General features: G+C 38.4%; 2 protein-coding genes and 2 pseudogenes across 2 annotated transcripts; all 4 read left to right on the top strand.

Annotated features, from left to right (window-relative positions):
* The first annotated feature begins 1654 nt into the window (after positions 1-1654).
* Positions 1655-5588, top strand: LOC104452036 (annotated as a pseudogene).
* A 13544-nt stretch (positions 5589-19132) lies between these two features.
* Positions 19133-42289, top strand: LOC104452090 (annotated as a pseudogene).
* A 3281-nt stretch (positions 42290-45570) lies between these two features.
* Positions 45571-49566, top strand: LOC104452088 (G-type lectin S-receptor-like serine/threonine-protein kinase At4g27290). Its single transcript, XM_039315252.1, is given in 9 exon segments — positions 45571-46586; positions 46589-46939; positions 47084-47218; positions 47838-47968; positions 48183-48390; positions 48550-48731; positions 48733-48788; positions 48869-49019; positions 49090-49566. Coding segments are annotated over 9 exon segments (2418 nt in total). The 5' UTR covers positions 45571-45673; the 3' UTR covers positions 49381-49566.
* A 15756-nt stretch (positions 49567-65322) lies between these two features.
* Positions 65323-70300, top strand: LOC104452087 (G-type lectin S-receptor-like serine/threonine-protein kinase At4g27290). Its single transcript, XM_039315238.1, is given in 8 exon segments — positions 65323-66814; positions 67076-67228; positions 68053-68210; positions 68721-68928; positions 69229-69381; positions 69384-69465; positions 69544-69694; positions 69783-70300. Coding segments are annotated over 8 exon segments (2484 nt in total). The 5' UTR covers positions 65323-65541; the 3' UTR covers positions 70089-70300.
* Positions 70301-72089: the final 1789 nt, after the last annotated feature.

The raw sequence follows: 72089 nt of genomic DNA, 5'->3' as shown, positions 1-72089 counted from the left end.
CCCCACTCATGGACTTTAGTAAATAGAGGTCCCCACACCGACAATACGCCCTATACGACAGCCAAAAAAAAAAAAAAAAAGAGGTCGGCACTTTAATTATTTGCCTTCCCTTCCTTAAAATATTAACAAAAAACAGAGGTCCCCACACAGCAATCGCAGCCCAAGCATGTCTACTGCACTAAACGTGCGATGTGAGAGAATGTACATTAACTTAAGCAAATCAAAGCATAGCATACTCGACATCAACTTAATCAAATCACATCGATTATGTTCTTATTCAGATTTTGGATTAATAAACATACCCTATACAAAGCAATCACAACAGGGTTTTGGATTGATAAACATACCCTATACAGCAATCACAAGCAGGGTGGTTCAAGAACTTAGTTTTTTTCTTAGAATGGCATTTGCTTTACTAGGACGCTCTTAAGGAGATGCATAGACAGTGATCTAACAATCACATACTCTGACAGTGGCTTGAAAGACAAATTCACCAAAATAATGAGAAATCTGGTCTCTTTGTGTAATGTCGCAAGTTTCGTTGAAGTATATCAATACAAATTCCATCGGAGCTGTAATAAAATAATTGAGTCATAATTAAATAATCGAGTGGAGCCCTAATTAAATAATTGAGCCCTAATTTCATCACAGCGGAGGGGGAGAAGGGGCCAAACTTGGATGACCGACAATTGTGAGCGGTGACGACGACCAAGGATGGTGAGCGGTGAGCGGCAACGGCGACCAACAATGGCGACTGACGACGGCGACCGATGACCAGCTCTAGGCGTGAATGGCAACGGAGAGAGGCCTGTGATCTACTGTGAACGCGGACGGTGAGGAACGGCGTTTAGGTCAGCCAACCCTAATTAAATAATCGAGCCCTAATTTCATCACAGGGGAGGGGGAGAAGGGGTCGAACCTGGACGAATGACGATGGTGAGCGGTGACGACGACCAATGATGGTAAGCGGTGAGCGGCAACGGCGACCAACAGCAGCGACCGACGGCGGCGACCGATGACTAGCTCTGGGCGTGAACGGCGACGGAGAGAAGGGCCTGAGATCGACTGTCAACGTGGATGGGGAGGAACGGCGTTTAGGTCATCGCACAATGTGGATGGACGACGTCGTTTTTGTCGTCCATGTTGGCTTTTAAAAAAAAAAAAACATTTGCCACATCAGTAAAAGAAGTCGCCGAAAATCGCCGGAAAATGCCACGTATGCAATTTGGCCGGATTTTGGCTGGATTGGCACTCAAGTGATCCATTTTGCTCCGATTTTGGCACTTAAGTGTACCTTTAGTAAGTTATGGCACTTAAGTGTTCCTTTGGGCAAAGTTAAGGCACTTGAGGGGTCCGCACGTCTGAGATTTTCAATGAGTTAGGATTGGCAATAATGGGAAGTTGGAATTAGTCTAAGTCAATAGCGTGTTCAATTTTGGGGATTTTTGATGTAGATGTCACAATTGGCAGTCTTATTGGTGCACTGACTTGGAACTTAGTGGCCTTTTCCGATGGCTTCTCATCGGTTCATGGAAAAAGCCTGTGGCTCCAGATCAGCCTTGAGATTACAGGGTTCTTCATTCTTCATGCGATCTTTCTTCTCCCTTTCTTCCGTCTTCTTAACTCACTCAGCCAATTCGCTGATTTTGAGAACTTGACTGCTTCAAGCAGTATGAAAGCTTTTGTGGCACTTTCCATGTGTCTTGTTCTCTTCACTTGTAATGCCCTTGTTTCCAATGCACTAGATACCATAACAACAAATCAGTCAATTCAAGACGGCGAGAGCCTAATCTCTGCTGGTGAGACATTTGAGCTGGGGTTCTTCAGTAGGGGGGATCCACCAAAGCGACATCTGGGAATATGGTACAAGAAAATAACCACAATGACAATAGTGTGGGTTGCAAATAGAGTCGCACCCCTTGCGGACGCATCAGGCACTTTGAGGTTACTACCCACGGAAGTCTCGTCCTTCTTGACGGAAATGGAAATGATATCTGGTTGTCGAACGCTCCAATACCAGTTCGTAATCCAGTTGCGCAGCTCTTGGATTCAGGAAATCTGGTTGTGAGAGACGCAGAAGGCAGTGATCCCAATAATTTCCTGTGGCAGAGTTTTGACTATCCTACAGATACACTTGTAGCCGGTATGAAGCTAGGACGGAATAGAAGATCAGGCTTCAATCGTTATTTAACATCATGGAAGAGCATTGATGATCCTTCTCCAGGTAACTTTACGTTTCAACTTGATCCGAATGGCTACCCACAAGAACTATTGAAGCAGGGTTCTGACATCAAGTTCAGGACAGGACCATGGAATGGTCTTCGATGGAGTGGCACCCCTTTTCTAAATCCAAACCCATACTACGGGTATGAATTTGTGTTAAATGAGGAAGAGATGTACTTCCGCTATGAGCTCCTCAACAGATCGGTCACTTCCAGGCTGATATTGACGACCAATGGCATTTGACAGCGATTCGCTTGGATTGACCGAACGCAGGGTTGGATGCTTTACATGGCCTCGCCAACAGACCAATGTGACAACTATGCATCCTGTGGTGCCTATGGTAGCTGTAGGGTCGATACTTCCCCAGTGTGTAGGTGCTTGAAAGGCTTTGTGCCCCGATTTTCTCAAGAATGGGATATGTTGGATTGGTCAAATGGGTGTGTGAGGAGAAATCCTTTGGATTGTGAAAAGGACATATTTGTGAAGTATTCTTGGTTAAAATTGCCAGATACTCGGTCTTCCTGGTTTAACGAGAGCATGAATCTTCAAGAATGTAAAGTAGTTTGCATGAAAAATTGCTCCTGTATGGCTTATTCGAGCTTAGACATCCGAAATGGAGGAAGTGGTTGTTTGCTGTGGTTTGGCGAGCTGATTGACATTAGAGGGTACGGCGACTACGGGCAGGACCTCTACATCCGGATGGCTGTGTCAGAATCAGGTATTGTAGACATGAATTTCCTAGATACTAAAGTGGAAAATGGACACATTTTTGAGGGAGAGCTTACAGAATTGTAATATCAGTTATAACTAGTTCTTTCTCCTGATCCTGTGTGCTCCTGCTTCTTCTCCTGCTTCTTCTCTTAGCTTTACTACCGTCACACCAAAAGAAGCATAAGCTGGTCATGGGCTTGGCAGTTTCTTTCGGGTCTGTTTTCCTCATTCTGGTTCTCATTATCTGTGTTCTACAATGCAAGAAGAAGAAAGTGAAGCTTCCTGCAGGTAAACCGTACTTTATGATACAGTGCTGTCAGATTTTGTATTCTGGTTCTCATCATTCCCAGTTTTTAATTAGTCATTTCGTCACTTACAAGTAGATATTTTACAAGACCTCCCAGTACTTATTCTATTATTGAGCACAAGAATTCTTGTCTCGTGTTACATTACATTAGTCAGCCCCTTGTAGAAGTGAATTTTTTTTTTTTTTTTTTAAATTAGACTTTCATTAGAGGGGATTCTGCATTCATGTCCCATTCAGCATTCATCCTCACCAGGCCCAACAGTTATAAGATTTTCTATTTATTTTATCTTACTGTTCCATATCTCCAATGAGAGGTCACTAAAAGATTCCATGATGAACTGACAAAGTCAGTCAGTCTCAACCAAATTGTTCGAGGCATTTGTGTGTCAGTGTCTGATGTGCGAAACAATGACAAACCACTAGTAATCGCGATCATATTATCCTAATATGTTCGCAATTCAATGCTTTCATATTTAGCAATTAGCATGCCTTTGTAGCATCGTGGTTGAAGGAAATCTGAATTAATGCAGAAGCCACTCAGAGATATTTGCTAATCAATTTCATATAATTTGTGCTCCAGCTGAAAGGGACAGTTTTGAATCAGGAGGCAACTGTGAAAACAAGAAGGAAGATCTTGAGTTGCCACTATTTGACTTGTCTACAGTAGCTGTCGCTACCAATTACTTTTCCACCAACAATAAGCTTGGAGAAGGTGGTTTTGGACCTGTCTACAAGGTACGAAAATTATGCATTCTATTCTCGAGAAGGACATTGTTGCTATGTGAGGATTGTAAAGTACTGCCTTCGCTGTTGCATTTGCACAATTTGCTCGAGAAAATATTCCTGAATATGTTGATGAGAGGCTGAACAACTAGATCCCAAAAAATTTAGTTACTGTGAGTGGAATTCTAGCGAGAAAAAGAGTAGGCAAGGAATTATTTTCACTAAACAAGTTGACCATATGCAGGGTGTGTTGAGGGGTGGTCAAGAAATTGCGGTGAAGATGTTGTCAAGGAACTCAAGACAAGGGCTGCATGAGTTTAAAAATGAAGTTCTATATGTTTCCAAGCTGCAGCACCGGAACCTAGTGAAGCTTCTAGGATGTTGCATTGAGGAAGAAAATCTTTTGATCTATGAATTCGTGCCCAACAGGAGCTTGGACTCATTTCTCTTTGGTTTGCTTACTTTCTCAATTCCTTAGAAGTATGGATTTTGTGAAAACTCCAAAATATTGTCACTAAAGTAGCAAATTAGCAATGACTAAATTGATGCCTTACTCCTTGTAAGTTACAAACCGGGCAGAGTTTACTAATGTGAAATGAACTTTTGACAGATCCAACGCAGAGGGAGCAACTGGACTGGTCAGCTCGTTTCAACATCATCAATGGAATTGCTAGGGGGCTTCTTTACCTTCATCAAGATTCCAGACTCAGGATTATTCACAGAGATATAAAAGCTAGCAATGTATTGTTAGATTGTGATATGAACCCTAAGATCTCTGATTTTGGCTTGGCTAAAAGCTTGGCAGGGAACGAGACACGGGCGAATACTAACAGAGTGGTTGGAACATAGTAAGTACTTTTATTGCTGTGATATCGTCTGTGCTCAATTCGCTTTCAAACTGATGGTTTCAATAAATCAATTTCTGTAGTGGTTACATGTCTCCAGAGTATGCTCTTGATGGAGTTTTCTCAACAAAATCTGATGTCTTTAGCTATGGTGTATTGGTGCTAGAGATTGTAAGCGGGAAGAGAAACAGAGGGTTTCATCATCCAGACCACCATCATAATCTCCTCGGACATGTAAGTTTGTAATACTGTTCGCCTTCCAGCCACAAGAATTTCCCCTAACGGTTGGTTTTAATGTGGTCAGGCCTGGAGACTGTTCACAGAAGGCAGGTCCATGCAGTTGCTCGATAAGTTGGTCCAGAATTCATGCAGTACTTCTGAAGCATTGCGCTCTATTCATATTGGCCTATTGTGCGTGCAGCGATGCCCCAATGATAGGCCGAGTATGTCCACGGTGGTTATGATGCTGGGAAGCGACATCGAATTGCCTCTTCCGAAAGAGCCGGGGTTTTTCAACGAAAGGAATCTACTCCAAGAAAACCCTTCACAAAGTCAACCAAACGAAATCACCATGACACTGTTATCTGCTCGATGAGAGAGTCGTGGGCATGACTTGCATTCTTTCTCTTTATGTGAACCTCATACTCCATGTGGAAAACGAAGCAAGTTCTTCAATGTGCTCCCCCAGCTATTCTCCCGAAAATACCGCATCTCTCATTTGGCTGCAGTTTGAATGTACATGAAATGTCTTAAGTCCACAGATTCCGACAATCCTTTTTACAAGTTTGTATTCCGAAGGCCAAGAGTTCCCGTACAAGGGCAACTTCCCCCAAAACTCTGCATCATTGGCCAAAATAGAAAAATCTCGTCAACTCTATATCTTCCATAAGCTCAGTACTTTATCTCCCCGTCAGAGAACAAATTTCCAACTGATTGAGTTCCCTATCGCCATCGAAATCACTTTTCTTCAAGAACGATGGCATGGACTTGGCACGTGAACCCGGTCTTTGTTGAAGTCATATCAAAATTTGCATGAGGACAATCTTTGAACTAAATAGGGTCCTAGTTCACACTAAATAGAAATGAGGGAACATTCACCCGTTTCTTGGAAAGATAGGAAGAAGTTTGGGCTGGGGGCGTGCGCTACCAGGTTGGTCGTTTCAATGGCTAGAATCTTGAGCTAAGCCTGATTTTAAACTTGGAATTGGGAGCTCAGACACCTTGGCCCCAGAACTGGCGACCTCGAAAACCGACCAGTTTGGTTATATCAACCATTAGTTGGTAATACCATGAACAGTCTAAAAGACCTGGGAAACTCGCTGGTATGAAATAAGTTGTTTCGAGGTTTGGGAAGAGTTAACATCAACTTAGGATAATTCTTACTGATGCAAGAGTATAGTCGAGCAGCTACTTTGAGATAAGCCAACTTCACCATAGTTTTAATATATGGAAATTTACTGGAAAATTCAAAAATCTATTGTCATGCCAATTCAATTCTAAAATATTTTTTGGCCAAATGACTCCTGAGCTTTTTGTAATAATGTCAATTTAGTCAATCCGGCTAATTTTTGCCGAGCAGCACCGACATTGATACTGGCTTTCCTACGTGACATCATTGGCACCAACATGGACAATTTTTAACAATATTTTAATGTTTTTTATTTTTTATTTTTCCTCTCTTTTTATTCCCCCCCCCTCTCTCTCTCTCTCTCTCTCTCTCTCTTATTTCTTCCTTCAGCTAGTCGCTGCCTCGGTCACTAGCCTAAGGTAGGGCCGTCCATGTTAGTGCCAGCCGGCCAAAATTGTCTAAAGAGACTGAATTGACACTAATGCAAAAAATTTACTACTCATTTAGCCCAATACAAATATCAATGATTGAATTAGTATAATTATAATAGGTTTATGATTTTTTGGGTAACTTTCCCGTCTAATCTGATTGCACCGATGTGCATCACCAGCATTCACCATTAAAATACTTAACCCGAGATTGTGGGAATCTTGAAAGCGCCCTTTCTTTAAATTACTAGAAATTGCTTGATTAAATATACAGGTCGCCTTGTCTTTTGGTCATGGTTGCTTCGGTTAGGTTTCTGAGTTTGTCAAATGTTTCCTAATCAGAAGGTGTTGAACGAGTTTGGGTTGTAAGTATCTTAAGTCAAGAAACGCGAACTCTTGTCAATGACTTGGAAGATAGGGATTGTGAAGTAAATGTTACGATGGGCGACTTCGTTGGCGTGATGACTAAGAAGTAGTGGATTTTTCCAATGACTTGAAACTGTCGATAATGATGTTGGGATATCCAGTACTTCATAAGAAGTTAAAGACACTTGAAGAGTCCTTCGCTCTACCGCAATCTCTCGTCCTTTTGTTCTCCATCGGCTATCCAGGGAACAAATATGAGAGCATCAGCGATATTTTTCATGTGTCGCCTTCTTTTCTCTTTGTTGTGTACTGCTCCTATTTTCAATGTGGACGAGGTACCATGACTACAAAATCAGTCTAGACAAGATGGCGATAGCTTAGTATACTTCTTCAGCCCTGGTGATCCCCTGAAGCAATATCGCATTATACCGTACAAAAGAACCTACAAGGAGCCAATGGAGCCACCCCTCACAGATTCGTCGGGTACCTTAAAGTTTACTTTTGAACGGGAACAGAAGAAAAATTTGGTCCTCAACTCGCCCGGACATGCCCGAGATCCAGTTGCACAGCTCTTGGATTTGGGAAATCTCGTCGTGAGAGATGTGGATGGAAGTGTTCTAGGGCAAAGTTTTGATTGTCTTACAAATACACTTCTAGTGTCACATCCTCAAACCAACAAGAAGAGGATGACATCGTCATCTTTCCATTCAAAGAACGTAGAAGCAAATTGAAATCAATAAAAGAATATGTACATTTCGAACTAATAACTAAACCCAGAAAACTTAGACATAAACAACTCATGTCCAAAAATCACGTTATCAAAATGTCCTCCCAAAAATGTAAACGCTCTCGTCCTACTTGCAGCTACATGAAAAACCTAAAAGACAAGCAAGGCGAATGGAATGAGCAACCTTAGCCCAATGAGTAATACATATTTTCTAAGCAGATCGAGCATCAATTATGCATGTTTAAGACAAAAACATAAACCATTTACACTAAATCTAGAATATAACAAACTTGCAAGATTAAAATGAATTATATATTGTTTCAACATAACTATATTCATATAATAAATATCCATTTTAACAATAATATCAAAATAACTATTAATGGTCCTAACCACTGATCAATCTTATATGTTGACTAATTCCGTGCTCAAATATCGAACCATAATCACACATAATGCCTCGTGACATAGGTGACCAAGATTTTCTTTGGTTAGGTCTCTACCTATATTATTAGTGGCCTATTTATAAGGATATCCTAAAATTAGCATGCATATTTATAGACCCCCAATGGGTTCACAAAGACACTAAGCATCAATATAGACTCACAACCACATCCTCTAAAATCCATAAAACCAATCCAGAATCTATATCACAAATCACTTTTATAAATTAAAATGGAAAATCTTTCTAAACCTTGTTCATCAAACTGATCACAATGCATTTCTCAAGTCGTTTCAAAATTCTTCATAAACTAGACTTACAGATCGATATGTATAATATTTTGGAATGCATTTCATAAAAAGGTTTCCCAAACTATTTACAAAAAAAAAAAAAAAAAGTTAGTAGATGTCTAATCCAAACTTTTATGCAACAAAAATATCATTTCATAACTCAAACTTTATATAATCCATATTGCTTACGAACTAAACAATGTAGCTCTACAAGCTGACGATCTCATAATTCTATCAATTAAATGAGAATCGACATAAAAACCAACTAAACACTATAACAATGACTTGATTAAACTACACTTAATCATTAACAAAATGACTCCCACGTGTCAACAAATCGTTCACCCAAAGCCACTATTTAAATAATATCCGCAACTGTAGAGCTCACTTGCAAAAATCTAAAATTTCGCTTCGACTAAACCGTTACTTCAAATTGATTCACATTAAACCCCCGGCTCCACAAAATCCTAATCTATCAATCCCTCATATTTCTTAGCTTAAAACTCCTATATTTAACCCATCTACTAAGAATATTGAAGGATTCGAAATTAAGGCTTGGTTTCGAAACTTTCTCCGATTAAATGAAAGAAAGTGTGAACACTTACCAGGCTTTGCAAAACGAAGTAAATCTGGCTTGGCGAGACTCCATGGCGTGTATGTACAAAAGCCCTCTTTCCTTTTCTTCCTTTTTCAGTCTTTCTTTCTTTCCCTCCTTTTCTTTCTTGTAGGTGCTCTCCTGTCCTTCGGGACAATTACCATAAAAAAGAAGTCCAAACTATGCTTTTTGTGATGCAAATATTCAAAATATTCTATTTCACCAAAAACCTTAAACTTACTCATTGTGCCACAAATACCTTAATTTTTTTGTGTCATGAAAAATTCCAAACTTATACATGTATGTCATATATACTCTCTATTTCAGTTTTATCCATAATATATGTATGACATTGGTATAAGTTTGGCATTTTTTATGACACAAAGTTTGGGTATTTGTGCCATAATGGATAAACTTAGGGTTTTTTTTTTTTTTTTGTGATATAAAAAGGGTTCGTGGTATTTATGTCACAGCTAGAGCATAGTTTATAGTTTTTTGTGATAGTAACCCCTCCTCAATAGGCTGAGCACTTTTACTTTCGTCGATCACTCAAAACTTCCTCTTTATTTTTGCCCAGCTTTTTGACCCGGTCAATATTACATCTAGCCGGCATGAAGAAAGGAAGAATAACACAACAGGCTTTAATAATACTGTCTATCATCGTGGAAAAGCATTGACGATCCTGATCCTGGTGATTCCACATTCCAACTTGACCCAAATGGATTCCAACAGCTCCTATCAAGGCAGGCTTCTGTTATCACGTTCAGGTCAAGACCGTGCAATGGGTGTTTGATAGAGTGGGTCACCTAATTTAAATCCTAACCAATCTTGCATAGCGCTCTGCACAATGAGAAGGACACGCACTACAGTTATGAGTTCCTTAACAGTTCGATCGTTTTTGTTTTGGTATTGAATTCAAATGGCATTCTACAGCAGCAAAATTGGATTGACTGAGCAAAGGGTTGGACGTTACTTCTCACTTTCCAGTAGACAATTGTGACACCTCTGCATTTTGTGGTGGCTATGGTATCAGTACGGTTGATGAGTTCCCTGTGTGTAGCTGCTCGAAAGGCTTCACACCGAAGTTTTGTCGAGAATGGGAAATTGTGGATTCGTCATATGGGTGTGTGAGAACTCCCTTGAATTTTGATCATATTTGTGAAGTATTCTGGGGTGAGATTGCCAAATACACGCAGCTACTGGTTTTAACAAGACGATAGATCTTCAAGAATGCAAAGTAATTTGCAAGAAAATCTGTTCTATGATTTTTCAAACTTGGATATCAGAAGGGCAGGAAGTGGTTGCTTGTTGTGGTTGGAGAGCTTATGGGCATAAGAGAATACAATCAAAACGGGCAAGACTAATACATGAGGATGGCTGCCTCGGAATCAGGTAGTGACATGTTTTAAGATCCTTGCAATAACTGATTATCGTTGTTGATTTGTATGCTCTTCCTGTTAGAATATTTTGTTAATTTAAATGTGATCTCAATTTTGTATTTCCCAATTAATTCCAATTTATTGCTCAATTTATTACCCACATTTGTTATGTGATAATTGTTCATTAATATGTTACCATAACGATTTTGATGAAAGATATTGCTAATGTAAGAAACAGAACAAAAACGTCACGTTGTCTAATTCAAACCCTATCACTATAGAAAACATACCATTGAGTTTTGAAGGGTGTTGGCTAGTGGAACATGACGTATAGATTTGATAATTCCATATTCGCAAATCGATTATGCTCCGCTCATTTGTTCAAAGTTTTGGGATTTTCACATTTACAGATTTTCATCAATGGCTGGAGGTATGTTGATCATTTACGTTTCCGCAAAATTGTTCCCGATTATGCTTGTATATGTTTGTGAATGATAAATTAGAATTGTCGACTTTTATTTAGAGTTAGTCTAACAATTGATATCAGAGCATGCTTATGATCTCTACCTTGGTGAAAATTTTGGCATTATGTATGTTTTAATTGGATTATGAATGGATAAAATTCGGATCTTTTGTGGCTTGGAAAGGAATTCCAAATTGCGGTCAAATACGAGCGACCCACCATGCAATAATGGATTTGCATGGTCACATCGTCATTGTAACATCCCAGGCCCCACTGTGTAATATTGTTCGCTTTGGGTCACTCGCCCTGGCGCGGACGCACCGCTATCCCAGCCACGGTCTTTTCCCTCACGGCTTTAAAATGCGTTACACAGGTTAGAGGGACCAAAGCCTTATAAGCTAACCAAGACCTCCCTCCCTAGGCGATCTGGGACAAGAGAGGAGGTTGTTACACTCTTCATCTCTTAACAGAATAGCGTCCTCGCTATGGCCCCACGGGCATCAGAATAGCATTTGAGCTATGGTCTCACACGCGAGTCGGCTCGATACCACTTGTAACATCCCGGGCCTCACTGTAACGCGTTTTAAAGCCGTGAGGGAAAAGACCGTGGCTAGGATGGTGGTTCGTCCGCGCTAGGGCGGGTGACCCAAAGCGGACAATATTACAGTGGGGCCGGGATGTTACAAGTGGTATCGAGCCGACTCCCGACCGCGTGTGGGACCACAGCTTGAATGCTTGTTACGATGCCCGTGGGGCCACAAAGAAGGATGCTATTCTCGTTAAGAGGTGGAGAGTGTGACATCTCCTCTCTTGTCCCACATCGCTAAGGAGGGAGGTCTTGGTTAGCTTATAAGGCTTGAGTCCTCTAATCTCGCGTAACGTGTTTTAAAGCCGTGAGGGAAAAACCGTGGCTGGGATGTCGGTTCGTCCGTGTGGGGGGTGACCCAAAGCGACAATATTACACAAATGGGACCCGTGATGTTACAAGTGGTATCAGAGCCGACTCCCGACCGCGTGTGGGACCACAGCTCAAATGCTGTTCTGATGCCCGTGGGGCCATAACGAGGACGCTATTCTGTTAAGAGATGGAGAGTGTGATAGCCTCCTCTCTTGTCCCACATCGCCTAGGGAGGGAGGTCTTGGTCAGCTTATAAGGTTTGGGTCCCTCTAACCTGTGTAACGCGTTTTAAAGCCGTGAGGGAAAAGACCGTGGCTGGGATGGCGGTTTGTCCGCGCCAGGGCGGGTGACCTAAAGCGGACAATATTACACAGTGGGGCCCGGGATGTTACAGTCATTAGTTAAAAAAGCCTTGAGATTATTCAGCATATTACTAACTGTGTGAGGTTAATTGAGTGGTGAAATTTTCAATGATTAGGGTTTTAGGGCAAATCGTTTTAGGCTTAATTCCAGTCAATTTGTTGGTTGATTTTGTCAAATCTTGGAACTATGCATTCGTTTGGCATTGTCCTCAAAACCCATTGATCAATTTGATCAACATGAGCTGTGGAAGAAGACCCAGGCGGTGGAACGGAACTTGGTCTTGGCAAAGCAACAGTGGAAGAAAATCGCACAAAAAGAAGACCTCATGCATGCGCCCAGCTAATGGGCACGCGTGCAACAACCCCCGAGGTGAGAAATTCCTATTCTACCCTTGTCAACTAAATTACAATTTTGCCCCTTCACATTAAGCAACATTACAGTTTTGCTCTTGCCACATAAAATTCCGATTTTTCCCCGTTATAGGTGAAAATTTACAAATTTGCCATTTTGGGCTTAAAATTCCTATTTTACCCCCTTGCAAATGAAATTCCAATCCTGCTTTTGCATGTAAAATTCCAGCCTTAATCCTTTACGCATGATTTTACTGTTTTTCCCTCACATGCAATTTTATGAATATTTTCTTGTGCAATTAAATGTCTATTGATCCGTATATATTTAATTAATTGAAGATTAGCCACAGCATATTTGATTATATTAAATTATATACATTAAGAGCATTGGGATCGCATATAGGCTGCATTTGGTTCAAAGATTTGCAATGGGCTTTGAATCCAATGCAAATGCTAAAAGCCCAAAGCTACTTAGGGAAATGCAATTGTGTTTGGTAAAAAAATTTGCAAATGAATTTTGAGTTGAATGTGTGTTTGTAAAGAAAACTTTTGCAATGGGCTTTGATGGGTATATAATATATATATATTATTTTATTTTATTTTTGAAAATTGAACTAAACCCTTTACCGGACCGATGAAGGGCTACGGCCGCCGATGAGCCGATTTGGCACCGGGCAATCGCACTGAGGTCGCCCAAGGTCGGGCGACCTCTAACAAGGGTCGCGTGACCTAGCTGAGGGCTGTCGAAGGTCGCCCGACCTCGAGTAACCCTTGGCGAGGGTTGCGAGACCCGGCCGAGGGCCACCGAGGTCGCTCGAGCTCGGGTGACCCAGCGACCGCCGCTGGTTCTCGCGGTAGCAGGCGGCCCTCACCTGGGTCGTGCGATGGTGGCTAGAGTTGCGCGAGGGTCGCGAGACCCAAGCGAGGGCTGCCTGCGGCCGCAAGACCTAAGCGGTGATTGCTTGGGTCGCACAGCCCCGGGTTGAGCGACCCTGCCGAGGGTCCCCCGAGGTCGGGCGACCTCTAGCGGCCCTCAGCTGAGTCGTGCGACCCTCACCGGAGGTCCCTCGACCTCGGGCGACCTCAGCTGACTGCCGTCGATGCCAGATCTGGCTCACCGGCAGCCGTAGTCCTTTGCCGGATCGGCGAAGGGCTGCCTCCTTTTTCAATTAAAAAAAATAAACAAGGGCAAAATCGGAAATATGAAAAATTAGCAAGGGTAGTTTTGGAAGAGAAAAATAATTTTAGCATTCCGCTGAATGTTGAAAGTAAGTTGAAAGCTAAAAGCCAGCAAAAAAATTGAACCAAACGGTCCAAAGCATTTTCCCAATGGGCTTTTAGGGCTAAAAGCCCATTGGAAATGCTGAACCAAACGCACCCAAAGACACTAATTGTGATTAGTAGCATTAAAATTATAAATTTTATCCCATGGGAAGTTTTAATATATTAATGTGATTAATTAGGACGAAGTAATTTATCTTTCTTAATTTATCCAAGGGGATTGAGGAAGGGAATATAAATTGATAGTTTCATAATGAAGTAATTATGAATCTATATAAATTAAAAACTTAGCTTACATGCAGTTTTTTATGTTATACGATTTGTATTTTATAACATGTTTTACGTTGGTAACATATTATTTAAGTATCCGCCTCAAATATATTGATACATAAGTTTTCCTTTGATTATAATGTAATCTTACCACCTAAGATTTGTTTAAGTATAATTGTTCTCGAGCTAAATGATAATAACTATTAAAGAATGAAAGAAATTAATTCTTCTCCAATTGGGGTGCATATATATTGATTATGCTCTATAGTCAGATGAACCACCAATTCCTATTGAGGCTAGCACTCAAGCTGAATATACTCTTTATGCATAATGAGAGCAGTTTAACCACATCAGTGTGATGTACATAAAGACAAAACTTTTTGATAGCATTCGTGATTCAATCATTCAGTATAACAATGCCAATGAATTGCTGGAGGTGATTGATGAGCAATTTGAGTTTTCAAAGAAGGCGCATGTCACGATCTTGATTATGAAGTTCTCATCATTGAAGCTTACTAGTGTAAGAGATGTGCGTGAGCACATCATGAAAATGAGGAACATTGTAACTTAGCTGAAAAATATTGAGGTTTGGATATCAAAATCTTTTCTTGTATAATATATCCTAAACACTCTTCCACAAGAGTATACCCATTTCAAAATCTCTTACAACACACATAACACTAAATGATTAATCAATAAACTCATGACCATATGAGTTCAAGAGGAAGAGAGGCCGCCAATAAAAAAAGGAGAAAGTGCTCATATGGCAATATAAGATGAGCATAAAGGACAAGGTAAGTAGAAGTGAAAATGTAAAATACTTCTACCTCCCCAACCTGGCATTAAGAAAGAATCCAAGTGCTTATCTGTAAAAAGAAGGGGCACATGAAGAAGGATTGTGCCAAATTCAAGGCGTGGCTCAAGAAGAAATGTAACATATTCTCATATGTTTGTTATAAATCTAATATGGTTGATGTGGGTCACAACATTTGGTGGATTGATTCTGGTTCTATAATTCACATTTCGAATTCCTTATGGTTTCTAGAACCAGCGGAAACCAACAAGAAGTGAACAAAGTATATTTTCATGAAATAAGATGCGCTCACGTGTGGAAACTATTGAGATATATAAATTAGTTTTCAATAGTGGTTTTGTTTTAAATTTAGAAATGACCTTTTATGATCCAAGTTTTTTTAGGAAATTAATTTCAGTTTCAAGACTTGTACTTTTTGGACACTCTTTTAAATTTTTAGGTTCAACATTCAGTTTATTGTATAAATCTGAAATTATTGGGAGTGGTATTTTGTTTGATGGTCTTTTTTTAATTAATTTACAAGACAATGACATTTATAATGAAATGCACGTTCACGATAATATTTGCGTAAAGTGATGTGTTGTGAATGAGGAGTCATCTATGTTGTGGCATTAGAGATTAAGACATACTTCTATCGATAGAATTAAGCAATTAGTAAATGATTGAATACTTAATACTCTAAATTTTACTAATTATGACACTTTGTGGACTGCATAAAGAAAAAGCAAACCAACAAGTCAAAAAAATGTACCAAGAGGGGTACAAAAATATTAAAAATCATACATACAAATATTTGTAGTCTAAATATGGACTCAAATGGTTAGAAGTACTCTATCTCTATCATTAAAGATTATTTACGATTCATGTATCTCTACTTAATTTGTTATAAGCACGAAGCACTAAATGCCTTCAAGGTATTTAACACTAAAGTAGAGAAATAATGCGATAAGCAAATTAAGATCGTGAGATTATATAGAAGTGGAAAATACTATGGTAGATACACTAAAAATGGACAAACATCTAGTCCATTTGTGAAGTTTCTTGAAGAGTATGAGATTATTACCTAATAAATTATGTTCGGTTCTCCCCATCAAAATGGTGTGGCAAAAATAAGAGACTGAACTTTATTGGATATGGTACAAAGTATGCTTAGTAGCTCTAAAATTCCTAAGTCTTTATGGACTGAGGCTCTTAAAATGGCAATGTGCATATTAAATCGAGTTTCGACCAAGGCCGTCCCAAAGACGCCTTTTGAGTTATTCAAGAGTTGAAAATCGAGTTCGAGACATGTACGCATTTGGCGATACTCGTCTGAAGTAAGAGTCTATAATTCACAGGAAATGAAGTTAGACCCAAGGATTATAAGTGGGTATTACATTAGATATGCCGAAAAGTCCAAAGGATATAGGTTTAATTGTCCATCTCCATCTCACACCACTAAATTTGTGTTATCGAGAAATACTAAGTTTCTTGAGAACGACATAATCAGTGGGAGTGATCAATTCAGGGATCTTATTCTTGAATAAGATCATTTAAATATTCAATATTCCACCTTAGGTACTGGATTGGTTATTGTTTATAACGCCCCTTCAATTCAACTGATCATTGAACAACCAATCATTAAAGATCCACAAGTTGCTGATATTGATCCGGTAGACTCAACTGTTCAACAATTACCAGATATTATTGAGCATCTAGTTGAACAACAAACTCCTTAGGAGAATGTCGATACAACGTTAAGAAGATCTACTAGAATGAAGAAATCAGCAATCCCTAGTGACTACATTGTGAATTTGCAAGAATTTGACTATAATGTTGGAATTGAAAATGATCTTCAAACGTTTTCACAAGTCATAAGTTATGATAAATCCAATTTGTGATATAATACCATAAAAAAAAGAAAGATAAGTTATATAGCATCCAATGAGGTCTAGGATTTAGTTGAGTTACCTGATGGTGCGAAGGCCATTAGTTGTAAATGGGTCTTCAAAACTAAGAATGATTTATTAAGAAACATTGAGAGATACAAAGCCAGACTCTTGCCAAGAGATTAACTCAAAAGGAGGAAATAGATTACACTGGGATATTTTCTCATGTGTCTAAGAAAGATTCTCTTCGTATTATTTTGGCATTGGTAACTTATTATGATATAGAGTTACATCAAATGGGTGTAAAAACGACATTCCTTAATGGTAAACTAGAATAAGTGGTTTACATAAAACAACTAGAAAGATTTTTCTTTAGGGTTGGTGAGCATTTGGTGTGCAAGATTAATAAGTCTTTGTATAGCTTAAAACAAGCATCCCACCAATGGTTCCATGAGGTCATTTCTTCATTTAATTTTGTAGAGAATGTCATAAATTAATATATATATACCAAAAGGTTAATGGGAACAAGATTTATTTTCTTGTCCTATATGTAGATGATATTTTACTTGCAACCAATGATAAGGAGTTGTTACACGAGGTGAAACATTTCTCTCTAAGAGTTTTGACATGAAGGATATGAGCGAGGTATCTTATGTCATTGGTATTAAGATCCATAAGGATAGACCTCAAGGTATATTAGGACTATTTCAAGAAATCTATATTAATAAGGTTTTTGAGAAATTTCGGATGAAAGATTGTTTGCCAAATATAGCACCAATTATGAATGGTGACAGGTTTAATTTGAATTAGTGCCTAAAGAACGATTTTGACAGGGAACAAATGAAGAACATCACATATGCTTATGTTGTCAGAATCTTGATGTATGCTCAGGTTTGCACTCGACCTTACATTACTTTTGTTGTGGAAATGTTGGAAAGATATCAAAGTCATCTAGGTATGGACCATTGGAGAGCTGCAAATAAGGTAATAAGGTACCTTCAAGGTATAAGGGGACACATGCTTTTGTATAGACAGACGGACAATTTGGAGATAGTTGGTTACTTGGATTCAAACTTTGCATGTTGCGTTGATTCCCGTAAATCAATATTGGGATATATTTTTATGTTTGCCGGTGGAGTTGTGTCTTGGAGGAATGCAGAATAGACCTTGGTTGCCACTTCCACTATAAAGGTAGAGTTCGTTTTTTTTTGTTTTGAGGCCACCTTACATGGTATGTGGTTGAAAAGTTTCATATCGGGACTTAGAGTTGTGAATTCCATTATTATGCCATTAAGAATGTTTTGAGATAATTCTGCTGCAGTTTTCATAGTTAAGAACCAAAAAAGGGGTAGTCGAAGTGAGCACATCGACATCAAGTAATTAACTATTAGGGGATGTGTTAAAGAGAAGAAAGTGATCATAGTTTACATCAATACTAAATTGATGATAGTTGATCATTTAACTAAAGCCATGCTACTAATGAAATATAAAGATCATGTATTTAGAATGGACATTGGCCCAATCATGTAATTTTTAATTTTTTTTTTTATATATGGAATAATTTGTGAGACTTTTATCTTATGATAATTTTTCTCAATACAATTGTATATATTCAATTATTCTGAGAAAAACAATCACGTTTGACCTGCAATAAATATAAGGTTTATTCATTAAGTTATGTTATCACATATCGGCTTATGAAATGCATTTTGATACATGGAATATAATACTCACTTTAAGAGGACTCATCGTCGTGATTCATATGTTTTATTTTAGCATAGAGTTTATGTGGATTTGTGTTAACATTTCATTTAATGGAATGGTGGGATCAAATGGGAGAATATTATGATATTTTATTAATTTAAATGTGATCCAATTTTATATTTCCCAATTAATTCTTATTTATTGCCTAATTTATTACCCACAATTATTACGTGATAATTGCCCATTAATATGATACCTTAACGGTCTTGATGGAAGATGTCGGTAATGCAAGAAACAAAATAAAAAAATCAAGTCGTCTAGTTTAAAACCTATCACTATAAAAAACACACCATCGCGTTTTGAGAGGTATTGGCTTGTGGACCAGGACCTATGAACTGGATGATTCCATATTTGCAGATTGATCACGCTTCATGCATTCATTCAAAGTTTTGGGATTTTCCGCATTTGTAGACTTTCATTAATGGCTAGAGATATGTTGATTCTTTACGGTTTCGCAAAATTGTTCCCGTTTTATGCTCGTATTTGTTTGTGAATGATAAATCAGTATCGTTAGTTTTTATTTAGATTTAGTCTAACACTTCCTTCTCTTAGGTATGCTACAAACCAACAAAAAGAAGCATAAGCCGGTCATGATCTTGGCACTATCTATCGTGACTGGGCATGTATACTGCAACGTTTGTCTTTTTCCAAATTTAACGACATGTATACCTGTGAAGATGGCAGAGTCATATGCTGGAAGGTGAGCGAGTGGCAACGTTGCCTCCTTTCCACTATGTTATCTGGGAACTGTTTTCCTCTTGGGGAGCCAAGAGGGAAGCTAAGGGCATGTTTGGCAATTTTTTATATTTTTGTTTTTCCATTCTTTTGTTCCCTTGAAATAAAGAAAGAACAGAAATCCGTTTGATTACTTCAATTAATTTTTCTATACCCCGGAATTAAATAGTGGTTGGGGTATAGATTTGGAATAGAAACAAAAAGTATATAAAATTAACTTCTTGATCTCGGGAATAATTTATAGAAATAATTTTTTTATTTTTTTCTTTTCTTCCTCCTTGGTGCCCTACTTCTGCGCTTTATCCGGCCACCATGGGCCGTTGCCCACTACGGTAGTGGCATCGGCAGCTGCAACGGTTGGCGGTGGCCGGTAGTGGCAAGGAAGAATAAGAAAAGAAAATAGAAAAAAATCTTTAAAAATTATTAAGAAATTAAAAAAATTCTATGTTATAAAAAATTTGTGGATTGTACCAAACACATTCCTGTTTTTCTTTTTTCATTCCGAAAATAAAATTTTTATATTATTATCAAATGTGTTCTTTTACTTAGAAGAAAAATACTATTTTTGAAAAGAAATTGTTCCTTGAAATAGAAGCATTATCAAATGGATCTAAGAGTCTATAACCTTAAGCCTGTCAACTCTGCTTGCTCTCAGATTTGCTTTGATGGCCATTCTTGAGGCATCAAGTGATGCTGGCACGAGTCAATTAGATTTATTCTTTTTTTTTTTTTTTTTTGGTCGGTCAATTAGATTTATTCGCCCATATAAGAGACGTACCATAAGAAAGTCGATTGATCTTCTACAACTACAAGTCTTCACGTCATTCTCGAAAGAGACAAAAGCATGATGGATTTCTAACAGTCCAGATGTCTATTCAACTTCTCGAAGTTTTACATAATTTCCTAGGTGTGATTGTCTAAAGGTTCAAAGAAGAGATGTTCATGAAGATTTTAGAAGTGTCATTACCCGCAAAAGGGACTATAATGCACAGCTTTTCTTTTACAGGAATGTTAGTCTCTTTAAGAATCTTTTCTAGTGACTTCCCAGAGTCAAATATAATGAGGATGAACCGTTGATACTTACAGAATTTCTGAGACTGCAGCCCCGTCTTCAATCATTTCTATTCTCTGGTTGATTTGCAGGTTCAATCAGCATGGGAACAGCGGTAGGAGCCTTGATTATTCTTTTGTACTTTACTTCATCTACTATCACAGGGATTTCCAGCGCACTTGATACGTTAACTACGGATCAACCGATGCAACATGGCAAGAGCATGGTTTCAGCTGGGGGGACTTTTGAACTAGGATTCTTCAGCCTCCATTATCCCCCAAAGCATTACCTTGGAATATGGTACAAGAAAATAAATCCCATCAAAGTAGTATGGGTTGCCAACAGAGTCAGTCCACTCACTGATTCATCCGGTACTCTGAAGATCACTAGACAGGGAAGTCTCATCCTTCTTGATGGAAACGGGAGTGAAATCTGGTCTTCCAACTCATCAATACCCTCACGTTATCCAGTTGCTCAGCTTCTGGACTCGGGGAATCTTGTTGTGAGAGACTTAGGCAATACTGGTTCAGGTAATTTCCTATGGCAGAGTTTTGACTATCCAACTGATACTTTTCTGGCGGGGATGAAGTTACGAAGGAACAGAATTACGGGCTTTGATCATTATCTGACATCTTGGAAGAGTGTAGATGATCCTTCTCCAGGTAATTTCTCATTCCAAGTTGACCCGAATGGGTTTCCCCAGATACTTCTGAAGCAGGGCTCCACTGTCAAGTCTAGGTTAGGACCGTGGATTGGTGTCCGAAATGGTGGAGTGCCTAATTTGAACCCGAATCTGAAGTACACATTTGAATTTATTCTGACCGAGCAGGAGATGTACTGCCACTACCAATTCCTCAACAGGTCAGCGATATTCCGTTTGTACTTGAATCCAGATGGTCTTGTGCAGCGCTTCACATGGGTTGACCAAACACAGAATTGGGTTCTATATCTTGTTGGACCATCAGATGTTTGTGACCTTTACGCATATTGTGGAGCCTATGCTAGCTGCAACATCAATATGTCCCTAGTGTGCAAATGCTTGAATTACCAAAAGTCCCACAAAATTGGAGTTCCTTGAACCAGATTGGTTGTGTTAGGATAAACGCTTTGGACTGTAAAAGAGACATATTCAGAAAGTATTCTGGTTTAAAGTTGCCAGACACACGGAGCTCCTGGTCTGACAGAAGCATGGATCTTCAAGAATGTGGAGAAGTTTGCAAAAGGAACTGTTCTTGCTCGGTATACTCTAATTTAGATGCTGAAGGTGGAGGAAATGGTGTTAAATTGCTAAAAGGAGGAGAGATGAGGCTGAAATTTCATCTTTCGTACTGAACAACCAAAAGACAAAATACATAACGTAAAATACACCATAACTACCCATGTTTTCCATAAAGCACTTGCCCCACTAACACCTAAAAACTAGGATAACTAACACACATGACTCCACTAACTCTAATAACTGAAAAACCAAATCAACAACATGTGCAAAAAGAAATAACTATTATATTAACAATCCCTCCCTTAAACTGATGTTTGCTAACATTCAGTTTAAAGGCTCGACTTTTTTCACCGTGCAAACACCTAGTAACCTTATGAGCTTCACAAATGACTCCATCTTGAGAGCCTTGGTGAATATATCAGCAACTTGATCTTCACTCCTGCAGTAGATTAGATCAATTGTTCCATCATTGCTAAGATCTCTCAAGAAATAAAACTTCACATCAATGTACTTGCTTCTTCCATGTAACACCGGATTCTTGGAGAGTTTTATTGCCGAGTTATTGTCACAAAAAATTTTAGTAGGTCCCGGTTGCTTGAATTGTAGCTCCTCAAGAATTCTCCTTAGCCAAATAGCTTGACAAGCACTAGCTATTGTAGCAACAAATTTAGCTTCTGTACTTGACAATGTGACAATTGGTTGCTTTTTGGATGACCACGAAATAGCACATGTTCCAAACATAAAAGCATAACCCGAAGTGCTCCTCCTATCATCTTGATCTCCTGCATAGTCACTATCAGTAAATCCCAACAAATCATATTTCTCACCCTTATTGTAAAATAGCCCAAAGCCTCTAGTTCCTTGCAAGTAACGAATGATTCTCTTGGCAGCTAACAAATGCATTTGTGTAGGATTCTCCATATATCTACTGATTAAACTCACATAATACATTATGTCTGGTCTTGTTGCAGTTAAATACATCAAACTACCCACAATTTGTTTATAAAGTGTGCTGTCAACCTTCCTCCCTTTATGATCTTTGTATAACTTTAAGCCAAACTCAACTGAAGTGTTTACAAGATTACAATTCTTCATCTAAAACCTGTCCAAAATTTCTCCCACATATTTCTTTTGAGAAATAAAAATTCCATCATCCGATTGTACCACTTCTATGCCAAGGAAGTAATGCATCATACCAAGATCAGACATTTCAAACTCATCCATCATAGATTTCTTGAATTCTTCAAACATGCCATCACAACTTCCAGTAAATATAAGATCGTCAACATACAAGCAGACAATAAGCATTTTCCCTTTATCTCCAATCTTGATAAAAAGTGTATGCTTATAAGGACATTTTGAAAAACCAACTTTAAGAAAATAAGTTTCAATGTGACTATACCAAGCCCGAGGGGCTTGTTTTAGCCCATAAAGAGCTTTCTTCAATCTATAAACTTTATGCTCATTTCCAATCTTGACATAACCAGGGGGTTGCTCGACAAATACCTGTTTCTCCAAGTACCCATGCAAGAATGCCAATTTGACATCTAGCTAGAAAATAGGCCAAGAATTATGTGCCGCCAATGTAACCACCAATCTGATCGTGTCATGTCTCGCAACTGGAGAAAAAACCTTTGTATAGTCGATCCCATATTGCTGCTTGTATCCCTTGGCTACCAAACGTGCTTTATATTTGTCAACCTCACCATTTTCTTTTCAGTTTTGTTTTAAAGACCCACTTTACACCAATGGTTTTTTGTCCATCCGGAAGATCGGATAGCTCCCAAGTATCATTTCTTTCGATGGCATTAATTTCATCATCCATCATTTTTCGCCATTTTTCTTCTTTAACAGCACTCTCAAAAGTTGTAGGATCATAGTATGAAAATAAGACAAAGTGAGTAATTGAATCTCCAATTCCAGTTACCTCATAATCTTCCATCCAAGCAGGCTTTCTTCTAACCCGGCGAAGAGATTGGGCTTCTTCTTCATTGATTTCAGCACCTGTTAATGAAATTCCAGCAGTTGTAGAAGTTGTATTTGATGAATTTTGGGGCATATAAGGTGCTGAAATTTGCTCATGTTCAGCATCATTGTCATAAATAACTTGGGTAGGTTGCTGCTTATTCCAATCCCAAATGTTTTCTTCATCAAAAATAACATCCCTGCTAGTCACAATCTTCTTTGTTAGTGGATTGAATAATTTATATGCTTTGGATGCTTCACTTACACTAAGAAAAACACATTTTTCAGCATTGTCATCAAGTTTCTCCCTTTTCACATCCGGGACATGGGCATATGCGATACATCCAAAGATTCTGAAGTGATCTACAGCCGGTCTTCTCCCACTCCAAGCCTCTTCAGGTGTCATATTCTGAATAGCAAAAGTTGGCCTTCTGTTCAAAACATGAATACTCCAATTTACTGCTTCTAGCCAGAAAGTCTTTGGAACTCTTCCTCTTGCCAATAAGCTTCTCACCATGTTGAGAATAGTTCTATTTTTCCTCTCAGATACACCATTCTGTTGTGGTATATATGCAGCAAGAAGCTCTCTTCGAATACCATGCTCTGCACAAAAACTTCAAATTCTTTTGAGCAATATTCACCACCACGATTTGTTCGAAGAGTCTTAATGGTCTTTCTGTTTCATTTTCAACACGAGCTTTGAAGCTTTTAAATGTGGGGAAAGCTTATGATTTTTCCCGTAAAAAATAAACCCAAGTTTTTCTGGAAAAATCATCAATGAAGGTAATTAAGTATCTTTTACCTCCATTAGAAGATGGGTTTATAAGACCGCAAATGTCCGAATGCACCAGCTACAAAACATCCTTTGCTCTCCATGACTTTTCTTTTGAAAATTGAGAACGGTGTTGTTTGCTAACAACACATTCTTCGCAGACTTGGGAAGGAACGGTAATTTGAGGAAGACCCGTCACTATGTTTTTCTGTTGGAGGGTCTTCAATCCACCAAAACTCAAGTGACCATAGCGAAAATGCCATAGCCATGAGAAATCTTTCTTTTCAGCCATCAAACAAGACTGAATATTTTCAATATTTAATGGAAACAATCTATTTGAACTCATAGGAACAACTGCAATAGCACCTCTAACGGAATCATAAATTTCACAGACACCCATCTGAATGGTGATTACATAACCCTTTTCTTGTAATTGGCTAGCACTCAATAGGTTACTTTTTAAGTCAGGAACATACAACACATTAGAGATCGTTTCCACAAAACCATTATTGGTTCTTATCTTAATATCACATTTTCCCATCACTTTCACAGTAGAATGATCCCCAAAACTCACAGTAGAATGAAAATCTTCATTTATATAAGAAAAAGAAGACTTACTTCCACTCATGTGGTTACTGCAGCCTGTATCCACATACCAAATATCTGACTCGCGCTCCTTTTCATCTTGAACAGCCATCAACAACGTTTCTGCTTCCTTTTCTTCAACAAAGTTTGAACTCTCTGCATTTTCTTTATTGTTAGGTAGCCTAGTATAACATTCAGATGTATAATGACAAAATTAATGATATCTAAAACACTCTACCTTGGCTTTATTAGGATCCCGTCCTCTGCCTTTGCCTTGAAATTGGTCATTATTAGCTTTGAAATTCCTGCCAACATCTCTATTTCCTCAATCTCCCATTCCTCTACCTCTACCTCTACCCCTTCCTTTGAAATTGTTGGAATGAGTATTGGTAGAAACCTTCAACGCTTGCTCCTCTACTGTTGAACTTCTGTTCATTTTCTGTTCATGGACCAATAAGGAGCTTTGCAATTCATCAAGAGATAGCATATCTATTTCTTTCGACTCTTCAATTGAGCAAAAAACATAATTAAACTTTGATGTCAAGGAAAGTAAAATCTTCTCCACAATGGTAACGTCGTCCATCTTCTCTCCATGGAATCGCATCTTGTTGCTGATCTCCATTGTTCTAGCACAATAACTAGTGACAGATTCTCCATCCTTCATCGCTAGTGTCTCAAAATCTCTTCTCAAGGCTTGAAGCTGTGCACACTTCACCCTAACAGAGCCTTGATATTTCTTCTTCATAGAATCCCAAATATCCTTGGAAATTTCTTTGCAAAGAATAGTCTCCAAGATGGAACGATCGATAGCCTGAAAAAAATAATTTTTTGCCTTAAGGTCCTTCAACTTTCTAGCTTCCATTCCGCTTTCGGGGATCCGTCAAAGCCATGCCCGTTGGTGGCTCTTGAATTCCAGATTCGACAACTGACCAATACTCCTTTGATTGTACAAAATTCTCCATCAATACTCCAATGGTCATAGTGACCATCAAAACGTGGAATTGCTGGTTGAACAAAATTGTCGGTGGCCATTGGAAATATTGCTGCTGCAATTTTCTCACGAAAGTTTTTTTTTTTTTTTTAACTCTCTCACGTCAAGTCTTTTACAAAAGACAAAATACATAACGTAAAACACACCATAACTACCCATGTTCTCCATAAAGCACTTGCCCCACTAACACCAAAAAACTAGAATAACCAACACACATGACTCCACTAACTCTAATAACTGAAAAACCAAATCAACAACATGTGCAAAAAGAAATAACTATTATATTAACAAATGGATGTTTGCTGTGGTTTGGGGACTTGACTGATATTAGAGAATATGATGAAGGTGGGCAAGACATCTATGTTAGGATGTTTGATCTGGATCCAGGTACTATTTTGCTACTAATGAGAAAATTTCCCCGGTTAGTAAACACAGACAGGAAAGCCTTTGGAACAAAACATGGGCACCGAATAATTCTATTTTAACATTCAATAAATCCTATTTCTTGTTTGGAGCTTGTTGGAATTATCTCAGCTGCTGTTTTCAGCCATATTTCCTCTGTTTTCCTCTGTTTTTTTTTATTTTATAAAAAACAGCCAAGTAAATTAAGTTATGCAGTTAGTGTTTTTGCTTTTCTAGGAAGTTAATAGCACGTTTGTGTGTAGTTATGTGTTGCACGTATGTGAGCAGTTTCTACTTTGTATTTAGTTGTTGTACTAATAATCCGTTTTTTAGATGTTGGAGAAAGCCTGATGCTAAATGCAGAAGATGTCACAAGTTGGGTCACATGGAAGCCATTTGCAAAGAAAAAATTACCAGCAAGTAGGAAAAGCACAGGTAGCAGTGAATGAAACTGAGGAAGAGCACTTGTTTGTAGTTTCTTTTTCTGAATCTTCTGTTGGGAATGATGCATGGCTGGTGGATAGTGGCTGTACCAATCATATGACTAGCAATTCGAAGCTGTTTAGGAGTCTAGACAGGTCAATCAAGTCCTGAGACAGAATTTTCAATGGACAGTATATCGAAGTGCAAGGGAAGGGTACAGTGGCTATTGAAGGAAATCAGGAGGTGAAGCTGATCAATGATGTTCTTTTTGTGCTAAACATTGACCAGAATCTGTTAAGTGTTAGTCAATTAGTTGAGAAGGGCTATAAAGTGAAGTTCGAAGGGAATGAATGTCTTATTAATAATGCAGATAGCAAAGAAGTGTTAAGAATCCCAATGAAGGACAAGAGTTTCATGTTCAAGTCACAAGAGATGCAACAAATGGCTTTAAAGTGAAAAGAAGAAAATGCAGAGCTATGACATAAAAGACTTGGGCATGTTCACAGGAAGAACATGTCGTTTATGCAGAGAAATAACTTAGCAGATGACTTGCCAAGTTTGGAGGAGGAATTTCCACAGTGCAAAACTTGTCTTCTTGGCAAGCAAGCCAGATTTCCTTTCAAAGGAGGAGGCTGGAGAGCATGTGAGAAACTGCAATTAGTTTACACAGATCTATGTGGACCTATGTCTGAGTCTTCTCTCAATGGTAGCAGGTATTTCATTACCTTCATTGATGATATGACTAGGATGAGTTGGATTTATTATCTACGAGCCAAGTCTGAAGTTGCTGATGTGTTTGTGAAGTTTAAAGCCTTAGTTGAGAATCAGAATGGGAAGAAAATTAAAATGTTCAGGTCTGATAATGGTTTTGAGTATATTGCTCACAAGTTTAAGTTGAATTGTGAGCAAGCATGAATTGTGCAGCAGTTCACTGCTCCCTATTCACCTCAACAGAATGGGGTCAGTGAGAGGAAAAACACAAGCATTATGGAGATGGCTAGATGTATAATGCAAGAGAAGAAGTTACCTAAGAAGTTTTGGACTGAAGCAGCTAATACTGTAGTGTTCCTGTTGAACAGATTGCCCACAAAGGCCTTAGAAAGGTCAACACCTTTTGAAATCTGGTATGATGTTAAACCTTCTGTGAAAAATTTGAAGGTTTTTGGGTGTTTATGTTACACTTATGTTCCCGAGGTCAAGAGAGACAAGCTGGATAAGAAAGCAGAGCTTGGAATCTTCATCGGGTACAGTCTCTAATCAAAGGCTTATAGAATTTTTCATCCTATGATAGAAAATGTGAATGTAAGTAGAGATGTTGTTTTTCTAGAGGAAGATGAGTGGAATTGGATGGAAGGAAAGAGTGCAGAACAGCAGTAGTTCGAAAAACAACCTGCAACAGATGTGGAGGTTGATGAAGTTATAGATGGATTGGAAGACAGTATGGATGATTTACCAGTGAGAGGCACAAGGTCATTTGCTGAAATCTATGAAAGAAGCAATGTGGCAATGCTCGGACCATCTAACTTTGTGGAAGCTAAGGAGGATCAGAGGTGAATTGCAGCAATGCGGGAGGAGATTGCAATGATCCGAAAAACCACACATGGGAGCTTGTTGACGAGATCATCGATAAGAATGTGATTGGGGTTAAGTGGGTGTTTAGAACAAAACTTAATCCTGATGGTTCTGTCAATAAACACAAAGCTAGACCAGTGGTGAAAGGCTATGCACAAATATGGGGAGTAGACTATTTTGAAACATTTGCTCCTGTTGCACGACTTGATACAATAAAGCTACTGTTAGCTATTGCAGCAGAGAAGGGGTGGCCTATATTTCAGTTAGATGTCAAGTCCGCATTCCCTGAATGGAGAGCTTGAGGAGGAGATTTTGTTGAACAACCCGAAGGCTTCAAGTATCAAAGGCCAAGAAAAGAGTGTATATAGGTTGAGGAAAGCTCTATATGGACTGAAGTAGGCTCCAAGAGCTTGGTATGGGAAGATAGATCGATATTTGCAGGATTTTGGCTTTGTAAAAAGTTTAAGTGAGTTCACTCTTTATGTCAAGAAGGTGAATCACAATGTTGTAATTCTGTCACTTTATGTAGATGATCTATTAGTGACAAGGAATGATATGGAATTAATAGAGAAGGTGAAGCAAGATCTATTTGCAGGTTTTGAGATGTCAGACTTGGGAAAGATGGCATATTTTTTGGGTTTGGAAGTCAAATAGGCTTCATATGAGATTTCATTTGTCAGAAAAAATACATGAAGGAAATTTTAAAGAAGTTTCAGATGGAAGATTGTCGAAGTGTAAGCACTCATATGGCTGCTAAAGAGAAGCCGCAGAAGAATGATGGAACAGATGTAGTAAATGCTTCTATGTATAGAAGTCTGATTGGATGTCTCATATATCTTATAGCAACTAGACTAGATATTTTATTTGTTGTGAGTGTTTTATCCAGGTTTATGAGTAGTCCTAGTCAGTTATATTTGGTTGCAGCAAAAAAGGGTCTTGAGATATCTCAAAGGAACATTGTTCTTTGGTGTGAAGTTTAAGAAATGTCAGAAGTTTAATTTGCAAGGGTTTTCTGATAGTAACAAGACTAGTTTAGTAGATGACATGAAGAGTACATCTGGATATTGTTTCAGTTTTGGTTATGCTTGTTTCTCCTGGTGTTCTAAAAAGCAAGAGATTGTAGCTCAGTCTACTGTAGAGGTTGAGTTTATAGCAACTACTACAGTTGCAAATCAAGCTTTGTGGCTGAAGAAGATAATGAAGGATCTGTGGTTGAATTCTAGTGATTGCATTGAAGTTAATGTGGATAATCAGGCTGCTTCGGTAATATCACAGAATCCAGTTTTCCATGGCAAAACCAAGCATTTCAAAGTTAAATTTTTCTTTCTGCGTGAGGTGCAACAAAGTGGCAAAGTTAAGTTGGTCTATTGCAAATCTGAAGATCAGCTTGCAGATATGTTCACAAAATCACTTCAGCTGGAAGATTTTAGCCGTTAAGAGAGAAAATAGAAATCTATAGCGAAGAATCGATCCAAGGAGGAGTTTGTTGGAATTATCTCGAGTTGCCGTTTTCAGTCATATTTCCTCTGTTTTCCTCTGTTTTTTTTTTTTATAAAAAACAGCCAAGTAAATTAAGTTATGCAGTTAGTGTTTTTGCTATTTTCTAGGAAGTTAATAGCACGTTTGTGTGCAGTTATGTGTTGCATGTCTGTGAGCAGTTTTTACTTTGTATTTAGTTGTTGTACTCGATAGTTTTTTACTTTGCACAAGACGTATGAAGTCTTATGCTCTGTTTTTTTTTTTTTTTTTTTTTTTTTTTTTATCTTTTCTCTCTCTCAAACAACAGAAATTTTTCTGTTTTGATTGTTGCTTTCTGAGCTTTAACAGAGCTCAGCAGAGCCCAATTCCTTCACTCAAGAGACAGCAAAGAGGTTAAATCCCAGTATGTAAACATATTTAATTGAATCCACCTTTACTTGAAAGCTCAAACCAATAAATCGTGGGCTAATTAGGATTATTAACTTCCCTCATTACACCTTATCCTTGATGAGGGACTTCTTTCGTGTAACATCCTCACCGTATGCTTTAACAGTTCCGAGTCTCAATGTTTTTTTGTGCTCCAACGGCTCTTTTTGGTCCAGGTCACTCGAGCAAGAAGAAGGGGAAGCTGATCTTAGGCTTGATATCTGGAACATTGCTGCTATTTCTAAGTCTCAGTCTGATGGTGTATGTTCAGAAAAAGAAGGCCGCGATGAAGCACCTGCAAATTAGACATTTTAAGTCAGTTTTCTCTGGTAAATTTTTTAATGATGATTAACTTTTCTCTGGTAATGTGTAAACTGTTGCTCGATGCTTTCTGCTAGCTTTCGAATGGCTATGATGCAGGACAATGATACCTACGAAATCTTTCACTAGAATATTACTGATTTCAAACTTTCTCTATATGCATTTATTTCGGCGCGTAGAATTTAGAGACAAAGGTTCACCATGGCTGAAGAATTTAAAACCGTATGTACCTCAGCTTGCTGCAAATTTTATGCAATGTCCCAAACCCCCTACTTTGATTTTTCTTGGGAAAATAAAGCTATATAAAAACAACCTCTACCCTTTTTTCGTGCATAAACATCCATTCAAAAGGTTCTGAATCTGACCCTGACCTCGACTCCACCCCTCGACCCACCCTTGTCACTGGGCCAAATGCCTAGTTGCCTGAAAGAGAAATGCCTGGAATGATCGAATCGGTTCGACCAAAAATAATTATGCAGGCCCTATGTTGTGCAATGGCTGAAGAATCTGAAATTATGCAACTTGCTGAAGATTTCATTTATCTATTGTTCTATCAAATTTGAAAATAAAACAATCTAAATGATCGCGGTCTCTAACCAGAAGGGTGTCAATTTTCTTGAAATGGTTAAATGGCTTTTCGAAGACTTGGAATAAATTCTTTGGAACACAAGGGGGAAGTAACGCATAGATAGCTTTTTTTGTTGGTCTGTGCAAATCCACTGAATTGTTGATTAGTTTGTTCTTTTTCTTGTGTGAGGTTACTGAGGAAAACGTTCTATTTTCCTTGATGTAGGTGGGATATGTACATCACTGGGAGGATCTGAAAATGTGGAATGCTCGGGAGAAGATCCAGAGCTACGGTTATTTGAATTTGCCACAATAGCTAATGCTACAAACAACTTAACAACAGACAACAAGCTTGGAGAAGGCGGTTTTGGACCTGTCTACAGGGTAAAATAAGTAGTGCAAGCCATCTGTATAAAATACATTATGCATCAATGGATTGATTATGCACCTATCTACCCTCTTATGGTAAATAGCATGGACGCACTGTCTCAACATATCGCACAAAATCAGCTGCACTTGCACCTCAAACACCCAGCGATATTTCAGTTCTCATCAATCCCAGAAAAGAATTCATTTTGAATAGCCTTGGCTCTCTTGGCTAATGTTGGATTGATTTGCTACCTTACATCCTGGGACATAGCATAATATAACTACATTGGGAGGATAATTCGCCTAATATAACTACATTAGAAGAATATGATGAAAAAGAAAGTTTTTGATTCTGTCAATTTACTACAAACATAATCAATTTTTGTGAACTTTTAGGTTTAACTGTGTGCAAAATTTCTGCAAGAAATGAGAATGTGAAAAAAGAGGAGAGATAAATTGAACATTAAAGACCAAAAAATACCTGTGAACAAAATAAGTAGTCCTACAATTTATGACTATTTTCAGGGTATGTTGAAGAGCCATCAAGAAATTGCAGTGAAGAGACTTTCGAGGAGTTCAGGCCAAGGACTAGACGAGTTCAAAAGTGACGCCTCACACCTTGCCAGGCTTCAGCACAGAAACCTCGTGAAGCTTCTAGGATGCTGCATTCAGAAAGAAATGTTGCTGATATATGAATACATGCCCAACAAAAGCTTGGATACGTTCATTTTTGGTTCGCTTTCTGTCATTATATATGATGCTCAACATCTCTTAAGCATGCTATACTGAAGTTCGATCTTCTAAGACCTTGCAAACAGTCATCAGAGATGATTGTACTGGTGTCTCCATTCTTATGACATGAGATCTCACAAAAACTAAACTTGGAATCGTTGCTCATTTACCAATAGGATAAAGATTGATGAACTCTATAAGAGTAACATTCATTAGCGTGAATCAGTTCATCTGTCTTCTTCAAATTGCAGTAATGAACTGTGCAGGCCTTACTTGAAGTACATGAAATGAACTTCTGTAGATCAGGAGCGGAGGAAGCTGCTTGATTGGAGTAAGCGATTTCACATCATCAGTGGAATAGCTCGGGGTCTTCTTTACCTTCACCAAGATTCCAGACTGAGAATAATTCACCGAGATATAAAAGCTAGCAATGTCTTGCTAGATTGTGAGTTGAATCCTAAGATATCTGATTTCGGGCTTGCTAAAAGTTTTGGAGGAAATGAGACACAAGCATGTACAAAGCGAGTGGCTGGAACATAGTAAGCACTTAAATCACTGCAACGTCTGTGATCAAATGGATATCAAGCTCATTGTACTTGGTGGATTTATTTGTGCAGTGGTTACATGTCCCCTGAGTATGCAATTAATGGAGTTTTCTCAGCAAAGTCGGATGTGTTCAGCTACGGTGTTTTGATGCTGGAGATAATTAGTGGGACAAGAAACAGAGGGTTCTCTCACTCAGATCACCCTCAGAATCTTCTTGGACATGTAAGTTTGAAATTCTGTTTTTTTTTTTTTTTTGGTTCACTAAATATCAAGAACTACCCTTTAATAGATTAGTTTTAATGGGGTCCGGCGTGGAAACTATTTCAAGAAGGAAGATCGATTGAATTTGTTGATCCGGTGGTCGGTAACTCATGTAACGTATCAGAAATCATAAGGACCATGCACATTGGCCTTTTATGTGTCCAGAAATGCCCCGAGGACAGGCCAACCGTGTACATGGTGATTCTGATGCTGGGAAGCGATATGGCACTGTCCGCCCCAAAAGAGCCTGGATTTTTCAGCGAAACAAAAGGGCCTCACGCAAATGCTCGTGTAAGCCAGCCCGAACCATACTCTCCTAATGAAGTTACCTTGACAGCATTATCCGCTCGGTAGAAGATGCTTTCACCATGATCTCTGACCTCTCTGATCTGAAGAAGTATATGTTCTATGGCGACATGTACACGTCGTGAAGATGGCAGAGCCAAGTGCTGGAATGTGAGAGAAAGACATCACCAATGATTTACACAGCAACCCAGAACGATTCGTCCCCTTAAATTGTTGCACATTGTTGAACACTTCCGGCTACAAACATTGAAATTTCTTATTGTCTTAGCATTCTGCATTAATACTTTGTCTTATTTTAATGGAAAAGAAAAGGTTATACAAAGTTGAATACCGAAAGGGAAGTTTAAATAACCAGAGAGATGTCATTTCCTCATAGCCGGAGACAACAGCGGAGTCAAGGTCTTTTAGGGAAATAAATTTAATTCCTAGGGTGGTTCCTTACCCTGTGAAACTTAGGAGGAGAGCTTCAACGTGGGATTTTAGGCCGTATTCTTTTGGTATTAGTCCTTGGCCAAGATGTAACTATTTTGGATATAGTTGGTTGTTTGGAGATAGCTGTTTACTTTTGTGTAGATTACATATTCTGAGACCTTGAAACCAGAGTTTGAGTAATATCTTGACCAAGTCAAGAGTGATGGGCCCGAAAAAAAAAAAAATTCAGTGTTGAAAAGTCTGAGAATAGTAAAAAGGGTAAAAAGGACTCGGCCCTTTTCTTTTAAGCCGAGAGCTCGCGCGATGAGAACAGGGGAGAGAAAAGAGAGTTGAAAAGTCAAAGAAAGAAAAACAAAAAAAATAAAATAAAAGGAGGTTGACATGTCAACAAAGGGGGAAGAAAAAGGGGATGCTCGGCAGAAAAGAAACAGAGCGCCTGAGAGCTCGTGCGCGCAAAAAGAAATAAGGGAAAGAAGGAAAAGGAAGGAGGGAAAAAGAAAAGAGGGGTTTTGCACGTGCCCGTCGTGGATGCGTTGCCAATTGAAGTATTAATCCTTGTTGTTCATCCCATTGAAGTATTTTTCGGATTTAGGACTCAAATTCAGAATTTTGAAAAAATCGAGCTGCAAAATCCAATTTTTGAGTTATGAGCTTTGGGATTTAATGAAAATGAGGGTTTATGGAGTTGTAGAGCCATGGGTTATGACGGATATCATTTTGGCGCAATAGTTTTGGTGGAGTGAAATTTTAGGATTTTGCAAGCAAGTTTCGCGTTGAGTTTAGGTTTGAATATTCGCTTTGGGTGAGCAATTTGTTGATGCATAAGAGTTATTTTGTTAGCTTTTAAGATTAGTTTAGTCAAGCTGTAGTGAAATAACGTTTTACTTGATTTTGATGCTATTTCTCACTTATGATAGGACAACAAGTTCATTAATTCGAGTGAGCTCTGTTATTTGGTTTGGGGTATATCCAAGTGAGTGGTGTTGTCTCTCTTTTTAATTTGTAAACTCATATTTCAAAAATAAAAAGTATAAGGTATATTATATGCATATTGTGAAGTGGCTAAAAGACAAAAAATACCATCATAGCATATTTGATGCATAATTTCATATCAAGACATTTATTACGCTTTATTCATTTGAGAATGGTTTGAGGAATGTGTTATGGAAGGTGTTGTAAAAGTTGCAAACCAATTTATGGAAGAGGTCCTTTAAGATATGAATTCTGAAATGAGGTGAAAAATGAATTGTGAATGTCTGAGAGAGGGGATATATTTTGGGTTTGCGGAACCCTTTTGTGAAAGAGTTGCGTTGACTTGAGTATGGTTTATAAAATATAATTTGATTCATTATGTGAACCCAATTTATGATATGGATTCTAAATTGGTTTTGTGGAGATAATTAATTGGTGAAAAGTTATATTTTGGTTTGTGAAGCCAATTGTGATATGGATCGATAAAGAACTAAATATTACACGATAACGTAATTTCGTAGGAGCCACCTTTAGAGTATTGTGCCATGGATATGTATTGATCAAGAACTAAGTGTTACACGATAATGCAAACCACCTCTAGAGTCTTGTGGTCAAGGGTTAAGTACTATACAATAACATAATTACGTGTGAACCACTTCTAGAAACTTGTACTATTAACATAATTTCGTGAGAGCCATTTCAAGAACTAACTGCTACACGATGATGTGGTTTTGTGGGAGTCACCTCTAGAGTCTTAAGATCTAATGTGCTATGAGATTGATCAATAAAATAGACGATTGGTGTGTAATACGAGTTTAATTAATGAAATGAACTATTGATGTGTAATATGATAAGTTCAACTACTGAATCGAGCCAATGATACTTGTTTTGATATTATGGACAAGTGAGAAATCATGCTTTGTAATTTGTTATATGTTGGATTGACATAAATGAGTAATATTTTTTAGTTCTAAATGTGTAAAGTGGAGGTTTGATCTACTTTTAAGATATGTACTTGTGATTGCTCATGCTTCTCTATCCCAATTTTTTCAAGTCCTTCACTTAATGGTCGTTAGAGCGAGAGCATTATCGTGGGAGCTTTTGGGAGTTGGATTATGGTGGTTCGAGGTCACGTTTGTCGGGTGGAAGGATGGTCATGTCATCCTCATCCATGTTGGATTCAGGGTGTAAGAGTTTGAGGCTCCGTCCCCCTCTTGATGGACAGCCGGGTCTGCCTTTTCCCCTTTGTGTAGGGTGTTGCATCCAGGCATAACCTTGACAATCACCCTGCCCTCATTAACCGGCATTTAAAATTACTTGGCATGGAAAAAACACCGGAATTACTTCAAGGGAAGTGGTCCTCCTGGTTTAACGAGGGCATGAATCTTCAAGAATGCGAAGTAGTTTGCATGAAAAATTGTTCCTGTATGGCTTATTCGAACTTAAACATCCGAGATGGAGGAAGTGGCTGCTTGCTGTGGTATGTATGCACAAAAGCCCTATTTCCCTCCTTTTTTCCCCTTTCTTTCTCCTTTTCTTTCATGCGGGTGCTCTCCGGTCCTTTACGACTAACCTGAGCACTTTTACTTCTTCGTTGATAACTCAAATTTCCTCTATTTTCTTCCCAGCCTTTTAAACCGGTCAATATTACATCTAGCCGGTATGAAGAAGGGAAGAATAGCACATCAGGGTTCGACACTATTTATCATCGTGGAAAAGCATTGACGATTCCGCTCCTGATGATTCCACATTCCAACTTGACCCAAATGGAGTCCTACAGCTCTTGTCAAGGCAGGCCTCTGTTATCACGTTCAGGTCAGGACTAGATAGTGGATCACCTAATTTTAATCCAAACCCATCTTGTACGGCTTTGTGCACAATAAGAAGGAGACGTGCTGGGCTCCTTAACAGTTCGATCGTTTTCAATTTGGTATTAAATTCAAATGGCATTCTAGGACGCAAAACTTGGATTGACTGAGCAAAGGGTTGGAAGGATCATCTCACTTTTCCAATAGAAACCCGTGTCACCTATGCATTTTGTGGTGCCTATGGTACCGATGCAGTTGATGCGTGCCGTGTGTAGCTGCTTGAAAGGCTTCACACCGAAGTTTTCTCAAGAATGGGAAATTGTGGATTGGTCAAATTGGTGTGTGAGAAGTCCCTTGAATTGTAATCATATTTGTGATGTATTCTGGGGGTGAGATTGCCAGATACACGCGCTTCCTGGTTTAACAAGACAATAGATCTTAAAAAATGCAAAGTAATTTGCAAGAAAAACTGTTCTTGTATGACTTTTCAAACTTGGATATCAAAAGGGCAGGAAGTAGTCACTTGCTGTGGTTTGGAGAGCTTATGGACGTAAGAGAGTACAATCAAAACAGGCAATACTTATACATCAGGATGGCTGCCTCAAAATCAGGTAGTAAAAGGTTTTAGGCCCTTGCAATAACTAATTATAGTTGTTGATTTGTATGCTCTTCCTTCTCTTAGATCTACTACAAATGTTAAAGAAGCATAAGCTGGCCATGGTCTTGGCACTATCGATCGTGACTGGTCAACATTGTTTTTCTTTTTCTGAATTTGACGACATGTATACCTATGAAGATGGCAGAATCATATGCTGGAAGGGGAGCCAGTGGTAAAATTGCCTCTTTTTTTCACTATGTCATCTGGGAACTCTTCGTCTCTTGTGGGAGCCAAGAGGGAAGCTGAGTTAGAGTCCACAACCTTAAGCCTGTCAACTCTGCTTGCTCTCAAATTTGCTTCGATGGCCATTCTTGAGTCATCAAGTGATGACTGGCATAAGTCAGATTTATTTACCCACATTAAGACACATAGCATAGGAAAGTCGATTGGTCTTCTATAGGTACAAGTCTTCACGTCATTTTTGAAAGATACAAAACCATGATGGATTTCTAACAGTCCAGAGAGTCTATTCAACTTTTCAAGTTAGTTTACTACATAAATTTCCTGGGTGTTGATTGTTCAAAGGTTCAATGAAGAAAATGTTCATGAAGACTTGGAAGAGTGTCATTACCCGCAGAAGGGGCTGTAATGCACAGCTTTTCTGTCACTGGAATGTTAGTCTCTTTAAGAATCTTTTCTAGTGACTTCCCAAAGTCAAATATAATGAAGATGACCCCTTGATACTTATAGAATTTCTGAGACGGCAGCCTGGTCTTCAAACATTTCTATTCTCTGGTTAATTTGCAGGTTCAATCAGCATGGGAACAGTGGTAGGAGCCTTGATTATTCTTTTGTACTTTACTTCATCCTCTATCACAGGGATTTCTGGTGAACTTGACATTTTAACTATGGATCAATCAATGCAACATGGCAAGAGCATAGTTTCAGCTTGGGGGACCTTCGAACTAGGATTCTTGAGCCTCCATCATCCTGCAAAGCATTACCTCCGAATATGGTACAAGAAAATAAATCCCATCAAAGTAGCATGGGTTGCCAACAGAGTCAGTCCACTCACTGATTCATCTGGTACTCTGAAGATCACTAGACAGGAAGTCTCATCCTTCTTGGGAGTGAAATCTGGTCTTCCAACTCATCAATGCCCTCACGTTATCCAGTTGCTCAACTTCTGGACTCGGGGAATCTTGTAGTGAGAGATTTAGGCAATACTGGTTCTGATCATTTCCTAAGGCAGAGTTTTGACTACCCAACAGATAATTTTCTGGCGGGGATGAAGTTAGAGAGGAACAGAATTACAGGCTTTGATTGTTTTCTGACGTCTTGGAAGAGTGTAGATTATCCTTCGCCAGGTAATTTCTCATACCAACTTGACCCAAATGGGTTTCCCCAGATACTTCTTAAGCAGAGCTCTGCTGTCAAGTCTAGGTTAGGACCATGGATTGGTGTCTGACATTGTGAAATGCTTAATATGAACCCAAATCTGAACTACAAGTATGAACTTGTTCTGACTGAGCACTACGAACTCCTCAATAGGTCAGCGATATCCCGTTTGAACTTGAATCCAGATGGTGTTGTGCAGAGCTTCACATGGGTTGACCAAACACAGAATTGGGTTCTATATCTTGTTGGACCATCAGATGATTGCGACCTTTACAAATATTGTGAAGCCTATGCTAGCTGCAACATCAATATGTCCCCGGTGTGCAAATGCTTGAATCGATTTTTGCCAAAAGTCCCACAAAATTGGAATTCATTGAACCAGATTGGTTATGTTGGGATAAACACTCTGTAAAAGAGACATATTCAGAAAGTATTCTGATTGAAAGTTGCCAGACACACGGAGCTCCTGGTTTGACAGGAGTATGGATCTTCAAGAATTTGGAGAAGCTTGCAAAAGGAACTGTTCTTGTACAGCATACTCTAATTTAGATTCTGAAGGTGGAGGAAATGGATGTTTGCTGTGGTTTGGGGACTTGACTGATATTAGAGAATGCAATGAAGGTGGGCAAGACCTCTATGTTTGGATGTTTGATGTGGATCCAGGTATTATTTTGCTACCAACGAGAAAATTTCCCCGTCAATAAACACAGACAGAAATGCCTCAGGAACAAAATATGGATACCGAACAATTCTATTTTAATATTCAATAAATCCTATTTCTTGTTTGAAGCTCAGTAGAGCCCAATTCCTTCTCTCAACAGGCAATAAAGAGCCCAAATCCGAGTCTGTCAATCTACTTTACTTAAAAGCTCGGACTAATAATTCATGGGCTAATTAGGATTAATAACTGCCTGCATTACACCTTATCCTTGATGAGAGATGGCGTTACACACTTTCGTGTAACGCCCTCACTGTACGCTTTAACAGTTGTGAGTCTCAATGTTTTTTGTGCTCCGACGGTTCTCTTTAGTCCAGGTCACTCAAGCAAGAAGGAGAAGCTGATCTTAGGCTTGATATCTGTAGCATTGCTGCAATTCCTAAGTCTCAGTCTGATGGTGTATGTTCAGAAAAAGAAGGCCGTGATGAAGCACCTGCAAGTTAGACTTTTTAACTCAGTTTTCTCTGGTAAATTTTTTAATGATGATTCACTTTTCTCTGGTAATGTGCAAACTGTTGCTCGATGCTTTCTGCTAGCTTTCGAATGGCTATGATGCAGGACAATGATATCTACGAAGTCTTTCGCTAGAATATTACTGATTTCAAACTCTCTATATGCATTTATTTCGGCTCGTAGAATTTAGAGACAAAGGTTCACCATGGCTAGAATTTAAAATTGTATGTGCCTCAGCTTGCTGCAAATTTTTGCAATGTCCCAAACCCCATACTTTGATTTCTTTTTTTTCAGTAAATAAAGCTATATAAAAAATAAAAATCTCTACCTTTTTTTCCTGCATAAACTTCCATTCAAAAGGTTCTGAATCTGACCCTGACCTCGACTCTACCCCTCAACCCACCCTTGTCACTGGCCAAATGCCTAGTTGCTTGAAAGAGAAATGCCCGAAATGATGGAATCGGTTCAACCAAAAATAATTGTGCAGGCCCTATGTTGTGCAATGGCTGAAGAATCTGAAAATATGCAACTTGCTGAAGATTTCATTTCATGTCAGATATCTATCGTTCTGTCTGATTTGGAAATAAAACAGTCTTAATGATCGCAGTCTCTAACCAGAAGGGTGTCAATTCTCTCGAAATGGTTAAATGGCTTTTCGAAAACTTGGAATAAATTCTTCGAACACAAGGGGAAGTAACGCATAGATAGCTTCCTTCTGTGGGTCCCTGCAAATCCACTGAATTGTTGATTAGTTTGTTCTTTTTCTTGTGTGACCTTACTGAGGAAAACATTCTATTTCCCTCAATGTAGGTGGGACAACTTTACAACAGATAACAAGCTTGAAGAATGGTGGTTTTTGACCTGTCTACAGGGTAATAAGTAGTGCAAGCCATCTGTATAAAATACATTATGCCATCCAAAAATGGAATATGCACCTATCTACCCTCTTCTGTTAAATAGCATGGACGCACTGTCTCAACATATTGCACAAAAGCAGTTGCACTTGCACCTCAAACACTCAGCAATATATCAGTTCTGATCAATCCCAGAAAAGAATTCATTTTGAATAGCCTTGGCTCTCTTGGCAAATGTTGGATGGATTTGCTACCTTGCAACCTGGGACATAGCATAATGTAACTACATTGGGAGGATAATTCACCTAATTTAACTACATTGGAAGAATATGATGAAAAAGAAAGTTTCTGATTCTGTCAATTTAATACAAACATAATCACTTTCTGTGAAATTTTAGGTTTAACTGTGCAGAAATTTCTACAAGATTTGAGAATGTGAAAGAAGAGGAGAGATAAATTGAATATTAAAGACCAAAAAATACCTGTGAACAAAATAAGTAGTCCTACAATTTATGACTATTTTCAGGGTATGTTGAAGAACAGTCAAGAAATTACAATGAAGAAACTTTTAAGGAGTTTAGGCCATGGACTAGATGAGTTCAGAAGTGAAGCCTTACACCTTGCCAGGCTTCAGCACAGAAACCTTGTGAAGCTTCTAGGATGCTGCGTTCAGAAAGAAATGTTGCTGAAACACGAATAAATGCCCAACAAAAGCTTGGATACATTTATTTTTGTTTTGCTTTCTGTCATGATTCATGATGCTCAACATCTCTTGAGCATGCTGTAATGAAGTTCTATGTTCTAAGACCTTGCATAAAGATTGATGAACTCTATAAGATTAACATTTCGTAGCATGAATCAGTTCATCTGTCTTCTTCAAATTGCAGTAATGAATTGTGCAGGCCTTACTTGAAGTACATGAATTGAATTTCTGCAGATCAGGAGAGAGGAAGCTGCTTGATTGGAGTGAGTGATTTCACATCACCAGTGGAATAGCTGGGGGTCTTCTTTACCTTCACCGAGATTCCAGGCAGAGAGTAATTCACCAAGATCTAAAAGCTAGCAATGTCTTGCTAGATTGTGAGTTGAATCCTAAGATATCTGATTTCCGGCTTGCTAAAAGTTTTGGAGGAAATGAGTCACATGCATGCACAAAGCGAGTGGCTGGAACATAGTAAGCACTTAAATCACTGCAACGTCTGTGATCAAATAGATATCAAGTTCATTGTACCTGGTGGATTTATTTGTGCAGTGGTTATATGTCCCTTGAGTATGCAATTAATGGAGTTTTCTCAGCAAAGTCGGATGTGTTCAGCTACGGCATTTTGATGCTGGAGATAATTAGTGGGACACGAAATAGAGGGTTCTCTCACCCAGATCACCCTCAGAATCTTCTTGGACATGTAAGTTCGAAATTCTGTCTTCTGTTTTCTTTTTTTGGTTCACTGAATATCAAGAACTACCCTTTAATGGATTGGTTTTGATGCGGTCAGGCGTGGAAACTATTTCAAGAAGGAAGATCGATTGAATTTATTGATCCGGTAGTCGGTAACTCATATAACATATCAGAATTCATGAGGACCATACACATTGGCTTTTTATGTGTCCAGAAATGCCCCGAGGACAGGCCAACCATGTACATGGTGATTCTGATGCTGGGAAGCGATATGGCACTGTATGCCCCAAAAGAGCCCGGATTTTTCGGCAAAACAAAAGGGCCTCACGCCAATGCTTGTGTAAGCCAAGCCTGAACATGCTCTCCTATTGAGGTTACCTTGACAGCATTTTCTGTTCGGTAGAAGATGCTTTCGCGATGATCTCTGACCTCTCTGATCTGAAGAAGTATATGTTCTATGGCAACTTGTATACGTTGTGAGGATGGCAGAGCCAAGTGCTGGAATGTGAAAGAGTGGCATCACCAATAGTGTACACCCGCAAACTGGAACGATTCGTCCCCTCAAATTGTCGCACATTGTAGAACACTTCCAACTACAAACATTGAAATGTCTTATTGTCTTAGCATTCTGCATTAATACTTCGTCTTATTTTAATGGAAAAGAAAAGTTTATATGAAGCTGAACACCGAAAGGGAAGTTTAAATAACCAGAGATGTCATTTCCTCAGGGTCGAAGACTACAGAGTCAAGGTCTTATAAGGAAATAAACTTAATTCCTGGGGCCGTATTCTTTCGGTATAGTCATTGGCCAAGATGTACCTAATTTGGGTATAGTTGGTTGTTCGGGAATAATTGTTTGGAGACATACTTGTGTAGATTACATATTCTGAGGCCTTGAAACCAGAGTTTGAGGCTTCGTCCTCCCTTTGATGGACAGCCGGGTCTCTCTCTTTTCCCTTGTGTAGGGTATTGCATCCGGGCCTTGCCCTGACGATCGCTCTACCCTTATTAACCGGCATTTAAAATTACTTAGCAAGGAAAAAAAAACACGGGAAAAAGAAAAAACAAAGGAAACCACATTAGTCCACATTGCTTCTATTCTCCAATTTATATCTCCCCCACTTTGCTGTAACAATGGGCCCCGCTCAGCCCATTTCTCTAAAAGCCCAAGCCCAACATTTCATTTCCTCTTCTTGTGGAGGAATTCGGCGGAGAAAAAGAGGTGCGTTTGTGGAGATGGAAAAGGAAAGAGGAAAAGAGAGAATTTTCATGATCCACATAGCCTGGCAAGCCGAATCAACTTCAAATTGCAAAGCTGGGTAAGTATTCAAGCTTATTATTCATTTAATCGGATTAATTTTCGAAGTTAGGTCATAAATCTAAAGTTTTTATCGATTCTCAATATTGAGGTTCGATTGAAAAGTTGTCAAGCTATATATATGAAAGTTTATTTCCTGGAGGTGTAAGGTTAGAAGGAGCACAAGAGATAAATTCACTAAGATTAAGTAGTAATCAATGATGTTTTCCCAATTGACTTGGTAGGCAATCAAAATGCTTATTATTAGTAAAACCAAAATGCCCAATTGATATTTAAGATCTTAATCTAGCGGAAGAAGTATGGCGTAACTGAAAATGTCAAGTTTCTATCAAGGACTTGAGGTTGGCGAGGGCTAGTGACTACTGCCTTAGGGCATGGTTGATGCCCCACCAACAATGGGGCGCGGCCACAAGAAGGAAAGCTAGCCTCGGCCCTTTGGTTGATTTATTTTTTTAATTTGTGTTTTCTTTTTTTTTTTTTCCTTAAATTTTAAGTCTTTTTATGGAAAAAGAGAGAAAAAAAGGAAAAAAGAAGAAGAGAGAAAATAAGAAAATATAAAGGATGGAAATGTCATTGAGCAGCCGATGAGGTCAAGTCTTTTGTTAAGACTATCATGGCTACTTCAAGTGCTTATTTGAGAAAATGAGGATACTCCGAGCTCCTATTTTAGATAAAAATTCACTTCAAATTCTTATTTGAGAAATTGAGGGCACTTCAAGTTTTTGTTTAGAATTTTTCCTTGAATATATGGCATAACTTTGAAAATTACTCCGATTATATGAACTAAGGACTTGAATCCTTACCAAACACTGCAAAATGTGGCTAATTCAGCTTGTCAAGTTTGAACTTTTCCTCATATTTTCCTCTCTTTTCTCTACGTTTTCAATTTTTCTTTGCTTTTTGACTAGTTGACTAGTCAATGCCGCAATATTACACTTTAAAGAAGGGAGGTTAACTTCATAAGGGGGTAAAAGTACTTCAATATTTTCTCTCTGCTCTCTTTCGTAATCTTTTATTAATTGATCATGTTCCGGTTGGACGTGTGTATTTATCTTTGTTCTTCTTTCATAATTTAAATGCATTTTGTCATGAATTTATTTAAAGATTTAAATATTTATGTTGCACAAAAAAGATTGTGAGATTTTCAATGAGTTAGGATTGGCAATAATAGGAAGTTGGAATTAGTCTTAAGTCAATAGGGTGTTCAATTTTGGGGATTATTGATGTAGATTAGGGGTGAGCATGGTCCGGGTTGGTCAGAGCCACCCCTTAACCCTAGGACCAACTCGTACAGTATCGGTTCTCAATTTTAGGATTGAAGACCGACCCTATTAAACCTGGGACCAAGGACTAGACCGACCCAATGGGTTCGGTCCAGTTCCAAGGTCAACTCGAGACCGATCGATACCTTTTTTCGTCTTATTTTTTATACTCCCTAAAAAAGTAAACTTACAAATTCAAATTACACATCCATTGACAATACGGCATTGTGCAACTAAACTATAAATACCAATACATATTAAGCAAATTTAAGATGACACAATAATAAAAATTTCGTACCTGCTAACCGCTCATCGAGATATGGGACAAGATGAAAAGTTTTTATAATCATCTATCTTTAATATTCATAACATTATATGCAAAAGCGTTTTCCTACATTCGATCATGCAGAGTCCACTCAACTAAAAAATGAGCTTCACACCACTTGACTAGCATTTGATCATGTAGAGTCCACTCAACCAAAAAATGAGCTTACACCACTTAATTAGCAAATCATCGTAGCAATTGCAGTAATATTCTACTCTTCAAAAACTTCTACCATTTGACACAAATTGAAAAGCAAAGTGCAACTAAAATTCATTAGTAAAATACAATTAAACCATAAAAAGTTCAAAATAATTAATATAAACCATGAATATATAACTTCACATCTTGTTAATTCACTTGAATTTCTAAATACCTAAAAACAAAACGAACGACACATAATTAATACTCAACAAAAGTTTTAAATTGAAATTACTATTAGTGCTATTGATAGAACATCTCAATATAATATAATATAAAGACATTTTACTTAGATTTAAATATATAAAAGAATTATAAATAATATAATATAATATAATATAATATAATATAATATACAAGTTGGTTCGGGGTTGGACCGATCCAAAACTCTTAAGACTGATGACCAACTCGTACAGTGTTGGTCCTGGAATTTCAAGACCAAGGACCGACCCAATCCCCTTGGGAATCGGACAAGGACCGGCAGGGTTGATCCGGTCCAGGGTTGATCCAAGGTCGACCCTAGACTGCTGCTTACCCCTAGATGTAGATGTCACAATTGGCAGTCTCATTAGGGCATTGACTTGGAACTTAGTGGCCTTTTCCGATGGCTTCTTATCAGTTCATGGAAAATGCCTGTGGCTCCAGATCAGCCTTGAGATTACAGGGTTCTTCATTCTTATGTGATCTCTCTTCTCCCTTTCTTCCGTCTTCTTAACTCACTCGGCAGATTCGCTGATTTTGAGAACTTGACTGCTTCAAGCAGTATGAAAGCTTTTGCGGCACTTTCCATGTGTCTTGTTCTCTTCTCTTGCAATGCCCTTCTTTCCAATGCACTAGATACCATAGCAACAGATCAGTCCATTCGAGACGGCGAGAACCTACTCTCTGCTGGTGGGACATTTGAGCTGGGGTTCTTCAGTGCGGGCGATCCCCGAAAGCGATATCTGGGAATATGGTACAAGAAAATAGCCACGACAATAGTGTGGGTTGCAAATAGAGTAGCACCCCTTGCGGACGCATCAGGCACTTTGAGGGTTACTACCCACGGAAGTCTCGTCCTTCTCGACGGGAATGGAAGTGATATCTGGTTGTCGAACGCTCCGATACCAGTGCGTAATCCAGTTGCGCAGCTCTTGGATTCTGGAAATCTGGTTGTGAGAGACGCAGAAGGCAGTGATCCCAATACTTTCCTGTGGCAGAGTTTTGACTATCCTACAGATACACTTGTAGCCGGTATGAAGCTAGGACGGAATAGAAGATCAGGCTTCAATCGTCATTTAACATCATGGAAGAGCATTAATGATCCTTCTCCAGGTAACTTTACGTTTCAACTTGATCCGAATGGCTACCCACAAGAACTATTGAAGCAGGGTTCTGACATCAAGTTCAGCACAGGACCATGGAATGGTCTTCGATGGAGTGGCATACCTAATTTAAATCCAAACCCATACTACAGGTATGAATTTGTGTTAAATGAGGAAGAGATGTACTACCGCTACGAGCTCCTCAACAGCTGGGTCATTTCCAGGATGATATTGATGCCCAATGGCATGCTACAGCGATTCACTTGGATTGACCGAACGCAGGGTTGGACGCTTTACATCAGTTGCCCAATAGACCAATGTGACAACTATGCATCATGTGGTGCCTATGGTAGCTGTAGGGTCGATACTTCCCAGTGTGTAGGTGCTTGAAAGGCTTTGTGCCCCGATTTTCTCAAGAATGGGATATTTTGGATTGGTCCAATGGGTGTGTGAGGAGAAATGCTTTGGATTGTGAAAAGGACATATTTGTGAAGTATTCTAGGTTAAAATTGCCGGATACTCGGTCTTCCTGGTTTAACGAGAGCATGAATCTTCAAGAATGCGAAGTAGTTTGCATGAAAAATTGTTCCTGTATGGCTTATTCGAACTTAGACATCCGAGATGGAGGAAGTGGTTGCTTGCTGTGGTTCGACAAGCTGATTGACATTAGAGAGTACAGCGACTATGGACAGGACCTCTACATCCGGATGGCTGCATCAGAATCAGGTATTCATTTATTATAGACATGAATTTGCTAGATACTGAAGAGAAAAACGGACACCCATCTTTGTGGGGGAGCTTAGAGAAGTGCGATATTGGTGATACCTAGTTCTCACTCCTGATCCTGTGTGCTCCTGCTTCTTCTCTTAGCTTTACTACCGTCACACCAAAAGAAGCATGAGCTGGTCATGGGCTTGGCAGTTTCTTTCGGGTCTGTTTTCCTCATTCTGGTTCTCACCATCCGTGTTCTACAATGCAAGAAGAAGAAAATGAAGCTTCCCGAAGGTAAACCGTACTTTATGATACAGTGCTGTCAGATTTTGTATTCTGGTTCTCATCATTCCCAGTTTTTACATTAGTCATTTCGTCACTTACAAGTAGGCATTTTACAAGATCTCCCAGTACTTATTCTATTATTGAACACAAAAATTCTTGTATCGTGTTCATTACATTAGTCAGCCCCTTGTAGAAGTGAAGTTTTTTTTTCTTAAATTAGACTATCATTAGAGGGGATTCTGCATTCATGTCCCATTCAGCATTCATCCTCACCAGGCCCAACAGTTATAAGATTTTCAATTTATTTTATCTTACCATTCCACATCTCCAATGAGAGGTCACTAAAAGATTCCATGATGAACTGACAAAGTCAGCCAGTCTCAACCAAATTGTTCCGAGGCATTTGTGTGTCAGTGTCAGATGTGCGAAACAATGACAAACCACTAGCAATTGCGATCGTATTATCCTAATATGTTCGCAATTCAATGCTTTCATATTTAGCAATTAGCATGCCTTTGTAGCATCATGATTGAAGGAAATCTGAATTAATGCAGAAGCCACCCAGAGATATTTGCAAATCAATTTCATATAATTTATGCTCCTGCTAAAAGGGACAGTTTTGAATCAGGAGACAGCTGTGAAAACCAGAAGGAAGATCTTGAGTTGCCACTATTTGACTTGTCTACAGTAGCTATTGCTACCAATTACTTTTCGTCGGACAATAAGCTTGGAGAAGGTGGTTTTGGACCTGTCTACAAGGTACTAAAATTGTGCATGCTATTCTCGAGGACATTCTTGCAATTTGAGGATTGTAAAGTACTGCCTCGCTGTTGCATTTGCATAATTTGTTTAAGAAAATATTCCAAGGCTGAATAACTTGATCCCAAAATGTTTAGCTACTGTGAGTGGAATTCTAGTGAGAAAAAGAGTAGGCAAGGAATTATTTTTCACTAAACAAGTTGACCATATGCAGGGTGTGTTGAGGGGTGGTCAAATAATTGCTGTGAAGATGCTGTCAAAGAACTCAAGACAAGGGCTGCATGAGTTTAAAAATGAAGTTCTATATGTTTCCAAGCTGCAGCACAGGAACCTAGTGAAGCTTCTAGGATGTTGCATTGAGGAAGAAAAACTTTTGATCTATGAATTCGTGCCCAACAGGAGCTTGGACTCATTTCTCTTTGGTTTGCTTACTTTCTCAATTCCTTAGAAGCATGAATTTTGTGAAAGCTCCAAAATATGGTCACTAAAGTAGCAAATTAGCAAATGACTAAATGGATGCCTTACTCCTTGTAAGTTACAAACCGTGCAGAGTTTACTAATGTGAAATGAACTTTTGACAGATCCAACGCAGAGGGAGCAACTGGACTGGTCAGCTCGTTTCAGCATCATCAATGGAATTGCTAGGGGGCTTCTTTACCTTCATCAAGATTCCAGACTCAGGATTATTCACAGAGATATAAAAGCTAGCAATGTATTGTTAGATTGTGAAATGAACCCCAAGATCTCTGATTTTGGCTTGGCTAAAAAGCTTCGCAGGGAATGAGACACAGGCAAATACTAACAGAGTGGTTGGAACATAGTAAGTTCTTTTAGTGCAGTGATGTCCTCTGTGCTCAATTCGCTTTTAAACTGATGGTTCCAATAAATCAATTTCTGTAGTGGTTACATGTCTCCAGAGTATGCTCTTGATGGAGTTTTCTCAACAAAATCTGATGTCTTTAGCTATGGTGTATTGGTGCTCGAGATCGTAAGCGGGAAGAGAAACAGAGGGTTTCGTCATCCAGACCACGATCATAATCTCCTCGGACATGTAAGTTTGTAATACTGTTCGCCTTCCAGCCACGAGAATTTCCCCTAATGGTTGGTTTCAATGTGGTCAGGCCTGGAGACTGTTCACAGAAGGCAGGTCCATGCAGTTGCTCGATAAGTTGGTCCAGAATTCGTGCAGTACTTCTGAAGCATTACGCTCTATTCATATCGGCCTACTGTGCGTGCAGCGATGCCCCAATGATAGGCCGAGTATGTCCGCGGTGGTTATGATGCTGGGAAGCGACATCGAATTGCCTCTTTCGAAAGAGCCGGGGTTTTTCAATGAAAGGAATCTACTCCAAGAAAACCCTTCACAAAGTCAACCAAACGAAATCACCATGACACTGTTATCTGCTCGATGAGAGAGTCGTGGGCATGACTTGCATTCTTTCTCTTTATGTGAACCTCATACTCCATGTGGAAAACGAAGCAAGTTCTTCAATGTGCTCCCCCAGCTATTCTCCCGAAAATACCGCATCTCTCATTTGGCTGCAGTTTGAATGTACATGAAATGTCTTAAGTCCACAGATTCCGACAATCCTTTTTTACAAGTTTGTATTCCGAAGGCCAAGAGTTCCCGTACAAGGGCAACTTCCCCCAAAAACTCTGCATCATTGGCCAAAAAAGAAAAATCTCGTCAACTCTATATCTTCCATAAGCTCAGTACTTTATCTCCCCGTCAGAGAACAAATTTCCATCTGATTGAGTTCCCTATCGCCATCGAAATCACTTTTCTTCAAGAACGATGGCATGGACTTGGCACGTGAACCCGGTCTTTGTTGAAGTCATATCAAAATTTGCATGAGGACAATCTTTGAACTAAATAGGGTCCTAGTTCACACTAAATAGAAATGAGGGAACATTCACCCGTTTCTTGGAAAGATAGGAAGAAGTTTGGGCTGGGGGCGTGCGCTACCAGGTTGGTCGTTTCAATGGCTAGAATCTTGAGCTAAGCCTGATTTTAAACTTGGAATTGGGAGCTCAGACACCTTGGCCCCAGAACTGGCGACCTCGAAAACCGACCAGTTTGGTTCTATCAACGAATGTTGATGAATAAAACAATATGTGCACATGGAAACCAAACTTCTCATTAGTTGGTAATACCATGAACAGTCTAAAAGACCTGGGAAACTCGCTGGTATGAAATAAGTTGTTTCGAGGTTTGGGAAGGGTTAACATCAACTTAGGATAATTCTTACTGATGCAAGAGTATGGTCGAGCAGCTACTTTGAGATAAGCCAACTTCACCATACTTTTAATATATGGAAATTTACTGGAAAATTCAAAAATCTATTGTCATGTCAATTCAGTTCTAAAATATTTTTTTGGCCAAATGACTCCTAAGCTTTTTGTAATTATGTCAATTTAGTCAATCCGGCTAATTTTTGCCAAGCGACACTGACATGGATACTAACTGTCCTACGTGACATCACTGGCACCAACATGGACAATTTTTAACAATATTTTAATGTTTTTTATTTTTTATTTTTCCTCTCTTTTTATTCCCTCTCTCTCTCTCTCTCTCTCTCTCTTATTTCTTCCTCCAGCTAGCCGCTGCCTCGGTCACTGGCCTAAGGTAGGGCCGTCCATGTTAGTGCCGGCCGGTCAAAATTGTCTAAAGAGACTGAATTGACACTAATGCAAAAAATTTACTACTCATTTAACCCAATACAAATATCTATGATTAAATTAGTACAATTATAATAGGTTTATGGTTTTTTTGGGTAACTTTCCCATCTAATCTAATTGCACCTATGTGCATCACCAGCATTCACCATTAAAATACTTAACCCGAGATTGTGGGAATCTTGAAAGCGCCCTTTCTTTAAATTACTAGAAATTGCTTGATTAAATATACAGGTCACCTTATCTTTTGGTCATGGTTGCTTCGGTTAGGTTTCTGAGTTTGTCAAATGTTTCCTAATCAGAAGGTGTTGAACGAGTTTGGGTTGTAAGTATCTTAAGTCAAGAAACGCGAACTCTTGTCAATGACTTGGAAGATAGGGATTGTGAAGTAAATGTTACGATGGGCGACTTCGTTGGCGTGATGACTAAGAAGTAGTGGATTTTTCCAATGACTTGAAATTGTCAAGAAACGCGAACTCTTGTCAATGACTTGGAAGATAGGGTTGTAAGTATCTTAAGTCAAGAAACGCGAACTCTTGTCAATGACTTGGAAGATAGGGTTGTAAGTATCTTAAGTCAAGAAACGCGAACTCTTGTCAATGATTTGGAAGATAGGGTTGTAAGTATCTTAAGTCAAGAAACGCGAACTCTTGTCAATGACTTGGAAGATAGGGTTGTAAGTATCTTAAGTCAAGAAACGCGAACTCTTGTCAATGACTTGGAAGATAGGGATTGTGAAGTAAATGTTACGATGGGCGCTTCGTTGGCGTGATGACTAAGAAGTAGTGGATTTTTCCAATGACTTGAAACTGTCGATAATGATGTTGGGATATCCAGTACTTTATAAGAAGTTAAAGACACTTGAAGAGTCCTTCGCTCTACCGCAATCTCTCGTCCTTTTGGTCTCCATCGGCTATCCAGGGAACAAATATGAGAGCATCAGCGATATTTTTCATGTGTCGTCTTCTTTTCTCTTTGTTGTATACTGCTCCTATTTTCAATGTGGACGAGGTACCATGGCTACAAAATCAGTCTAGACAAGATGGCGATAGCTTAGTATACTTCTTCAGCCCTGGTGATCCCCTGAAGCAATATCGCATTATACCGTACAAAAGAACCTACAAGGACATAGTATGGGTTGCCAATGGAGCCACCCCTCACAGATTCGTCGGGTACCTTAAAGTTTACTTTTGAACGGGAACAGAAGAAAAATTTGGTCCTCAACTCGCCCGGACATGCCCGAGATCCAGTTGCACAGCTCTTGGATTTGGAAATCTCGTGGTGAGAGACGTGGATGGAAGTGTTCTAGGGCAAAGTTTTGATTGTCTTACAAATACACTTCTAGTGTCACATCCTCAAACCAACAAGAAGAGGATGACATCGTCATCTTTCCATTTGAAGAACGTAGAAGCAAATAGAAATCAATAAAAGAATATGTACATTTCGAACTAATAACTAAACCCAGAAAACTTAGACATAAACAACTCATGTCCAAAAATCACGTTATCAAAATGTCCTCCCAAAAATGTAAACGCTCTCATCCTACTTGCGGCTACATGAAATTCCTAAAAGACAAGCAAGGCGAATGGAATGAGCAACCTTTGCCCAATGAGTAATACATATTTTGTAAGCAGATCGAGCATCAATTATGCACGTTTAAGACACAAAAACATAAATCATTTACACTAAATCTAGAATATAACAAACTTGCAAGATTAAAATGAATTATATATTGTTTCAACATAACTATATTCTATAATAAATATCCATTTTAACAATAATATCAAAATAACTATTAATTGTCCTAACCACTGATCAATCTTATCCGTTGACTAATCTCGTGCTCAAATATTGAACCATAATCACACATAATGCCTCGTGACATAGGCGACCAAGATTTTCTTTAGTTAGGTCTCTACCTATATTATTAGTGGCCTATTTATAAGGATATCCTAAAATTAGCATGCATATTTACAGACCCCCCCAATGGGCTCACAGACACTAAAATCCATAAAACAAATCCAGAATCTAAACCAATCCAGAATCTCTATAACAAATCAGTTTTATAAATTAAAATGGAAAATCTTTCTAAACCTTGTTCATCAAACTGATCACAATGCATTTCTCAAGTCGTTTCAAAATTCTTCATAAACTAAACTTACAAATCAATATGTATAATATTTTGGAATGCATTTCATAAAAAGGTTTCCCAAACTATTTACCAATTTTTTTTTGTGGTAAAGGTAAGAAATTATATTGAGCTCAGGACAAATGTACACAAAACAGTGCCAAAAACTTACACTCTAGTTGCAAATACAAGAAGAGTGGAAGGGAGCCGAGGAGAAGCCACGAAGGGCAATACATATAGCAAAGCTAGACTACACAACAACAAAGCACAAGGAACAGCAAAGAGCGGTCCAACTGAATCTCTACACACACCAAGGAGAAGACCGCTGATGAGGCAGGAAGCAAAGGAATGAGTGACTTAACGAAAATCACCAACCCGAGGCTGTTAGATAAACACGAAAGGGTCGAAGCCCCAACCTCTTTGAAGTCTACAGTTCCTTGAAGAAGCCGGGGCGTTCTTGTATGTGATCGCTTTGTCCTTAACAACCTTAATCAAGTGATACTTGAGAGCTTGAATTGCTAGGGATTCACCTCGAACTAAACCAAACTTTTATGCAACAAAAATATCATTTCATAACTCAAACTTTATATAATCCATATTGCTTTCGAACTAAACAACGTAGCTCTACAAGCTGACGATCTCATAATTCTATCAATTAAACGAGAATCGACCTCAAAACCAACTAAACACTATAACAATGACTTGACTAAACTACATTTAAGTGTTAACAAAATGAATCCCACGTGTCAACAAATTGTTCACCCAAAGCCATTATTTAAATATATTTGCCACTGTAGAGCTCACTTGCAAAAATCCAAAATTTCGCTCCGACTAAACCGTTACTTCAAATTGATTCACATTAACCACCCCCCGGCTCCACAAAATCCTAATCTATCAATCCCTCATATTTCTTAGCTTAAAAAACTCCTATATTTAACCCATCTACTAAGAATATTGAAGGATTCGAAATTAAGGCTTGGTTTCGAAACTTTCTCCGATAAATGAAAGAAAGTGTGAACACTTACCAGGCTTTGCAAAACGAAGTAAATCTGGCTTGGCAAGACTCCATGGCGTGTATGTACAAAAGCCCTCTTTCCTTTTTTTCTTTTTCAGTCTTTCTTTCTTTCCCTCCTTTTCTTTCTTGTAGGTGCTCTCCTGTCCTTCAGGACAAATACCATAAAAAAAAGTCCAAACTATGCTTTCTGTGATACAAATATTCAAAACCTTTTTCTATTTCACCAAAAAACCTTAAACTTACTCATTGTGCCACAAATACCTTAATTTTTTTTAATCATGAAAAATTCCAAACTTATACATGTATGTCATATGTACTCTCTATTCCAGTTTTATCTAGAATATATGTATGACATTGGTATGAGTTCGGCATTTTCTATGACACAAAGTTTGGGTATTTGGGCCATAATGGATAAACTTAGGGTTTTTTTGTGATATAATAAAGGTTCGGGATATTTATGTCACAGCTAGAGCATAGTTTATAGTTTTTTGTGATAGTAACCCCTCCTCAATAGGCTGAGCACTTTTACATTCGTCGATCACTCAAAATTTCCTCTTTATTTTTTGCCCAGCTTTTTGACCCGATCAATATTACATCTAGCCGGTATGAAGAAAGGAAGAATAACACAACAGGCTTCAACACTGTATCATCGTGGAAAAGCATTGACGATCCTGATCCTGGTGATTCCACATTCTAACTTGACCCAAATGGATTCCAACAGCTCCTATCAAGGCAGGCTTCTGTTATCTCGTTCAGGTCTGGAATGGGTGTTTGATAGAGTGGCTCACCTAATTTAAATCCTAACCAATCTTGCATAGCGCTCTGCACAATGAGAAGGACACCCACTACAGTCATGAGTTCCTTAACAGTTCGATCGTTTTTGTTTTGGTATTGAATTCAAATGGCATTCTACGGCAGCAAAATGGGATTGACTGAGCAAAGGGTTGGACGTTACTTCTCACTTTCCAGTAGACAATTGTGACACCTCTGCATTTTGTGGTGGCTATGATATCAGCACGGTTGATGAGTTCCCTGTGTGTAGCTGCTCGAAAGGCTTCACACCGAAGTTTTCTCGAGGATGGGAAATTGTGGATTCGTCATATGGGTGTGTGAGAACTCCCTTGAATTTTGATCATATTTGCGAAGTATTCTGGGGTGAGATTGACAGATACACGCAGCTCCTGGTTTTAACAAGACGATAGATCTTCAAGAATGCAAAGTAATTTGCAAGAAAAACTGTTCTTGTATGATTTTTCAGACTTGGATATCAGGAGGGCAGGAAGTGGTTGCTTGCTGTGGTTGGAGAGCTTATGGGCATAAGAGAATACAATCAAAACGGGCAAGACAAATACACGAGGATGGCTGCCTCGGAATCAGGTAGTGACATGTCTTAAGATCCTTGCAATTACTAATTATAGTCGTTGATTTGTATGCTCTTCCTGTTAGAATATTTTGTTAATTTAAATGTGATCTCAATTTTGTATTTCCCAATTAATTCCGATTTACTGCCTAATCTATTACTCACATTTATTATGTGATAATTGTTCATTAATATGTTATCATAACGATTTTGATAGAAGATGTCGGTAATATAAGAAACAAAACAAAAACGTCATGTCGTCTAGTTCAAATCCTATCACTACAGAAAACATACCACCGAGTTTTGAAGGGTGTTAGCTAGTGGAACAAGACATATAGATGTAGTGATTTCATATTCGTAGATCAATTATGCTTCGTTCATTCGTTCAAAGTTTTAGGATTTTTGCATTTACAGATTTCCATCAATGGCTGGAGGTATGTCGATCATTTACATTTCCGCAAAATTGTGCCCGATTATGCTTGTATATGTTTGTGAATAGTAAATCAGAATCGTCAGCTTTTATTTAGATTTAGTCTAATAATTGATATCAGAGCATGCTTATGATCACTACCTTGGTGAAAATTTTGGCATTCTGTATGTTTTAATTGGATTCTGAATGGATAAAATTTGGATCTTTTGTGGCTTGGAAAGGAATTTTAAATTGCGATCAAATACAAGCCACCCACCACGCAATAACAAATCTGCATGGACACATCTTCATTCGTTAAAAAAGCCTTGAGATTATTCGGCATATTACTAACTGCCGAAGGTTAATTGAATGGTGAATTTTTCAGTGGTTAGGGTTTTAAGGCAAATTGTTTTAGGCTTAATTCCAGTCAATTTGTTGGTTGATTTTGTCGAATCTTGGAACTATGCATTCGTCTAGCATTGTCTTCGAAACCCATTGATCAATTTGATCAAACATGGGCTGTGGAAGAAGACCCAAACGGAAAAACGGAAGCTGGTCTCGGCGAAGCAACAATAGAAGAAAATCACATGGAAAGAACTCATGCGCATGTGTCACGACCCGAAAGAAAGCATGTCCAAGAGGTTTCTCGAACACGGGCGTGACACATTAAAGACCCTCGGCTTATACCCCCTAGACTTAGAGTATTCTCCTGGGGGCGGGCGATACTGTATTTGTACGCATACGTTATAAATGCGAGTAGCTGGTAGTTGTGTAATTAATGCTGATAGTTGGTAGATGGGAAGGTGCAATCTCTACCGTTAGATCTAAGGGAGATCTACAAATACGGTTTGCCTTGTACTTATATATAAAGGGGTCCCTCCCTTCAGTGTAAAACATCTCATTCACGAGTAATAGAAAATCCAGAGCTTCTCTCTTTAAAGAGTTTCTCTCTCTACGATCCTTGTGAGTGAGCGTGAGTAAGGCTAACTTGGGAAAATTTCCTAAAGCCGCACAGGCAAGGGAATGCTAGATCGATCGGCCCGTGATAAGTGGTATCAAAGTAGGAATCCCTCCAGTAAGCGAGTGAGCAAGTCGGAGAATCGGACTCCTCGCTCAAGTGCGGGTTGAGCAGATAAGTCCTAGTGGATGGGTGCTAGGACAAGTCAGCTTCTTGCCAAGCGGAATGCGAGTTAGAGAAGAACCGAGCCCTTACTAAATAGGGATAACATTCCTGGATTGATCGGTGAATTTGAAGAAGAGGTCTACTATCACGTTTTCAACAAGAAAAGAACCTTCATTGGTATGCTGGGGTCAAGATGCTGGTTAGGCTGAAATGGTGCTGCCAAAAGATGCGGTTGGCGAAAAATGCCACACTTGCCAGAAAACGCAGGTGACTGAGAAGGGCCGAGCGACTGAGATCAAAAGAGGCCACCAATGGAGCAAAACCTGTTTTGTTGGGCGAGTGTGACCGTTCGATGTGAATTCTCAAAAGTGGCACATCAATGGTTAATTTACGCAAGGAAGCGACAGAGCATATCGCAACAAGGGCACTGCGAATTGAATGGGGGAGAATGTCACGGTCCGTGAATCTTCCTGTACTCGTGACACTTGTAAGTGGCGCTTGGGATTATCTGGTGAAGAGTGTGAGGCAGAAGGGTAGAACACAACTGGTTTGTGGGAGTGGCGTCAGGACGGTTGGTGCTAGGAGTTCTGAGATAGAAGGATTACATCACTTAGGAGCTCTGAAGACGGGGTAGGCCTGCCGTGCACAAACTAGTCGGGAGTTGATGCCGCTCTCCTAACGAGGCCATGGCAGGCCGAAACCAGTTGTTGTGCCTAAAGAGAATTGCTGCCTTACTCCATGGACTAGACGCCCGAGCGAAGGCGGGCGTGGTAAGATCTCGCACAAAGAATCATTCATCGTATCGTTCGTGGAACAGCTAAAGAAGGAAGGCTGGCTTGGCGAATTCCACTCGTTAGGCGCCCGCGGGTCGTTCCGAGGCCAAGGAAACTCTCGGCCCGTGACACATGCGCCTAGCTAATGTGCACGCGTGCAACAACCCTTAAAGTAAAAGTTTCCAATTATGCCCTTGTCAACTAAATTATGATTTTGCCCCTTTGCATTAAGCAACATTACAGTTTTGCTCTTACCGCATAAAATTACGATTTATGATTTTGCCATTTTGGGTGTAAAATTCCTATTTTACCCCTTGCAAATGAAATTCCAATTCTGCTTTTGCATGTAAAATTCCAGCTTTAATCCTTTTACACGTGATTTTACTATTAATGCCCTTACATTTAATTTTATGAATATTTTCTTGTGAAATTAAATATCTATTGATCCGTATATATTTAATTAATTGAAGATTAGCCACATCATCTTTGATTATATTAAATCATATACATTAAGAGTATTTGGATCGCATATAGTCGAAGACACTAATTGTGACTAGTAGCATTACTATTATGAATATTATCCTATGGGAATTTTCAATATATTAATGTGATTAATTAGGATGAAGTAATTTATCTTTCTTAATTTATCCACGAGGATTGAGGAAGGGAATATAATTTAATAGTTTCATAATGAAGTCATTATGAATATATTTAAATTAAAAACTTAGCTCACGTGCAGTTTTTTATGTTATGTGATTTGTATTTTATAGCATGTTTTACGTTGGTAAAATATTATTTAAGTTTATCTGCCTCAAATATATTGATACATAAGTTTTCCTTTGAGAAATTAATTCTTCTCCAATTGGGGTGCATATATATATTAATTATGCTCTACAGTCAGACGAACCACATGTTCCTATTGAGGCTAGCACTTAAGCTAAATATACTCTTTATGCACAATGGGAGCAATTTAACCGCATCAATGTGATTACATAAAGATAAAACTTTCTGATAGCAATCGTGATTCAATCATTCAGCATAACAAGGCCAATGAATTGCTGGAGGCTATTGATGAGCAATTTGAGTTTTAAGAAAAGGCACATCTCATGATCCTTATTATGAAGTTCTCATCATTGAAGCTTATTAGTGTAAGAGGTGTGCATGAGCACATCATGAAAGTGAGGGACATTGTAGCTCAGCTGAAAAATATTGAGGTTGGGATATCATAATCTTTTATTGTATATTATATCCCGAACACTCTCCCACAAGAGTATACCCCTTTCAAAATATCTTACAACACACATAACACTAAATGATCAATCAATAAACTTGTCACCATATGTATTCAAGAGGAAGAGAGGCCACTAATGGAAAACGGAGAAAGTGCTCAAGGTAAGTATAAAGGGCAAGCCAAGTAGAAGGGAAAAAGTAAAATACCTCTACCTCCCCGTGGTGGCATTAAGAAGGAATCCAAGTGCTTCTTTTGTAAAAAGAAGGGACACATGAAAAGGATTGTGCCAAATTCAAGGCTTGGCTCAAGAAGAAATGTAACATATTCTCATATATTTGTTATGAATCTAATATAGTTGATGTGGGTCACAACACTTGGTGGATTGATTCTGGTTCTACAATTCATATTTTGAATTCCTTGGGGTTTTTAGAACCAACGGAAACGAGTAGGAAGTGAACAAAGTAATTATTTAGGAAACAAGATACGCTTGCGTGTGGAAGTTATTAGGATATATAACTTAGTTCTCAATAGTGGTTTTGTTTTAAATTTAGAAATGAGCTTTTATAATCCAAGTTTTTTTTAGGAATTTAATTTCGGTTTCAAGACTTGTACTTTTTGGATACTCCTTTAAATTTTCAGGTTCAACATTCAGTTTATCATATTATTCAGAAATTATTGAGAGCGGTAATTTGTTTGATGGTCCTTTTCGAATTAATTCACAAGACAATGACATTTCTAATGAAATGCACATTTACGATAATACTTTTATAAAGCGATGTGTTGTGAATGAAGATTCATCTATGTTGTAGCACTAGAGATTGAGACATATTTCCATCACTGTAATTAAGCAATTAGTAAATGATTGAGTACTTAATACTCTAGATAATACTAATTATGCAACTTGTAGATTGCATAAATGGAAAGCAGACCAACAAGTCAAAGAAATGTGCCAAGAGGGGTACATAAATATTAAAAATCATATATACATATATTTGTAGTCTATATTTAGACTCAAATGGATAGAGGTACTCCATCTCTTTCATAGAATATTATTTATGATTCATGTATCTCTACTTGATTTGTAATAAGCACAAAGTGCCGAATGCCTTTAAGGTATTTAACACTAAAGCAAAGAAATAATGCGATAAGAAAATTAAGATCGTGAGATAAGATAGAATTGGAAAATATTATGGTAGATACACTAAAGATGGACAAGCACCTGGACCATTTGCGAAATTTTTTAAAGAATATGACATTATTGCCTAATAGATTGTGCCTAGTTCTCCCCATTAAAATGGTGTGGCAAAAAGAAGAGATCGAACTTTATTGAATATGGTACGAAGTATGCTTAGTAGCTCTAAACTTCCTAAGTCCTTAAGGACAGAGCCTCTTAAAATGGTAGTGTGCAAATTAAATTGAGTTTTGACCAAGGCCGTCCCAAAGACGCTTTTTGAGTTATTCAAGGGTTGAAAATCGAGTTTGAGACATGTACACATTTGGGGATGCTTGTCTGAAGTAAAAGTCCATAATCCATAGAAAAAAAAAGTTAGACTCAAGGATTATTTGTGGGTATTCCGTTGGATATGCCAAAAAGTCCAAAGGATATAAGTTTGATTTTCCATCTCACACCACTAGATTTGTGGAATCAAGAAACACTAAGTTTCTTGATAATGACATAATCAGTGGGAGTGATCAATTTAGGGACCTTATTCTTAAATAAGATCATTCAGATATTTAACATTCCACCTTAGGTACTGAATTGATTGTTGTTTACAACGCCTCTTCAGTTCAACTGATCATTGAACAACCAATCATTAAAGATCCACAAGTTGTTGATATTGATCCAATAGACCCAACTACTCAACGATTACTGGATATTATTAAGCATCCACTTGAACAACAAACTCCTTAAGAGAATGTCGATGCAACATTAAGAAGGTCTACTAGAATGAAGAAATCAACAATCCTTAGTGACTACATTATGAATTTGCAAGAATCTGACTGTAATGTTGGAATTGAAAATGATCCTCAAATGTTTTCACAAGTCATAACTTATGATAAATCCAATTTGTAATACAATACCATGAAAAAAGAGATAAGTTATATGGCATCTAATGAGGTTTGGGATTTAGTTGAGTTACCTGATGGTGCGAAGGCCATTTTATGGAAATGGGTCTTCAAAACTAAGAATGATTCATTGGGAAGTATTAAGAGATACAAAGTCAAACTCTTGCCAAGGGATTAACTCAAAATGAAGAAATAGATTACACAGAGACATTTTCTCCTATATCTAAGAAAGATTATCTTCGTATTATTTTAGTATTGGTAACTCATTATGATATAGAGTTACATCAAATGGGTGTGAAAACGGCATTCCTTAATGGTAAACTAGAAGAAGTGGTTTACATAAAACAATTGGAATGATTTTTCTCTAGTGTTGGTGAGCATTTGGTGAGCATTTGGTGTGGAAGCTTAAGAAGTTAGCTTAAAACAATCATCCCACCAATGGCACCTAAAGTTCCATGAGGTCATCTCTTCATTCAATTTTATAGAGAATGTCATAGATTAATATATACCAAAAGGTTAACGGGAACGGGATATGTTTTCTTGTCCTGTATATAAATGGCATTTTACTTGCAACAAATGATAAGGAGTTGTTACACGAGACGAAACAATTTCTCTCTAAGAGTTTTGACATAAAGGATATGAGTGAGGTATCTTATGTCATTGGTATTAAGATCCATAGGGATAAATCTCGAGGTATATTAGGACTATCTCAAGAAATCTATATCAATAAGGTTTTTGAAAACTTTCAGATGAAATATTGTTCACCAAGTATAGCACCCATTGTGAAGGGTGACGGGTTTAATTTGAATCAATGCCTAAAGAATGATTTTAAAAGGAAACAAATGAAGAACATCTCATATGCTTATGATGTCGGAAACTTGATGTATACTCAGGTTTGTACTCGACCTTACATGCCTTTACTGTGGAAATGTTGGAAAGATATCAAAGCCATCTAGATATGGACCATTGGAGAGCTGCAAAGAAGGTGATAAAGTACCTTCAAGTTATAAAGGGACACATGCTTTTGTATAGATGAATGGACAATTTGGAGGTCGTTGGTTACTCGGATTCAGCATTCACCGGCTACGTTGATTCCCGTAAATCAATATCGAGATATATTTTTATATTTGCCGGTGGAGCTGTCTCCTGGAGGAGTACAAAATAGACCTTGCCACTTCCACTATAGAAGCAGAGTTTGTTTTCTATTTTGAGGCCACCTTACATGGTGTGTGATTGAAAAGTTTCATATCGGGACTGAGAGTTGTGTATTTCATTATTATGCCATCAAGAATGTTTAAAGATAATTCAGTTACAGTTTTCATAGTTAAGAACCCAAAAAGTGGTAGTCGAAATAAGCACATTGACATCAAGTAATTAACCATCAGAGAATGTGTTAAAGAGAAGAAAATGATCATAGAACACATAAGCACTAAATTGATGATGACTGATCATTTAACTAAAAGCATGATACTAATGAATTATAAGGATCATATGAGATAATATGCCATGAGATAGAAGTATGATTAATTTGACAAATGCATGATTGTGATGTGATCACGTGGCATGACAGCATGATATGGTTGTAAGATTGGGCTCATATTTCCTTAACATAGAAACATGCAAAACATCATGAACATTAGAAAGTCTGGGTGGTAGTGCCAACCGATAGACTAAGTCACCAATCTTTTCAAGAATCTCGTATTTAGAATGGACATTGGTCCAATCATGTAAATTATATATATAGAAGAATTTGTGAGACTTTTATCCATTTACGATATTTTTCTCAATACAATCGTATACATTCAATTATTCTGAGAAAAACAATCACATTTGACCTGTAATAAATATAAGGTTTATTCATTAAGTTATGTTATCACATATGGACTTATGAAATGCATTGTGATACATGGAAGATAATACTCGTTTTGAGAAGACTCATTGTTGTGATTCATATGTTTTATTTTAGCACGAAGTTTATGTGGATTTGTGTTGATATTTCATTTGATGGAATGGTGGCCTATGTAGCATCGACACAGACATGCGACACGGCACGACGCGACACGCCGACACGTTATTTATCAAAAAATAGAGAATTCCGACACGTTATATATTAAATATATTTGTATATATAAATGCAAAAATAAATCAATAATAAAAAAGAGCATAGAATTAATTTATACTAAAAATATTAATCCAACATTTGTTAATATCATTCATTGTTTTAATTTGACAGAGATTGAATGAGAAATTCAAAAATTGCAAAAATGAAAGAGTAAACTTGAAGGAACATATCCTATTTTCTTATACTTGTTGGAGATTAGTGAGATTTCTTATAGTCCTAGACAGAGTTCAAAGTTCATGATATAGACTAGTTTGGAGCTCCTCTGGAAAACAAGGTTCGAGAAAAATGAAAATCCATGACAAGAACTCTCAAAGTATGACCAAAAGAAAAGGAAATCACTAAATTCACCACGGAAAATGTGAGAGATAACTCACAAGCCAATAACATAGACCAAAAGAGATAACTCGTAAGCGATGCTTGCGAGAGGTGGAAAGAAGCAAAAAAATTATAACTTTAAGTATGTTAGGGCAACGGAATGACATCAACGAGAAGAGGGATATTCCATCGTCACTCACGGGAAGATTAGAACTTATAAGTGAGAAACTTGAGAGTAAGAATTTTCTTCTTTCCCCTTTATTTTTGTTATTTTCATTATTTTTCATATATTTACATGTTGACCCTTCAAGTATTGAAAATTTTTAAAATTGACCCCGTGCGTGTCGGAATCGCGTGTCAAAATTTCAGACTCACATGTCGGAGTGTGTCGGGAAGAGTTGACTATGTGTCAGAATTTTCGACACTCATTGACTGCGTGTTGGAACATGTCGAAGCGTGTCGAACATGTCGAAGTGTCGGACACGACACGAAGGTTTCCAAAGAGTGTTAGACACCACACGAAGGTTTCCAGAGAGCGTCGGTGCTTCTTAGATGGTGGTATCAAATGGGATAATTATGATATTTTATTAATTTAAATGTGATCCAATTTTATATTTCCCAATTAATTATGATTTATTGCTTAGTTTATTACCCACGTTTATTACATAATAATTGCCAATTAATATGATACCTTAACGGTCTTGATGGTAGATGTCGATAACATAAGAAACTGAATAAAAACGTCAAGTCGTCTAGTTCAAAATCTATCACTGCAAAAAACCCACCATCACATTTTGAGGGATATTGGCTAGTCGACCAAAATGTATAGACCGGATGATTCCATATTCATAGATCGATCACGCTTTGCGCATTCGTTCAAAGTTTTGGGATTTTTCACATTTGCAGATTTTCATTAATGGCTAGAGGTATGTCGATTCTTTACCTTTCTGCAAAATTATTCCCAATTATGCTTGTATCTATTTGTGAATGATAAATTGAGATTTTTAGTTTTTATTTAGATTTAGTCTAACACTTCCTTCTCTTAGGTATACTACAAACCAACAAAAAGAAGAATAAGCCGGTCATGGTCTTGGCACTGTCTATCGTGACTGGGCAACAACGTTTGTCTTTTTCCAAATTTGATGACGTGTATACCTGTGAAGATGGCAGTCATATGCTGGAAGGTGAGCGAGTGGCAAAGTTACCTCCTTTTTCCACTATGCTATCTGGGAACTGTTTTCCTCTCGGGGGAGCCAAGAGGGAAGCTAAGGACATGATTGGCAATGTTTCTATTTTTTGTTTTTCCATTCTTTTGTTCCTTGAAATAGAAAAAGAACAAAAATCCATTTGATTATTTCAATTAATTTTTCTACTCCTTGAAATAAAAAAGTGGCCGGGAACATATTTAGAACAAAAACAAAAAAATAGAAAAAATTAGTTTCTTAATCTCAGAAATATTTTATAGAAATAATTCTTTTTCTTTTTTTTTTTTCTTTTCTTCCTCCTTGGTGCCCTACTCCTGCTATCCAGCCACCGCCAGTTGCTGGCCACAACAAGCGGTGGCAGTTAGCAACGACAACGGTCGGCGGCGGTCGGTAGTGGCAAGAAAGAATAAGAAAAGAAAAGAAAATTATTAAAAATTATTAGGAAATTAAAAGAAATTCAACGTTACAAAAAAAAAAAAAAAAAAAAAAAAAATTGTGAATCATACCAAACATATTCCTGTCCTTTTTCCATTCCGAGAATACAAATTTTATGTTACTATCAAACGTGTTCTTTTACTAAAAAGAAAAATACTATTTTTGAAAAGAAATTGTTCACTGAAATAGAAGCTTTATCAAATGGATCTAAGAGTCTATAACCTTAAGCCTGTCAACTCTGCTTGCTCTCAAATTTGCGTTGATGGTCATTCTTGAGGCATCAAGTGATGCTGGCACGAGTCAATTAGATTTATTCAGCCGTATAAGAGACGTAGCCTAAGGAAGTAGATTGATCTTCTACAACTACAAGTCTTCACGTCATTCTCGAAAGAGACAAAAGCATGATGGATTTCTAACGGTCCAGATGGTCTATTCAACTTCTCGAAGTTTACTACATGATTTCCTAGGTGTGATTGTTCAAAGGTTCAAAGAAGAGATGTTCATGAAGATTTTAGAAGTGTCATTACCCGCAGAAGGGACTATAATGCACAGCTTTTCTTTTACAGGAATGTTAGTCTCTTTAAGAATCTTTTCTAGTGACTTCCCAGAGTCAAATATAATGAGGATGAACCGTTGATACTTACAGAATTTCTGAGACTGCAGCCTCGTCTTCAATCATTTCTATTATCTGGTTGGTTTGCAGGTTCAATCAGCATGGGAACAGCGGTAGGAGCCTTGATTATTTTTTTGCACTTTACTTCATCTACTATCACAGGGATTTCCAGCGCACTTGATACGTTAACTACGGATCAATCGATGCAACGTGGCAAGAGCATGGTTTCAGCTGGGGGGACTTTCGAACTAGGATTCTTCAGCCTCCATCATCCCCCAAAGCATTACCTTGGAATATGGTACAAGAAAATAAATCCCATCAAAGTAGTATGGGTTGCCAACAGAGTCAGTCCACTCACTGATTCATCCGGTACTCTGAAGATCACTAGACAGGGAAGTCTCATCCTTCTCGATGGAAACGGGAGTGAAATCTGGTCTTCCAACTCATCAATACCCTCACGTTATCCAGTTGCTCAGCTTCTGGACTCAGGGAATCTTGTTGTGAGAGACTTAGGCAATACTGGTTCTGATAATTTCCTATGGCAGAGTTTTGACTATCCAACTGATACTTTTCTGGCGGGGATGAAGTTAGGAAGGAACAGAATTACGGGCTTTGATCGTTATCTGACATCTTGGAAGAGTGTAGATGATCCTTCTCCAGGTAATTTCTCATACCGACTTGACCCGAATGGGTTTCCCCAAATACTTCTGAAGCAGGGCTCCACTGTCAAGTCTAGGTTAGGACCGTGGATTGGTGTCCGAAATGGTGGAGTGCCTAATTTGAACCCGAATCTGAAGTACACATACGAATTTGTTCTGACTGAGCAGGAGATGTACTGCCACTACCAATTCCTCAACAGGTCAGTGATATCTCGTTTGTACTTGAATCCAGATGGTGTTGTGCAGCGCTTCACATGGGATGACCAAACACAGAATTGGGTTCTATATCTTGTTGGACCATCAGATGTTTGTGACCTTTACACATATTGTGGAGCCTATGCTAGCTGCAAGATCAGTATGTCCCCAGTGTGTAAATGCTTGAATGGATTTTTACCAAAAGTCCAACAAAATTGGAGTTCATTGAACCGGATTGGTTGCGTTAGGATAAACGCTTTGGACTGTAAAAGAGACATATTTAGAAAGTATTCTGGTTTGAAGTTGCCAGACACACGGAGCTCCTGGTTTGACAGGAGCATGGATCTTCAAGAATGTGGAGAAGTTTGCAAAAGGAACTGTTCTTGTACGGCATACTCTAATCTAGATCCTGAAGGTGGAGGAAAGGGATGTTTGCTGTGGTTTGGGGACTTGACTGATATTAGAGAATACGACGAACAGGTGCAAGACATCTATGTTAGGATGTTTGATCTGGATCCAGGTATTATTTTGCTACTAATGAGAAAATTTCCCCAGTCAGTAAACACAGACAGGAAAGCCTCTGGAACAAAACATGGGCACCGAATAATTCTATTTTAATATTCAATAAATCCTATTTCTTGTGGGCTAATTAGGATTATTAACTACCCTCATTACACCTTATCCTTGATGAGGGACTTCTTTCGTGTAACGTCCTCACTGTACGCTTTAACAGTTCTGAGTCTCAATGTTTTTTGTGCTCCAACGGCTCTTTTTGGTCCAGGTCACTCAAGCAGGAAGAAGGGGAAGCTGATCTTAGGCTTGATATCTGGAACATTGCTGCTATTCCTAAGTCTCAGTCTGATGGTGTATGTTCAGAAAAAGAAGGCCGTGCTGAAGCACCTGCAAATTAGACTTTTTAACTCAGTTTTCTCTGGTAAATTTTTTAATAATGATTAAATTTTCTGGTAAATTTTTAATGATGATTAACTTTTCTCTGGTAATGTGTAAACTGTTGCTCGATGCTTTCTGCTAGCTTTCGAATGGCTAAGATGCAGGACAATGATACCTACGAAGTCTTTCACTAGAATATTACTGATTTCAAACTTTCTCTATGTGCATTTATTTCGGCACGTAGAATTTAGAGACAAAGGTTCACCATGGCTAAGAATTTAAAACCGTATGTACCTCAGCTTGCTGCAAATTTTATGCAATGTCCCAAACCCCCTACTTTGATTTTTCTTGGGTAAATAAAGCTATATAAAAACAACCTCTACCCTTTTTTCCTGCATAAACTTCCATTCAAAAGGTTCTGAATCTGACCCTGACCTCAACTCCACCCGTCGACCCACCCTTGTCACTGGGCCAAATGCCTAGTTGCTTGAAAGAGAAATGCCTGGAATGATGGAATCGGTTCGACCAAAAATAATTATGCAGGCCCTATGTTGTGCAATGGCTGAAGAATCTGAAAATATGCAACTTGCTGAAGATTTCATTTCATGTCAGATATCAATTGTTCTATCCGATTTGAAAATAAAACAATCTAAATGATCGCGGTCTCTAACCAGAAGGGTGTCAATTTTCTCAAAATGGTTAAATGGCTTTGCAAAAACTTGGAATAAATTCTTTGGAACACAGGAGGGAAGTAACGCATAGATAGCTTTCTCTGTTGGTCTGTGCAAATCCACTGAATTGCTGATTAGTTTGTTCTTTTTCTTGTGTGAGGTTACTGAGGAAAACGTTCTATTATCCTTGATGTAGGTGGGATATGTACATCACTGGGAGGATCTGAAAATGTGGAATGCGCGGGAGAAGATCCAGAGCTACGGTTATTTGAATTTGCCACAATAGCTAATGCTACAAACAACTTTACAACAGACAACAAGCTTGGAGAAGGCGGCTTTGGACCTGTCTACAGGGTAAAATAAGTAGTGCAAGCCATCTGTATAAAATACATTATGCATCAATGGATTGATTATGCACCTATCTACCCTCTTATGGTAAATAGCATGGATGCACTGTCTCAACATATCGCATAAAAGCAGCTGCACTTGCACCTCAAACACCCAGCGATATATCAGTTCTGATCAATCACAGAAAAGAATTCATTTTGAATAGCCTTGGCTCTCTTGGCTAATGTTGGATGGATTTGCTACCTTACAACCTGGGACATAGCATAATGTAACTACATTGGGAGGATAATTCGCCTAATTTAACTACATTGGAAGAATGTGATGAAAAAGAAAGTTTCTGATTCTGTCAATTTACTACAAACATAATCACTTTTTGTGAACTTTCAGGTATAACTGTGTGCAAAATTTCTGCAAGATATGATAATGTGAAAAAAGAGGAGAGATAAATTGAACATTAAAGACCAAAAAATACCTGTGAACAAAATAAGTAGTCCTACAATTTATGACTATTTTCAGGGTATGTTGAAGAGCAATCAAGAAATTGCAGTGAAGAGACTTTCAAGGAGTTCAGGCCAAGGACTAGACGAATTCAAAAGTGAAGCCTCACACCTTGCCAGGCTTCAGCACAGAAACCTCGTGAAGCTTCTAGGATTCTGCATTCAGAAAGAAATGTTGCTGATATATGAATACATGCCCAACAAAAGCTTGGATACGTTCATTTTTGGTTTGCTCTCTGTCATGATATGTGATGCTCAACATCTCTTAAGCATGCTATACTGAAGTTCTATCTTCTAAGACCTTGCAAACAGTCATCATAGATGATTGTACTGGTGTCTCCATTCTTATGACATGAGATCTCACAAAAACTAAACTTGGAATCGTTGTTCATTTACCAATAGGATAAAGATTGATGAACTCTATAAGAGTAACATTTATCAGCGTGAATCAATTCATCTGTCTTCTTCAAATTGCAGTGATGAACTGTGCAGGCCTTACTTTAAGTACATGAATTGAACTTCTGCAGATCAGGAGCGGAGGAAGCTGCTTGATTGGAGTAAGCGATTTCACATCATCAGTGGAATAGCTCGGGGTCTTCTTTACCTTCACCAAGATTCCAGACTGAGAATAATTCACCGAGATCTAAAAGCTAGCAATGTCTTGCTAGATTGTGAGTTGAACCTAAGATATCTGATTTCGGGCTTGCTAAAAGTTTTGGAGGAAATGAGACACAAGCATGTACAAAGCGAGTGGCTGGAACACAGTAAGCACTTAAATCACTGCAACGTCTGTGATCAAATGGATATCAAGCTCATTGTACTTGGTGGATTTATTCATGCAGTGGTTACATGTCCCCTGAGTATGCAATTAATGGAGTTTTCTCGGCAAAGTCGGATGTGTTCAGCTACGGTGTTTTGATGCTGGAGATAATTAGTGGGACAAGAAACAGAGGGTTCTCTCACTCAGATCACCCTCAGAATCTTCTTGGACATGTAAGTTTGAAATTCTGTTTTTCTTTTTTTTTTTGGTTCACTTAATATTAAGAACTACGCTTTAATAGATTTGTTTTAATGGGGTCAGGCGTGGAAACTATTTCAAGAAGGAAGATCTATTGAATTTGTTGATCCGGTGGTCGGTAACTCATGTAACGTATCAGAAATCATAAGGACCATGCACATTGGCCTTTTATGTGTCCAGAAATGCCCCGAGGACAGGCCAACCATGTACATGGTGATTCTGATGCTGGGAAGCGATATGGCACTGTCCGCCCCAAAAGAGCCTGGATTTTTCAGCGAAACAAAAGGGCCTCACGCAAATGCTTGTGTAAGCCAGCCTGAACCATGCTCTCCTAATGAAGTTACCTTGACAGCATTATCCGCTCGGTAGAAGATGCTTTCACCATGATCTCTGACCTCTCTGATCTGAAGAAGTATATGTTCTATGGCGACATGTACACGTTGTGAAGATGGCAGAGCTAAGTGCTGGAATGTGAGAGAAAGACATCACCAATGATTTACACAGCAACCCAGAACGATTCGTCCCCTTAAATTGTTGCACATTGTTGAACACTTCCGGCTACAAACATTGAAATTTCTTATTGTCCTAGCATTCTGCATTAATACTTTGTCTTATTTTAATGGAAAAGAAAAGGTTGTACAAAGTTGAACACCGAAAGGGAAGTTGAAGAGATTTGATGAACAGAACTGAAAGTGAAAACGAAAGAGAGGAAAAAGATGCAGAGAGAAGGTGTATTCGTATTCACTGAATGGTCGCTTACATCAAAAGAACTTCACACACATTTACTCTGTCCTCATCAGTCTTTATATTAACCAGAGAATGATAACAGAATGAAAAACAACTGGTTAACAGAACAACTAACTGAAGCTGAAGAACGGAAAAAACAGAAAGTTTGACTTTACAGACTCAACACTGAATACTGATTCTTCAATGGTAAATCAGTTTCACACGTGTTATAATCTCTGTTGTTGCTTTCTTTTCTTTATTTTCGTCAGCTTCTTTCCTTCCTTTGTTCTCGACGCTTTCTCTTTTTCCTTCGTACTTGATAGCATTTACTGGTTTTCCATTAGCTTCTCCTTCTTTCTTTCCTCTGTTCTCGAAGTCTTCTTTCTTTCCTCTGTTCTTAACAAGTTTAAATAACCAGAGAGATGTCATTTCCTCAGGACCGGAGACAACAGCGGAGTCAAGGTCTTTTAAGGAAATAAATTTAATTCCTAGGGTGGTTCCTTACCCTGTGAAACTTAGGAGGAGAGCTTCAACGTGGGATTTTAGGCCGTATTCTTTTGGTATTAGTCCTTGGCCAAGATGTACCTATTTTGGATATAGTTGGTTGTTTGGAAATAGCTGTTTACTTTTGTGTAGATTACATATTCTGAGACCTTGAAACCAGAGTTTGTGTAATATCTTGACCAAGTCAAGAGTGATGGGCCCGAAAGAAAAAAAAATCAGTGTTGAAAAGTCTGAGAATAGGAAAAAGGGTAAAAAGGACTCGGCCCTTTTCTTTTAAGCCGAGAGCTCGCGCGATGAGAACAGGGGGAGAGAAAAGAGAGTTGAAAAGTCAAAGAAAGAGAAACAAAAAAAATAAAATAAAAGGAGGTTTTTTTGGTCTGAAAAATAAAAGGAGGTTGACATGTCAACAAAGGGGGAAGAAAAAGAAGAAGGGGATGCTCGGCAGAAAAGAAACAGAGCGCCCGAGAGCTCGTGCGCGCAAAAAGAAAAAAGGAAAGAAGGAAAAGGAAGGGAAAAGAAAAGAGGGGTTTTGCACGGCCCGTCGTGGATGCGTTGCCAATTGAAGTATTAATCCTTCTTGTTCATCCAATTGAAGTATATTTTGAATTTAGGGCTCAAATTCAGAATTTTGAAAAAATCGAGCCGCGAAATCCAATTTTTGAGTTATGAGCTTTGGAATTTAATGAAAATGAGGGTTTATGGAGTTGTAGAGCCGTGGATTATGACAGATGTCGTTTTGGCGCAGGTTTTGGCGGAGTGAGATTTTAGGGTTTACAAGCAAGTTTCGTGTTGAGTTTAAGTTTGAATATTCGCTTCGATGAGCGATTTGTTGACACATAAGAGTTATTTTGTTAGCTTTTAAGATTAGTTTAGTGAAGCCGTAGTTAAAATAACGTTTTACTTTATTTTGATGATATTTCTCACTTATGGTAGGACAAGTAGTTCATTAATTCGAGTGAGCTCTGTTATTTGGTTTGGGATATATCCAAGTGAGTGTTGAGTGGTGTTGTTTCTCTTTTTAATTTGTAAACTCATATTTAAAAAGGGATAAGTATTCCGGAAGTCTACTGTTTGTCACGAAAATGTATTTGATCAAAAACTTGCAAAAAGTGCATTTAAGTCCTAAAACTTGTCAAATTG

The sequence above is a fragment of the Eucalyptus grandis genome, chromosome 6 (genome assembly GCF_016545825.1).
Source record: "Eucalyptus grandis isolate ANBG69807.140 chromosome 6, ASM1654582v1, whole genome shotgun sequence".
In the NCBI taxonomy this organism is placed as follows: Eukaryota; Viridiplantae; Streptophyta; class Magnoliopsida; order Myrtales; family Myrtaceae; genus Eucalyptus; species Eucalyptus grandis.
This window is presented reverse-complemented; position numbering and strand designations above follow the sequence as displayed.